The sequence below is a fragment of the Bufo bufo genome, chromosome 1 (assembly GCF_905171765.1).
Source record: "Bufo bufo chromosome 1, aBufBuf1.1, whole genome shotgun sequence".
Classification (NCBI taxonomy): Eukaryota; Metazoa; Chordata; class Amphibia; order Anura; family Bufonidae; genus Bufo; species Bufo bufo.
Genome location: NC_053389.1, coordinates 21,606,926 through 21,679,014, shown reverse-complemented (window position 1 = coordinate 21,679,014; position 72,089 = coordinate 21,606,926). Strand labels below are relative to the sequence as shown.

The window sequence follows — 72,089 nt, the reverse complement described above, 5'->3', positions numbered from 1 at the left end:
CTAGAATAATGCCCAGTATTCAGAAGCCACGTACCCTGAACTCGAAAAGTTCTGAGGACATAGTTGACTGGCTTACACAGGACACCCAAACTTCTACAGCTTCCGCTCGGAACCTTGACGCACCATCCTCCTCCAGCTCAGCTTCGGGCACCTCTCAAGTTACCACTCGTCCGCCTGCCGCCACCACCAATACTAGCACCACAGCTGCTTCACTTGTTCTGTCAGAGGAGTTATTTACACGTCAGTTGGAAGAAATGAGTGATGCTCAACCATTATTGCCAGAGGATGGAGATAACAGGGATATGTCTCAGTCAGGCAGCATTACACACATGGACGTACGGTGTGATGATGATGATGTTGTACCCGCTGCTGCTTCCTTTGCTGAGTTGTCAGATACAAGTGAAGCGGTTGATGATGACGATGTGTCCGTGGATGTCACATGGGTGCCCACTCGAAGAGAAGAAGAACAGGGGGAAAATTCAGATGGGGAGACAGAGAGGAGGAGGAGACGAGTTGGAAACAGGGGGAGGTCGTCGCAAGGAGCTAGTGGCACAGTCAGACAGCATCCATCGGCACCCGGGGTCAGCCAGACAGCACGGCAATCAACGCATGCTGTTGCCACCACCAGAATGCTTTCATTGCAAAGCTCAGCAGTGTGGCATTTTTTGTGTGTGTCTGCCTCTGACAACAGCGATGCCATTTACAATCTGTGCCAAAAGAAACTGAGTCGTGGGAAGTCCAACACCCACCTAGGTACAACTGCTTTGCGAAGGCACATGATCTCAAATCACAAACGCCTATAGGATCAACACATGAGTACATGCAGCACACAAACACAAAGCCGCCATCCTCCTCCTGGTCCAGCATCTTCAGCCACGTCAACCACTGCTGTCCTCCTTGCCCCCTCTCAACCATCCGCCACTCCGTCTCTCGCCTTGAGCAGTTCCTGCTCATCTGCCCACAGTCAGGTGTCTGTCAAGGAAATGTTTGAGCGTAAGAAGCCAATGTCACAAAGTCACCCCCTTGCCCGGGGTCTGACAGCTGGTTTGTCTGAACTCTTAGCCCGCCAGCTTTTACTATACAAGCTGGTGGAGTCTGAGGCGTTCAAAAAATTAGTAGCTATTGGGACACCGCAGTGGAAGGTACCTGGTCGAAATTTCTTTGCACAAAAGGCAATCCACAACCTGTACTCTATTGTGCAAAAGGAAGTCATGGCATGTCTGGCACACAGTGTTGGGGCAAGGGTCCATCTGACCACTGATACCTGGTCTGCAAAGCTCGGTCAGGGCAGGTATATCACCTACACTGAGCATTGGGTAAACTTGCTGACGGCTGCCAAGCATGGAATGCGTGGCTCTGCAGAGGAGTTGGTGACACCGCCACGACTTGCAGGCAGGCCTGCTGCCACCTCCTCTACTCTTCCTACTCCATCCTCTTCGATAACCTCCTCGGCTGAGTCCTCTTCTGCTGCGTCTTGCTCCACATGAACTGCACCCCCCCAGCTCCCCAGGGGCTATTCCACATCCCGGATACGACAGTGTCACGCCGTCTTGGGGTTGACTTGCCTGAAAGCAGAGTCACACCGGACCAGCACTCCTGTCCGCCCTGAACGCACAGGTGGATCAGTGGCTGACTCCGCACCAACTGGAGATCGGCAAAGTGGTGTGTGACAACAGAAGCAATTTGTTGGCGGCATTGAATTTGGGCAAGTTGACACATGTGCCGTGCATGGCACATGTGTTGAATCTGATTGTACAACGCTTTGTGCATAAGTACCCAGGCTTACAGGACGTCCTCAAGCAGGCCAGGAAGGTGTGTTGCCATTTCAGGCGTTCCTACACGGCCATGGCGCACTTTTCAGATATCCAGCGGCGAAACAACATGCCAGTGAGGCGCTTGATTTGCGACAGCCCGACACGTTGGAATTCAACACTCCTAATGTTCGACCGCCTGCTCCAACAAGAAAAAGCCATCAACGAGTATTTGTATGACCGGGGTGCTAGGACAGCCTCTGCAGAGCTGGGAATTTTTTTGCCACGTTACTGGATGCTCATGCACAATGCTGAAGGCTCTTGCGTCTTTTTGATGAGGTGACAAACCTAGTCAGTCGCACTGAAGGCACCATCAGCGACATCATCCCATTTGTTTTCTTCCTGGAGCGTGCCCCGTGAAGAGTGCTGGATCAGGCCGTAGATGAGCGTGAAGAGGAAAAGGAAGAGTTGTGGTCACCATCACCACCAGAAACAGCCATATAAGCATCGCTTGCTGGACCTGCGGCAACGCTGGAAGAGGAGTCTGAGGAAGAGGAGTCAGAGGAGGAATGTGGTTTTGAGGAGGAGGAGGAGGAAGACCAACCACAGCAGGCATCCCAGGGTGCTCATAGTCACCTATCTGGTACCCGTGGTGTTGTACGTGGCTGGGGGGAAGAACAGACCTTCAGTGAGATCAGTGTGGACGAGGAACGGGACATGAGTAGCTCGGCACCCAACCTTGTGCAAATGGGGTCTTTCATGCTGTCGTGCCTGTTGAGGGACCCTCGTATAAAAAGGCTGAAGGAGAACGACCTGTACTGGGTGGCCACGCTACTAGACCCCCGGTATAAGCAGAAAGTGCCTGAAATGTTACCGAATTTCCGGAAGTCGGAAAGGATGCAGCAGTTCCAAAATAAATTAAAAAGTGTGCTTTACACAGTGTATAAGGGTGATGTCACAGCACAACGGGAATCTAACAGGGGAAGAGGTGAAAGTAATCCTCCTCCTACCACGACCACGCCGGCAAGGACAGGACGCTTTACAGACGTGTTGTTGATGGAGGACATGCAGAGTTTTTTAAGTCCTACGCATCGCCACAGCCCTTCGTGGTCCACCCTCAGAGAACGACTCGACCGACAGGTAGCAGACTACCTCGCCTTAACTGCAGATATCGACACTCTGAGGAGCGATGAACCCCTTGACTACTGGGTGTGCAGGCTTGACCTGTGGCCTGAGCTATCCCAATTTGCGATAGAACTTCTGGCCTGCCCCGCTTCAAGTGTCCTGTCAGAAAGGACCTTCAGTGCAGCAGGAGGTATTGTCACTGAGAAGAGAAGTCGCCTAGGTCAAAAAAGTCTAGATTACCTCACCTTTATTAAGATGAATGAGGCATGGATCCCGAAAGGACTGACAGTGAGCGATACATTTGACTAAAAAAGGCCTGATGAGATGAGCTGCTTTGGGCTAAAAATGGTCCACACGCTGCTGTATTTTATCTCTGCATGCCGGATGACTTGCATGACTTATCCGCCACCAACTAGGGTTCAAGCCGCAATGTTTTAGTGCACGTTCTGCCTGTAAAACATCAATTTTTCTGGCAGCTGCTACAGCAGCGGCTGCAACAATGCCTAATTTTTCTGGCCTCTGGTGCTGCACTATGGCTGCAAAAACAAAACAAAAAAAAAGGCACATACATGTGTCAATTCCCCTTCGTGATCGTTACCTTGTCGTGGTGAAGGGGCTTGCATATCACAATGAAGCGACCACCTCTATGAGTGTGTTGGCAATGGCAATGTTGGCACACCCCAGATAATAAGGTCGTTGCTTCATTGTGAACGGACCAAAAGCGATCGGCTGGATAATTTTGCATTGAAAAAACATTAATTTTCTTTGTGATCATCTAAGGTGATCATTAAAGCCTACTAGGCCAACAATGGGCCCACACTGCAGAATTGTTTTCTGGGTCACTTAACTGTCACTGAACTACCTCAGCACGACCATAGGCTTTGAAAAAACCCCACCGCCTGCAATCTCCCAAACGTGCGCACGAGCACATTCATCACTACACCAAGATTGACGCATAGAGGAATAAAATTTATGTCATGAGTGTGTCAACTTTTAAACAACTCTTTGCGGTTGTCTAAAATCTATTCCATACACGTCCCCTTATAGTGGACGTAACAGGGATTAAACTGATAGGAATAGTACTACTTAACACACCACTCATATCTGGTGGCACAGTACATTGCACGGCGCACGCGCAGTGCCCCAAACTGGAAGTAGGAGGACCAACCAAGCATCTTTTTCCATCTCCCGGTTCCTAAAATCTATTCCATAGACCGGCCCCTGATAGGGGACGTAACAGGGATTAAACTGATAGGAATAGTACTACTTAACACACCACTCATATCTGTTGGCACAGTACATTGCAAGGCGTATGCGCAGTGCCCCAAATTGGAAGTAGTAGGACCAACCAAGCATCTTTTTCCATCTCCCGGTTCCTAAAATCTATTCCATAGACGTAACAGGGATTAAACTGATAGGAATAGTACTACTTAACATACCACTCATATTTGGATTGCACAGTACATTGCACGGTGCACGCGCAGTGCCCCATATTGGAAGTAAGAGGACCGACCAAGCATCTTTTTCCATCTCCCGGTTCCTAAAATCTATTCCATACACCAGCCCCTGATAGGGGACGTAACAGGGATTAAACTGATAGGAATAGTACTACTTAAAAAGACAACTCATATCTGGTAGCACAGTACATTACACGGCGCATGCGCAGTGCCCCAAATTGGAAGTAAGAGGACCGACCAAGCATCTTTTTCCATCTTCCGGTTCCTAAAATCTATTCCATACACCGGCCATTGATAGGGGACAAAACAGAGATTAAACTGTTAATTTAAAAAAAAGAGGACAGCCTCTGTGGAGCTGGGTATTTTTTGGCCGCGTTACTGAATGCTCATGCACAATGGCTGTAGGCTCATGCGTCCGTTTGCGGAGGTGACAAACCTGGTCAGTCAAACCCAAGGCAACATCATCGACCTTATCCCATATGCATTTTTTCTGGCGCGTGCCCTGCGAAGAGTGCTGGATCAGGGCGTAGATGAGCATGAAGAGGAAAAGTTGTGGTCACCATCACCACCAGAAGCAGCCTTGTCGTCGTCGATTGCTGGACCTGCGGCAACGCAGAGAGAGGAGTCTGAAGAAGAGGAGTCAGAGGAGGAAGGTGGCTTTGAGGAGGTGGAAGACCAACCACAGCAGGCGTCCCAGGGGGCTTGTTATCACCTTTCGGGGACCCATGGTGTTGTACGTGGCTGGGTGGAGGAAGAGACCTTCAATGACGTCAGTGAGGACAAGGAACGGCACATGGCTAGCTTTGTATCCAACCTTGTGCAAATGGGGAGTTTGCGGTTGTGCAAATGGACTGTTTGCGGTTGTTTGCGGTGCGTTAAACAGGGAGTTTGGTCTGTCACTGTGAAGCGGGCGTAACCCTTACACTACCTGATCAATACAACATCATAACTGATGGTATACACACACTGGATGTTTTAAAGCACGTTATTCCAAACAATTTAGGAATGTTAGGTGATTTATGCCCTTTATGGATTAAAACCCGACTCTGCGTCAACTACATAATTTTCCATGGGAGTTTTGCCATGGATCCCCCTCCAGCATGCCACAGTCCAGGTGTTAGTCCCCTTGAAACAACTTTTTCATCACTATTTTGGCCAGAAAGAGTCCCTGTGGGTTTTAAATTTGCCTGCCTATTGAAGTCTATGGCTGTTCGCCCGGTTCGCCCGTTCGCGAACTGAAAATTTTACGTTCGCGACATCTCTACCCAGCAATAGAACAGAGGATTTTGAGAGATTTAGGCCCCTGTCACCCAGGCACAGCAGGGGTTCATTCACGGCAAAAGGGGGTTCTTGTCACCCAGCAATACAACAGACGATTTTGAGAGATTTAGGCCCCTGTCACCCAGGCACAGCAGGGGTTCATTCACGACAAAAGGGGGTTCATGTCACCCAGCAATAGAACAGAGGATTTTGAGAGATTTAGGCCCCTGTCACCCAGGCACAGCAGGGGTTTGTATACGCCAAAAATTGTAAAATGTCACCCGACAATTGAAAATAAGATTTTTTTCAATTTAGGGCACTAAAATTGGCACTTTTTTGCATTAAAATGGCTCTAAAATAGTCCTTGAAAAGGCTAGAGGGATGTAAAAGGCAGTAAAATGTGCTTAAGAGCATGGCAACTGCTCTGCAAACAAATGTGGATAGGGAAATAACTTAAAATGAAATAAAATAACTAAAAATTACAAATTATTAACCTTATACTCAGAGAAGGAGGTGGATATGGAGTCGGAGGTTGAGGAGGCGGTGAATGTGGTGTTGTAGGTGGAGGCAGCAATGGAGGAGGAGGAGGTATCCAACAATGTTTATTTTTTTATTTTTATTGGGGTCGGTAGCCCCCAAAATATTGTGACAAATAAAAAAAAAGCAAACAAAGAATCATTGCACTTTACTTGAGTACAAGAATGTATGTTTGATGGTGGTATAAATGTCTATTCTGCACAAGGTACAGACAAGTCTTGTGGGATCCAAGCCTGGTTCATTTTAATGAAGCTTGTCCACGTTGGCTGTCCTCAATCTGGTCACATGAGTAGCCACGGCATCTACCCGTTTACGTCATGACGCCGGACGTAATGCGTCATGCGTCACACAGATCACATGGGCTTTCAATCCTATCAGGTATCTGGCGGTACTATTTAAAAGGGAACACCGCCGTCTCCTCGCTGCTATCCCATTGACCGGACGCCAGCGCATCTTAGTGCCATTTGGATTCATCAGCAGGCTTTGGCATCCTCATCTATGGTTATTTCCACTGGCCCATCAGCTCTCTCTGGGGAACGCAAGTATCGCTCATCATGATAGCGCTATCTGATCTTTTGCAATGCTACATCATGCATTGACACTAGATGTATTATCTCTTACATTGTGTAATTGGCCTAATGCTGGTGATCCTTATGCTACAGCATATAGTTATATCTCTATACCATTTAGGCTTTATAATCGTCTCAAATTTTCTGTTTTTACTATAAACTAACACTTTATATGGGATATAAGTGTGCATTTATAAACTGATATATCGGTATTTAGCCTTTTCTTGGATTGTGAGAGTCAGTCCCGATTGGACTATATATTGTCTTGACTCCATCTCTCAAACCCATAATAGGCATGATATAAATTTCTTTGGGACTTGCCTACTAATTATGAGGCTGATATATATCTTTGTTTATTAAAATCAGTGGCTTGTCATTATGGTTTTATGAATTATCAAAAATTAATTAAAAATTAAAAATAAATGAACTAAAATGTATATATTATAATAATTTATTAGGTACTCTGGTGTTGGGTTTTCCATGAGCAATTTTGTCCCCTGATGAGCCTGACAACAACCAGGCGAAACGCGTAGGGACGTTTTTGAGCATCCTCTTCTAATTTTTGGTTATTTTTCACTTGGATATTCACCGTCACTATTGTTGGGTACTTATATTGAAATTATTTATTTATTATTTTTGTACTTTAGTGTAGGTCGTCGATTAGGGCAGCTCCTCCTCCCCTGCAGGGCTCTCCAGGGTTTTTTAGGAGGAACGAGAAACGGGATCGCCCCTATCGGGGCGGCTATTCCGTATTTAGGTAGGGCATCTTACATTAGGGCTAGATATAGGGACCTCTATCCCATTAGGCCCCTATCAATTCAATGTCTACCCCTATCAAACAATCTTAGTAAGATCCTACTACCAGACCTACACTTTATTCCTTTTTTCATTTGTTATTTGATATTTCTATCTACATAGAAAGGGTGTTACTATATTTTTTATATAATAAATAATAAAGGTTATATTTTAGAATGGTGGTAGTTCTGTGAATTTGTTGTTATACAACCGCATTCTACAATTTCTCCCCTGAACAGGATTATGTTCAAACTGTGAATAATCAATTTCCAGATTGAAAGAATTATCCCATTGGGAACTGAGGACACATCATAAATACAACAAAATCTGGTCCCTTTGGGTCAATTGGCGATCCTCAGAACACAAATCATAGTCTGATATCCATGGCTTACTCACAGAACCTCTATATATGAGCCCTTCTCATCGGCTAGAAGCAGGTTAACGCTCTGTTCCGACACATATTTAAACACTTATCTTATCTCAATATACTTAATTTAAGGTAATGACCCCCCCCTCCCCCCTCTCCCCTCTCCACTCCCCCCCTTCCCTCTACCTTCCTCCTTGTTCATTCTAAGTTTCATTTGTTTCACTTATATAATCTTTACATATAGGCATACGCCTATGGATCTGGTGATGGCAGGTGGAGGCCTCCTCCTCCCGCCTCTCCCTGCCTTCCTTCCTGAGACTCTACGACCATAGTTACCCTTAAGGGGCTGCATCGGGTTTCTAGATCAGGAGGGGTTGGTTACCGGGGGTTTTGGGCCACGGGGGTGGGTTGTTCACATGGAGTCAATATAGCATATAGTATTTTATATAATATTTGCACATTCTTATTTAATGTCCAGATAAAGCTATGCTATAATAGCTCTTTTGATCCATTATGAGTTTCTATGGTACGTGCTTTGCAGGCGTAAAAGTCCCATGTTATTGCTATTGCTAATGTTCGCCTTATCAGATGTCTGTACCATTGTACATTTGCCTTTTAAACTGCTGCTATGATTTGTAACCCCCTTTCTTTGAAAATTAATAAAAAGAATTTTAAAAGAAAAAAGGAAAAAAATGACGAATATTCTAAAAAAACGAATGTATAGCACTATATTCTAAATATTCGCAAATTCTCGAAGTGGCAATATTCGAGATAAAAATTTGTTTTTCAAATATTTGTGCTCAACACTAATCTGTACGTAACGAAGCCTTTCACTTAGTGATCTGTTGCTTCAACCTATAGAAAAAGTACTTTTAATCCATACTAGAGTGTATACCTGGCATTGCCCGGTTGTACATCTATCTATATAAATATTTTTAAAGCTATGGGAAATAAGTCGCCACCAGAAGTCTCTGACAGCGGCTGTTTCCTTTTCCCCCATTAAATCACATACAGGTTTAGTCCAGCCAATGTGTATGGGGAGCGTAGGAGGGAATTGGAAGAGACAGCTGATCGTTCTGCCAACAGCTATTGAAAGTGTATGGATGCACTTACACTTTGGTCTTGCCTGCAAACTTTCAAAACTTGCTACTGCCCTAGATTCATATTCACAGAGGAAATATCTTTGCTTCTATCTTCAAAATGACCCTTTACGTAGAGTCTGTTGGATCTTACCTCTCCGCAGCATTTCAGGCTGCCTCTCATCTCCCTGCATGTGTTGCCTGAAAGACAAACAGTTTGTTGCTCACAGAAACCAATCCTAGCTTTTATTTTTGTCCATATTGACCAATCATAGGACAGGTTTTATTTTACTATAGTAAACCTCCCAACCATACTGAATCTGGCGGGACAGTCAATATAAGTACACTCCTCAAAATTGCTATGAGTGGAATTATGTAAATAACAGGATCAATAGAAATCTTAAATATTTGATTTATTCAGTATCAATCATGAACATTACATGCAGAAATGGCAAGCTATCCTTGAGGTTATTAATGGTTGTCTGATGAATGTTCTGCTGCACTGAATGCACTTGGGCACGCCAATCATCAAGATCCACTGTTGGCAGCTTCTTTTGCAATTGCTGACCAATGAAATCCCAAATATGCTGGATGAGAGACAAGTCCGGGAATGCTGCAGACCAAGGTAGCAGGCTGCTCCAGCACTTCTTCATGATCTACAGCACCAATATCATGGGTGCCATTGAGCACTGAAGTAACCATCTTTTAACATTGCTTTTGGACTTTGCTTTATGGTCCCCTGAAGAACCGCCTCAACTGTTGGAGAAACGTGTTGGGACACCCTAAAAAGTAGAACACATAGGGAGGTAATAAGGAGTATTGAGGGTTTAGCCACGAGAGGTGGGGTCGTCCCTTTCGGGGCGGGTGCTCTGCCTGTTGACCGGGATACAATAAGGGGCATTGTATGGTGAGCTACATGTCCCGTTTGGATCCAAGTCGCATCTAGTGACAAGACAAACATTTCCCATAATTAGAAATACCCATTTGATGGTGGTGCATAACAATAAGAATCCATCTTGAGACCCCACCTGTGGTGACCTGATGGCTATTTACTGTAACTACTGGTCGTGAGTATAGATGGATCATGTATAAAATTGTACAGTGGTCCCAACCTTCATGATATATATTTTTGTTCCCTATACCTCTGATTTAAGGTGTTAGCTAATTGCTTGTCAACTGAATATAGTATAATGGGGATTTTTGTTGCGTCTCTAAAAGGTATTTAGTAAAAGTTATGTTTTAATGGGGGTTTAGTTTTGATTTACGGTGATTTTTGCTCACAGTAGCACGTGCAACATACAGACTGGTATTGTCCTGTTGATAGATACTGTAGCACCTTGGAAACTTTGGAGAAACGTCAGTACCACTGCTTCTTTGACCAAATCAATGTAAGACCGAGTGTACCTGAAATGAAGCCTAGAGAGGCTCTGGCTATCGTACATTATGCCTCCCACACCATAATCCCGGGAGCAGGACCAGTGTGACATTCCTTTGTGAAGGCCTCTTAATGGCATTGCCTACATGGTCTCCAGACCGATCTATCACTGCCTCAGAGACAAAAATGGAACTCATCCCTGTCACTGAAGAGGACAAAACTCCATTTCAGCCTTTATTGCAATCTTGTGATACACAAGATGGTAGTACAGAATGAATTACTATGCACCATTCCTCCAATCAGAACATCTGTCTGTGTAGAGGTTCTCCTCTGTGACCTCTTCCTGTCATTCCAGTTCGTCATTGTTCTCGCAACCACCAGGACACAAATCCTGAAACAGTGTCTGGACATGATCTTCCAGAGTGATAAACCAAGGCCTCTCAGTTCAAGGATTCTGTTCCTCACACTTTGCAACAAGTGGCAATAATTTCACACAAGTTGATCCTAATTTTGAGATTTGATGTGGATAAAAACGTAGCTTTCAATCTGGTTTATATGCCCGATCCACATGCCACAGATTAGAGCTATGTGCTTGAAAATTTGATCATTTGCAGTAATTATAAAAACTTCGATTTGGCTGCTTTGCCGAATTTCAAAAAGAAATTTGATTTGTGACTAGTTACTTTGACATGAAGTGCATTGCTTTGTATGCAGCGGGTGCAATGATGGGGAGCGGCTTTCAGGGGTTAATTCGGTAAAAAAAAAAAAAAAACATACTCACCTTATCCATTTGCTTGCGGAGAGGCCGCCGTGGTTATCTTGATTGAATACACCACGCAAAATTTTGTGCGGTCATGTGATGATGTGATCACGCTGGCCAGGCATGGTGACGTCTTCACTATTCACCACACCCGGCCAGTGCGCTGCTGTGCTGATGTCACACTTCACCCCGTGCAAGATTTTACATAGTATCTACAATCAAGATGGCCACAATGGCCTCTCCGCAAGCGTTTAAAGTGAGTATGTATTTTTTTGTTTTTTGCCGCAAGGAAATTCGGCTTTGCGGCGAATCAAATTTTTCCTGAAATTCGGATCGAAGTCATTTCATTTGGCCTCGCTCAACAGTAAATTGCAGATATTACTGACACCTGCTACTTCCTCCATGTGCATAACCTTACGGCTTGTCCTTGTTAGTGCTGCAAACTCCATGTTGAGGAGTGTACAGTATACACTGTAGCTATGTAACTAGAAAACTATACATGGTAGCTATGTGACTATATAACTATATAATTATACACGGTAGCTATGTGACTACTTTATGTAAACATATACAGTACAGACCAAAAGTTTGGACACATCTTCTCATTGAAAGAGTTTTTTTTTATTTTCATGACTATGAAAATTGTAGATTCACACTAAAGGCATCAAAACTATGAATTAACACATGTGGAATTATATACGTAACAAACAAGTGTGAAACAACTGAAAATATGTCATATTCTAGGTTCTTCAAAGTAGCCACCTTTTGCTTTGATTACTGCTTTGCACACTCTTGGCATTCTCTTGATGAGCTTCAAGAGGTAGTCCCCTGAAATGGTTTTCACTTCACAGGTGTGCCCTGTCAGGTTTAATAAGTGGGATTTCTTGCCTTATAAATGGGGTTGGGACCATCAGTTGCGTTGAGGAGAAGTCAGGTGGATACACAGCTGATAGTCCTACTGAATAGACTGTAGGAATTTGTATTATGGAAAGAAAAAATCAGCTAAGTAAAGAAAAACGAGTGGCCATCATTACTTTAAGAAATGAAGGTCAGTCAGTCAGCCGAAAAATTGGGAAAACTTTGAAAGTAAGGGCTATTTGACCATGAAGGAGAGTGATGGGGTGCTGCGCCAGATGACCTGGCCTCCACAGTCACCGTACCTGAACCCAATCGAGATGGTTTGGGGTGAGCTGGACCGCAGAGTGAAGGCAAAAGGGCCAACAAGTGCTAAGCATCTCTGGGAACTCCTTCAAGACTGTTGGAAGACTATTTCAGGGGACTACCTCTTGAAGCTCATCAAGAGAATGCCAAGAGTGTGCAAAGCAGTAATCAAAGCAAAAGGTGGCTACTTTGAAGAACCTAGAATATGACATATTTTCAGTTTTTTTACACTTGTATGTTATGTATATAATTCCACATGTGTTAATTTATAATTTTGATGCCTTCATAGTCATTAAAATAAAGAAAACTCTTTGAATGAGAAGGTGTGTCCAAACTTTTGGTCTGTACTGTAGCTACGTAACTGCAGTAGGTGACTATCACGCACTAGCCAAAACAAAGGAACTGCTGACTTGTACATTGAAGGAGCAGAACTTGGAACAAGTTAACATGACTCTTGATAATAAATAAATAAGTTCTCTGGGGCAAATCATATCCTGAGGATATTCAAGGCTTTTCTATAAGTGTTTAATCCTTTGAAAGAAGTGTGTGTATCATGGGGAGATATTGCCCATATTCATTGATGCACCGTGTATCCTGGGTGTGTTAAATGTGTTGGGGTGCAACTTATGCTCAGTTTTCAACCTCAGTAGGGTGGCATTAGGACATTGTCTGCAGTGGAACGTGAGAGTAAAAAGGACTACAATAATGGACAGAGGTGTGTGTCTGCCAGTCTGTATGGTCTAGGGTCTGTATTTTTGGGGGCCAGAGAATGCTATCTGCTGCTCTGAGGTCTGTTTATTTAGGGATCTGTTCTGGGGGTTTAAATCAGTTTTTGTTTAAGAGATCTGTTCTGGGGTCTTCATTTATTTAGGAAGTTCTATACTGTATTTGTTTAGGGAGTCTTGGGTCAGTAGACATTTTGGTTTTGATGATGTTCATCTGTACTATTATAGACTTAAATGCTGCTATTTGGTGTATGTCCTTGTAGGAACTGTCTGATGTTCCGTCTCATAAGTTGTGACAGTTTGATAAGTGTGTTACTTACCTCCCCAGGTTCCTGTGTAGTTCTGTTCCATTTGTTCTCCACACCAGTTCCTGACCTTGGCTTGCCTTTCAACTTCAGTTCATGTCCTCAAATCTACCCTTGCTTCTCATTGCACTTTTGGCTTCAAAAGCAATGCTTGAGAGAGGCCATGTATTAGTCAGATCATAGCACTATTTTCGACCTTTTTATGGACCCACTCTGAATAAAGAAAACCATAGAGGATATGCTGCCGTCAAGCATTGCTCAAACATTACCGTTTATTTTTATGCTGTTGAAATGGAGCTGCGGTTGCTGACTGGAGTGCGCATTACCAGTGGATGTCTGGAAGGAACATTGAGTGCTGCTCTCACATTTGCATTTTCTGTTCTCAGGATAGGTCAGTAGTGTTGAGAGAAGCAAAGCATTCGAAGCGAAATTCAGTCCAAAACTTTTGAAAACTTCCATTCGCAACAAATCTGAATCTCGCTGTTTGTGATAATGAATCAGGTTTTCCTAAAATTCCAGCTGCACATGTTACAAAGCGAAACAAAATGTAGCCTGGGAACACAAGATCAACTATAATGCCGTGCAGCCAGCCAATCAGCAGATAGCCATCCCCTGTGACGTCACAGCCCTATAAAACACTCATCCCACATGGTCTCCGCCATTGTCCTGTGAACTGAGCATAGGGACAGACGTGGCAATCAGTGGCGGATTATAATTGGGGCGTTTGGATCGGCAGCCCCGGGCCTAGGGTGAGTGAAGGGCCCACCACCAGGCCCAAAGTTACTAAAATATATCTGCAGTAGCGACGCACAGCCAGCGCTTCACTTACACGCGCCGCTGCGCTGCCTGCTGCAGTGCAGACAGTAACAACCGGCCGGTGGAAGGAGTTAAAAATGAAGCAGGGCGGATTCGGCGAAAGACAGAGTGCCGAGGAGAGGAGGGGCGGCACGTGACTCAGTCAGTCACTCACTGTAGCTCCGCCTCCTCCGTCACAGAACACAGAAGGCGCGCTGCAGTGCTTTATTCCCGCCACCGATGTGCCCGCCCCCGATCTTCTCAGTGCCACCACTACTATTGCCAGCGCCAGGAGTGAGGACAGCCTGGCTGGAGTGGCTGGGTCTGTGAGAGAAAGCAGCAAGGAGGGAGGACCTGCTTCGTCGGGGTTAACTTCCAGCATTCCAGTGAGCAGGCACAGCAGCAGCCAAAGCTAGTACATTTTAATGAATGGTGATGGCCTGGGCAGCAGGGCAGTGGGACTGTGGGTTGTGTCTGTGAGTGAGAGGCAGAGCAGCAGCCGCCATTTTAGTCAGATTACAGGTTACAGCCACTCTGCAGCTTTGGCTCTAATCTGACTGAAATGGCTGCTGCTGTCTGGCCTCTGCTCTGCCTCTTTTTCACAGGTGCCACTGCCCATCACAAAGTGTGTTTGACTATAAAAATTATGGATTATTACACCAAGTGTTTGATATTAAAATGGTGGATTACAATTGATCTTTACAGGTGCCTAGCCCAGCACACCAAGTTTTTGACCATCAAAATAATGAATTATTAATCCCTGTATGATATAGGGATTAATAATCCAGCATTTTGATGTTCAAACACTTGGTGTGCAGGTCTGGGCACGTGTGAGGAGAAGGATCAATAGTAATCCACCATTTTGATGTTCAAACACTACCACGCTACCACGGACCCTAAGTTATGGTTCCTGTTTGCAGAATCCATAACGGAATTCTTAGATAACCCATACCTTATAAACCGTTTACCGAACTTGAAAACAGAAGTTCGCTCACCACTACTGGGCACCTGTGAGGAGAGAGACAGAGCAGTGGCACAGAGACATTGGCCAGCAGCCACCATTTTAGTCAGATTACAGGTTACAGCCACTCTGCAGCTTTGGCTCTAATCTGACTGAAATGGCTGCTGCTGTCTGGCCTCTGCTCTGCCTCTTTTTCACAGGTGCCACTGCCCATCACAAAGTGTGTTTGACTATAAAAATGGTGGATTATTACACCAAGTGTTTGATATTAAAATGGTGGATTACAATTGATCCTTCTCTTTAAAGGTGCCTAGCCCAGCACACCAAGTTATTGACCATCAAAATGGTGGATTATTAATCCTGTATGATATAGGGATTAATAATCCACCATTTTGATGTTCAAACACTTGGTGTGCTGGTCTGGGCACGTGTGAGGAGAAGGATCAATAGTAATCCACCATTTTGATGTTCAAACACTACCACGCTACCACGGACCCTAAATTATGATTCCTGTTTGCAGAATCCATAACGGAATTCTTAGATAACCCATACCTTATATACCGCTTACCGAACTTGAAAACAGAAGTTCGCTCAACACTACTGGGCACCTGTGAGGAGAGAGACAGAGCAGTGGCACAGAGACATTGGCCAGCAGCCACCATTTCAGTCAGAACCGAGCCAAACCTCCAGAGTGGTTCCTCCTCAAATATAGAGATTACTAATCCACCATCATGTTATATTTATTCTACAGATCTGCTTATTCCACTATCATTACCTCCTGTGAAATCCAGCATCTCACAGAAGTAAAAAACACAAGGGCAGACAGCCCTACCAGAGGATCACAAGCCATTCATTTTGACGGTAAGAAGCTGTGTCTGTGCAAACTGTTTGGTAGGCAGGTCGCTGGTGAGAAATTCCCTTTAAAGGGGTTGGGCACTTTCTGGTAATTGTTGACCAATGTGTTTCTGAGATGATATGACACTTCCCTATAGCCCTTGGTGAAATTCTGCACCATTTTCTATATTTCATAAGGTATTCTCCCTTGTTTACAAAGTCTCTTGTGCTGTCCACACAGAGGTCCTGTCCATAAGATGGCCGATAATGGAGGGTCATGTGACCAGGCAAATCACCTCCATGTGATGTCTCCTCTATTCAAAGCCACTGCATCTGCCATCTGTACTTGTTCTGTTGGGAGTTTAGTACAGGTGCAGTGTGTTTGAATGGATGAGCCATCAAATGGAGGTGACATTATACACTGCTAGTTTCCATAGGTACGACCACCCTATAATCCAGCAGCGGTGGTCGTGCTTGCACACTATAGGAGAAAGTTCCAGACTCACTGGTGCCCGGGACCACATGAGGGCACAATCTTTCCTATAGTGTGCTAGCATTACCACTACTGATGGATTGCAGGGTGGTCATAATAAGCATGAAAATGAGCAGTGTATAATGTGATGGAAAAATGCATCCAGCAAAGGAAGCAATATGGACAATCACAATAAATTAGTAAGTGTCTTGTATTAACTTTCTCTACATGATAAATGCCATTTACTGAAGTGAGACAAAGCCTTATACTGGGGTCTCATTATACACAAGGCACATTTACTTGTGCCAACCTTGGAGGCAGTTACTGGGTGGAGAGTGCACATGTGATTTTTTAAATATTTTTTGTAATATTTTCGGATGCTAGATTGTTCGTTTCCTGAACATGATTATGGGGGATGTTATAAATGTATGTGGTCTGTAAAAGTGTATGTCCTCTGACACTTACTATTGTATACAGTATGGCACTATTGTACATTTTCCAAACTGGTTGTACAGAAAACTGACTTAGTTGTCCCGAGCAACCAATCAGATCCCACCTTTCATTTTTCAGATCTGATTTGGGTAACCAAGTCACTTTTCCTTTTAATTTAGTTTGGATAAATCTTTCCCTGTAATAAAAAAAAAAAATAATCGATTTAATATATTATTTGAAGGACCATTTACCATTGTTATAAAAACTTCAATAAAGGTTCGAAGTTTGCAAAGAATTTCATGTTGTGTAGTTATCTTTAAATATTTACTATAAATATGGGGCAGAACACCGAATAGGGGGGGGGGGGGGGGGGGGGCATTGATAAATAGAGGAAAGGGGCCCAAGTTTGGGAAACAGCCCCGGGCCTATGATGCCCTTAATCCGCCCCTGGTGGCAATCACTCATACACTAGGGACAGTGTTGCTGAATATGATTAATAGAAGAATATTGGAGAGGGAGAGTGCAGGGAGAGTGCAGGGAGACTGGAGGAAGAGGGCAGTGAAAGTGCAAGGAGAATGCAGGGAGAGTGCAGGGAGACTGCAGGGAGACTTATTCTGCATTAGTTTTATTTATTTTTTTCCTACATTTACTTATTCCTTCGACATCCGTATACTAAGATATGTAATTCAATAGCAATGAGATGGAAGCCTGTATTATTCCAGTGCCCAACATGCCAACCAATACCACCCAGTCTGCACCCCTTAGGACAGCCAGGTCTTTATGATGACAATCCTCATCTTTTGCTGGCTTTACTGCTTCCAAATCATCCTTCAAAGTCTTCATGTCCTAGAATAGTCAGCAAGAGGCAGAGAGAGGAGGAGCTGGATGTTCCTGATAACATATTCTCATCGATATTAGATGATGTGGAAAAGGAGGAAAAGCAGATGGAAGAAGAATGCCTCCTACCTGTAGGGCAGGAGATCAATAGGTTTGGAGTAGTTGGTAAGCCAGAGATGAACAATATTCTGTGTATACTGTCAAATAACCTGCAGAGAGATTGCAGGCCAGAACAGTAATAATATCCATATTGTCCCCACACCGTACCAGCCAAACCCCATACCAGAAACACCCCCTTTCATGACCAAGGGTCATTGATGCCCCAGTGTCCAGGTCAAAATTTACAAATCTGACATGCGTCACTTTATGTGGTAAAAGCTTTGGAACACTTTTATTTATCCAAGCCACTTTGAGATTGTTTTCTCGTGACACATTGTACTTCATGATAGTCATAAATTTGAGTCAATATATTTCACCTTTAGTTATGAAAAAAAATCCCAAATTTACCAAAAATTTGGGAAAATTCTAAATTTTCTAAATTTCCATGTCTCTGCTTATAAAACAGAAAGTGATACCTCATAAAATATTTATTACTTAACATTCCCCACGTGTCTACTTTATGTTAGCATCATTTTGTAAATGTAATTTTATTTTTTTAGGACGTTAGAAGGCTTAGAAGTTTAGAAGTAATTCTAAAAAAAATTAAGAACATTTCCAAAACCCACTTTTTAAGGACCAGTTCAGGTATGAAGTCACTTTGCGGGGCTTACCTAGTGGAAACCCCCCATAAATGACCCCATTGTAAAAACTACACCCCTCAAGTTACTCAAAACAGATTTTACAAACTTGAATTAAAGGAAAATGGATGTTACATTTCTAAATTTCACTTATTTGGCAGATTTTCCCATTTCAATACATTTTTTTCATTGAGGGTTAACAGCCAAACAAAACTCAATATTTATTACCCTGATTCTGCGGTTTACAGAAACACCCCTCATGTGGTCGTAAACTTATGTAAGGCCACACTGCAGGGCGCAGAAGGAAAGGAGCGCTATATGGTTTTTGGAAGGCAGATTTTGCTGGACTGGTTTTTAGATGCCATGTCCCATTTAAAGCCCCCCTGATGCACCCTACAGTAGAAACTCCCAAAAAGTGACCCCATTTTGGAAACTAGGGGATAAGGTGCCAGTTTTATTGGTACTATTTTGGGGTACATATGATTTTTAATTGCTCTACAAATATGTATACTTTCTTAGTTTTTTTGTTTCAGTTTTATATAACAAAGCATTTTTGAAAAAGAAATTATGTTTTTGTGTCTCCATTTTCTGAACGCCATATTTATTTTTATTTTTTCTGCCGATCGTTTTGTGCAGGGGCTTGTTTTTTGCAGAAAAAGTTGAGGTTTTTATTGGTACCATTTTTGGGTAGATAGGATTTTTTAATCATTCATTATTACACTTTATGGAGCAAGGTGACCAATAAATTGGTTGTTTTGGAACAGTTTTTATTTATTTATTTATTTATTTTTACAGCGTTTATCTGAGGGGTTAGGTCATGTGACAGTTTTATAGAGAAGATCGTTACGGACGTGGCAATACTTAATATAAATACTTTTTCTTATTTATTTAAGTTTTACACAATAATAGCATTTTTGAAACCAAAAAAATGATGTTTTAGTGTCTTCATAGTCTGAGAGCCATAGCTTTTTTATTTCTTGACCGATTGTCTTAGGTAGAGTCTCATTTTTTGCAGAATGAGGTGACGGTTTAATTGGTACTATGGGGGAATATGCCTTTTTGATCGCTTGATTTTGAACTTTTTGTGATGTAAGGTGACAAAAATGGCTTTTTTGGCACTGTTTTAATATTTAATTTTTTATGGTGTTCACCTGAGGGTTAGGTTATGTGATATTTTTATCGAGCATGTTGTTACGGACGCGGCGATACCTAATATGTACACTTTTTTTTATTTATTTTACTTTAACACAATAATAGCATATTTAAAAGAAAACTAAATTTGTTTTAGTGTCTCCATGTTCTGAGAGCTATATTTTTTGAGCGATTTTCTTATGTAGAGTCTCATTTTTTATTGGTACCATTTTGTTTGAAATACACCATTTTGATTGCTCGGTGTAGCACTTTTTATGATGTAAGGTGACAAAAATTGCTTTTTTTTTACACCATTTTATTATTATTCTTTTTTATGGTGTTTATCGAACGGGGTGGATCATGTGATATATTTATAGAGCCGGTCGTTACAGACGCGGTGATACCTAATATGTCTATTTTTTTTTTTGAAAAGGCAATTCATTTTATTTTTCATTTACATATTTATTTATTTATTTTTGCTTTTATTATTTTCAATTTTTTTTCTTATCAAGTCTCACTTCGATCTTGAAGATCCAGTGGGGCTGATGGCTGTACTATACTTTGCAATGCTCTTGCATTGCAAAGTATAATACTATCAGATGTCCTGTAGATGGCAACACCGAACACCTTTGCAAAGCGTCCGGTTGCCATGGCAGCGCGGCAGTCCCGATGATTGAGAGAGGGAGCCCCCTCCCTCTATTAACCCCATGGATGCCTCTGCCGCAGTATCTAAGGGGTTACAGCAGAGTGTCAGCATAGAGCTGACACTCGCTGCTAATGGCGGCGGCTGAGGAACAGAGCCGCTGCCATCACACACAGCAGGGGGACCGCACCCGGGGCAGGGGGCACAGATGGGGCAGGGGGCACAGATGTGGGGGGACCGCATCAGGCTGACACTCGCTGGGGGCCGGAAACATTGGGGGGGCACATCCAGGGGCAGGCGGGTACAGATGGCCGGACGGGAGAGCGCCTGCCCAGCAAAGAGGCAAGGTTCATGGGGGGGGGGGGGTTGGAGGCACACAGGGGGGGGCACGAGCATATGCTACCTGATTTCAGGCTTTGATCTGCAGAGTGCTAACCAATCAGATCGATTGCCAGCAAGGGACCACTCTGATTGGTCCCTGGCCGTCATTACTGCACTGTATGCTGTCCGTGACAGCAGCAGTGCAGGGGCAAAAGCTTTAATCCAAGCGTTTTGCAGTGCTTGGATTAAAGAGCTGCCTGACGTCTATACACGTGCTTGCTGCAAGGGTTATGTGCAGCTAGCACGTAAATAGCCGTATGGCAGTCGGGAAGGGGTTAACAATGATTTATTATTAAATGAAAGCAGCTGTTGGCTAATTGTCTGTGTGGTTCTTCACTACAGCATGTCCGCAACCTGCCTGCAGCACAGCCTCTCTGTGTGGCCCTACCCTAAGGTGCAGTGGCCTGGGTATACCTGATTTATAGCGATTCGTGACAAATTAATTCATAACAAATCAAATCTCTTGTTGAACTTCAGTGAAGCTGCCGGACCGAATTTTTCAAAATTTTGCTCATTTCTAGTCATCAGTATCACATCAGCGGGGGTCCAAGTCCCAGCACCCCCATGATCAGCTGTTTCAGGTGGCCTCTGCACTCAGTCACCAGCAGCTTTCCAAGGACAGCACCGTACATCATATAGTGGCAGTGCTTGGTATTGCAGCTTATCCCCATTGATTTGAATGGGGCCGAGCTGTAATTAGGCTATGTAACTGATGTACAGTGATGTCACTGGCCTAAAAAGAGGTTGTAGTTCTCAAGGCCCCTTCTAACCACTGATCGGTGGGGGTCCCAGGGAGTCCCTATCATGATAAGTCATAAATATATTTTCCTGGATAGCCCCTATAAGGCTCCATTCGGACGTCCGCAAATGGGTCCGCATCCGTTCCGCAATATCGGAAATGGGTGCGGACCCATTCTTTCTCAATGTGGCAGAACGGGATGCGGAGAGCACACTATGTGCTCTCCGCATCCGCATTTCCGGAGCGCGGCCCCGAAATTCCAGACTTCGGCCCCAAACTTCTGGGCCGCGTCTCCGCAAATTGCGGACAATAATAGGCAGTTCTATGGGGGGTGCCGGCCAGGTGTATTGCGAATCCGCAATACACCACGGACGTGTGAATGGACCCTTATTCTGAACCCCAACAGCCACCAGCCATATCTATTGATAGAAGCTGTGACAGTTACAGGGAGAAAGCTCCTGTAGAAAGGCATCACGCTTTCTGCTATGATTAAGCGGGGGAGAAGGGAAACAGGGCCGTCTCCTCCTCCCTGTACCAATGGTATGGATTTACATACCAGGCGGGAAACCAGAGTGGGGGGCACAGCGAGAGAACGGAGCAGCACATAGGAAAAATAATAAACAATATCACATGTCATCTGTATGCCCTGCCAGCTATTTATACGGTAATGTCAGGATCGGTGAAAGGTCCTCCTAAATAGGGAGAGAGGTGAGCAGAAGGGACACACCACCAAGTTGTGCTAGAAAGCTTCATTATAAAGTACACCCCCCTGACCATTGATAGGGAGACAGCTGCTGCAGATAGGACACAACACCTGAGCTGTGATAGGGACAGAGCTGCAGCAGAAAGGACACTCCCTGCAGCAGAAAGGACACTCCCACTGACATGTGATAGGAAGAGAGAATCAGCAGAAAGGATATAGAAGATATAGAAGATGTAGAATGTAGTGCTATATATTCATAATCATTAATATTCTAGATTTTTTTTTTTATCAGTAACCTCCCTTCTTGCTTATGGGCCAATGAGAAGGCTGCAATATCAGAGCTTAGCAACATCCCTAGCAACCAATAGGAAAGTTGCCTACCCCTTACTATATAAGAACCTCCCCAGCAGCTATTTTCTGCAGTTTTTTTTTGCAGTTCTGAGAGAGAGAGCAGTGACATTGCTGTGCTCTGTGCTTTCATCTGGATCCTATTCCTTATCCAATTACTTTAGATAGATAGCTTATATATATAATACAGATAGTTAGTGGGAGATAGTCAGTGCAGGTTATATAGTGATATAATGGAGCTGATAGGTTCCAGTGCAGGGTGTTAGGTAGTGTGATAGGGATTACTGTTTCTCTGCTGTCCATACATATCAGCTACAGACATAGTGCTGTGATGTCACAACAATACTTAGTGCACCAATCAGTAATATCTACTCAGACCTGATAACATGTGAAGTTGCACGTTTTGCGCAAATAATATGCGCATCATTAGTGCCGATTTGCGCAATCGCGAAAAAAATGACTGGGGATTAGAGTTGAGCGGACACCTAGATGTTCGGGTTCGGCAGGTTCGGCCGAACTTGAAAAATAAGTTCGGGTTCGGGACCCAAACTTGACCCCGAACCCCATTGAAGTCAATGGGGACCCGAACTTTTGGCCACTCAAATGGCTCTAAAATAGTCCTGGAAAGGGCTAGAGAGCTGCAAAATGTGCTTAAGAGCATGGCAACTGTTCTGCAAACAAATGTGGATAGGGAAATGACTTACATAAAATACAGGAAATAACATAAAATACAGAAAAATTATAAATAACAATCTGGATCTAGGAGTAGGAGGTTGAGGAGGCGGTGGATGGGTGGATGTGGCGGTGTAGGTTGACGTGGCGGTGTAGGTGGAAGCGGCGATGAAGGAGGAATAGGTAGCCAACACTGATTTGTGTTATTTTTTATTTTTAAATTGGGGTATCCCCCAAACTATTGGGACATATAACAAAATAAAACTAAAAATAAGTGCACTTGAGTTCAAGAATGGATGGTTGAGGCTGGTATAAATGTCTATTCTGTACAAGGTACGGACAAGTCCTGTGGGATCCATGCCTGGTTCATTTTAATAAACGTAAGCTTGTCCACATTGGCTGCGGCCTGTGATAATGCTCTCTGCCGTGCTAAACACACGTTCACACTATACACTGGCTGCAGGGCAGGTCAGCACCTCCAAGGCTGACAAAGCTTTTCCACATTTGGGCCATGCTAACCCTGCCTTCTCAGGTGCTGGCGGTGCCCCAGCTGCGTTGGCGACCTCTTCCTCCTCCTATGCCTTCGCCTTGTACTTCCACTGTGCCCCCGCTGTCAGGTGGGAATGCCATCATCAGCGTGCGCCTGTAGTCGCGAATCTTCCGATCAGTAACAGATGTTTTCACTAAATTTAGTTCCCTGTCAGCAATGCAGAGCAGGGGTTCATTCACGGCAAAAGGGGGTTCATGTCACCAAGCAATACAACAGAGGATTTTGAGAGATTTAGGCCCCTGTCACCCAGGCACAGCAGGGGTTCATTCACGGCAAAAGGGGGTTCATGTCACCCAGCAATAGAACAGAGGATTTTGAGAGACTTAGGCCCCTGTCACCCAGGCACAGCAGGGGTTTCTATACGCCAAAAATGGTAAAATGTCACCCGACAATTGAAAATAAGAATTTTTTTCAATTTCGGGCACTAAAATTGGCACTTTCTTGCATTAAAATGGCTCTAAAATAGTCCTTGAAAAGGCTAGATGGATGTAAAAGGCAGTAAAATGTGCTTAAGAGCATGGCAACTGCTCTGCAAACAAATGTGGATAGGGAAAAATAACATAAAATAGAATAAAATAACTAAAAATTATAAATTATTAACCTGCAACTCAGAGAAGAAGGTGGATATGGAGTCGGAGGTTGAGGAGGCGGTGAATGTGGTGTTGTAGGTGGAGGCAGCAATGGAGGAGGAGGTAGCCAACAATGTTTTTATTTTTTATTTTTATTGGGGTAGGTAGCCCCCAAAATATTGAGACAAATAAAAAAAAAGAAAACAAAGAATCATTGCACTTGATTTGAGTACAAGAATGTATGTTTGATGGTGGTATAAATGTCTATTCTGCACAAGGTACAGACAAGTCTTGTGGGATCCAAGCCTGGTTCATTTTAATGAACGTGAGCTTGTCCACGTTGGCTGTGGACAGGCGGCTTCGTCTGTCTGTAATGATGCCTCCTGCCATGCTAAATACACGTTCAGAGAGTACACTGGCTGCAGGGCAGGCGAGCACCTCCAAGGCATACAGGGCTAGCTCTGGCCATGTGGACAATTTGGAGACCCAGAAGTTGAATGGGGAAGAACCATCAGTCAGTACTTGTAGGCGTGTGCACAGGGGCAGTTGGGGCCGGTAGTTGCGGCGAGGTGACAAAGCTTTTCCACATGTCGGCCATGCTAACCCTGCCTTCTGAGGTGCTGGCGCTGACACAGCTGCGTTGGCGACCTCTTCCTCCTCCCCTGCCTTCGCCTTGTGCTTCCACTTGTCCCCCGGCGTCAGTCGGGAATGCTCTCAGGAGCGCGTCTACTAGCGTGCAGCTGTAGTCACGGATCTTCCGATCACGCTCCAGTGAGGGAAATAAGGACGGCACATTGTCTTTGTAACGGGGATCCAGCAGGGTGGCCACCCAGTAGTCCGCACACGTTAAAATGTGGGCAACTCTGCAGTCGTTGTGCAGGCACTGCAGCATGTAGTCGCTCATGTGTGCCAGGCTGCCCAGAGGTAAGGACAAGCTGTGGGAGGCGTATCGTCATCGTCCTCCGTATTCCCCCAGCCATGCACCAGTTATGGGCCCTAGCTGCATTGGATGCCACCCCGCAGTGAACATGCTTCATCCCCATCCTCATCCTCATCCTCCTCCTCCTCGTCCTCCAGTAGTGGGCCCTGGCTGGCCAAATTTGTACCTGGCCTCTGCTGTTGCAAAAATCCTCTTTCTGAGCCACTTCTAAAAGACTGGCCAGGGAGGGGCGTGTCTAGCTAGGCATGTGAGCGGTCGCACGCAAAGAGAGCTCCCGCATCTGCCCGGCTATTTATCCTGCAAATACCCTGAAAACGACCGAAATCTGCAAACCTTATTAGCTTAAACAGTTGGGAAGAAGTGTGGTGGAAAAATCGGAGGTGCTGGGGAAAAGAAACAACCAGTATGTCGAGGAAAAGAGAAGGCAAAGGAGCGGACAGGGAATCCCAAGATGGCGCCGGGATCAGCACGCCGAGGAGGCGGGAAAGAGCCGCGGAGATGCAGAAAGAAGCGGCAGTGAAGCTGAGCCAATATATAAGGCCATCGCAAACAAAAAACAGCAAACAGAGCAGAGAGATCCAGGACACCGGTTCAATTGACCAGGAGGATGAATCGGAGCCTGAAGAACCGGAGAAGGCCATAAGTACGCTTCAAAGCACCAACAGGTATGAAGCCCTGAGGGGGAATAGTGAAGAGCTGGAGCAGGAGACAGGCGAATCAGACCCTGGGGAACCCACTCTAAAGGATGTATTATATGCTATTACTAAATGTGGCAAGTCCTTGAGTGCACTCACAGTCCAGGTAGGCGCTATCAAAGAGGACATTTCTATTATTAGACATGACTTTAGAAAATTGGCGGAGCGCACTACTGCACTGGAAAATAGAGTGGGGGAGATGGAGGACGAAATACAGCCTTTAAAAAGAAATAATGCAGAACATGGTAGAATGTTAAATGTTTTGGCGGCAAAACAAGACGACATGGAAAATCGCCTACGCCGCAATAACGTACGCATTGTTGGTGTACCTGAAAAAGTGGAGGGGAGAAATCCCACAGAATATTTTGAAGCATGGCTGAAAGAACATGTGGGGCAAGATACTCTGACCCCACTATTTGCTGTGGAACGCGCCCATAGGGTGCCGACAAGGCCTTTACCTCCTGGAGCACCCCCGAGAACGGTCCTGGCTAAACTGCTACATTATAGAGACCGGGACATTCTTCTACGCAAGGCAAGAGAGCTGCAGGAACAATCTATTGATGGGCATAAAATCTCGCTATTCCCGGACTATTCTATGGAGGTCCAAAAAAGGAGGGCACGCTTTCTGGACATTAAGAAGAGGTTGAGAAGCCTAGATGTTCAATATTCTATGCTATATCCAGCTAGGCTACGTGTTGTGGCTTTAAATACCACCAGCTTCTTTGAGGATCCTAGAGAGGCGACAAGATGGCTGGACAGAAATGAGCGACAGATAAGAATGGATCATCAACCACCTCCTGCTTGAAGGGACTTTGCTTCTTTCATACAGAAGGCGGCACAAATGTTTTATATGCATATTGCCTTATATTGCAAGACATATATATGTTTATGAGGGAATGTTAAGGGGGTAGCGAAGGTGGAGAGTAACTGTGCTAAGTTATAGGTTTGTTATAACGTATTGCATATATATGAATATTTGTCCATCTCAGAAGCTGAGAAAGATATTTTCAACTGTTTACAAAAAAGATATAGAACAGAATAATATGGGTGTTGCACTGAATTATCCTGTATCTCACTCAGGGTGGTACGAATATGCTTTAAAATATGATACACACTCTCGGGTGAGATGCGGGAAGCTAAACGGGGACTGTATATTTCTGATAGTGAGATTGAAAGTCTCTAAGTTATTACTGAAAAGACAAGTAGTAAGTGAAGGGTACGTTCCCCCTGCTAAGATTATATATTAGCTGGGGAATTCTGCTGGACCTACCGATTGGTACAGTATAATCCCACGGGCCTAGTGCTGGGGCGTGGTGTGGGGCCAATTGGTTAGCCCAGTAAACTGTAGGTGGATATAGAGAGTTTTTGCCTTTTAATGGCACGTTTAAAGTTTAGGGAAGTTTTGAAAATGGGTATGAGACAATGCAAAATGTGGTATGTGTGGAAGTGTGACAGAAAGAGTATGGAATGGATGTGGAAGTACCGTCCTCCAGAGCAAAAGAGTACAAGACTTAACGTAAAGATTGAGATCCTTAATGTGGGTAAAAGATTATGCTACATTACTAATGGCTAATTGTGTTAAAATCTTTAGCTGGAACGTGCGTGGGATTAAAGAAAATACTAAAAGGAAGGCGATTCTGGACAGCGTCCGTCCGCTACATCCCCTCATATGCTGCCTACAGGAGACACACCTGTTGCCGGAACAGGTACATTTACTTGGATTGGCATGGGTGGGGGCGGGATATCACTCCACATATTCTACATACGCTAGAGGGGTCAGTATTTTGATACATAAGGATATTCCGTTCTGTTGTTTGTCCAGCAAAGTAGACCCTGACGGATGTTACGTGTGCCTATATGGTACGCTCTATAATCAGCCTTGTGTGATGTGTGGAGTCTATATCCCGCCCCCATATTCCCCGCTTGTGATTAGGAAAGTTCTATCTTTTATGTCAGACTTTCCAGGGGTACCATCAATTATACTGGGAGACTTTAATAATGTGGTCTGTCCTGAAGTTGATAGAATAGGAACACAGACGAGAGTATCGGGAGATTGCACTGCATTTGGGAGACTTTTACGGGAAGTATTCTTAGTGGATATTTGGAGGGAAAGGAATCCGCAGGTAAGACAATACTCATGCTGCTCCAGTACATTTAACTCGCTGTCTAGAATTGATCTAGCATTAGTAAATACAGAAATGGGAAAAGTAATTCAGGAAATTAAGTACCTGCCTAGAAGGCTGACAGATCACTCCCCCCTTTTAGTCTCTGCTGCCATTAGGCCAGCAAGAATGGGTAAAGGTATGACATGGTCATTTAACCCTTTTTGGCTGCCTATTCTGCCAGAGATTGGTAACATCAAGGGACAGTTGGAGGAGTTTTTTAGAATTAATTTGCCTACAACCACAAGATTAATAGTATGGGACACTATGAAAGCTTTCTTACGAGGGCTACTTATAGCACAAGTTAATAAAAAGAAAAGTGAAACTAGAGCTAAAGTGCAGTCTTTAACGCAAGCACTAGAGATGGCTGAAGCTACTTACATAAAAGAACCAATAGATAGACACAGGGAATTGTGGAAGGGGGCACAGAAAGAGTTGGACGATAGGTTATTAACTAATGCCAAGAACAAACAGTTCTTTCAAAAACAAAGGTATTATGAGGAAGGAGAGAAGACAGGGAGGATGCTAGCTCTGATTTCAAGAGCTCAACGTCCATCTAATTATATTGCAGCTCTCAGAGACTCAGATGGAGATATATGCAATAGACAGGAACAAATCCTAGAGATTATGAAAAGATTTTACTCTGGGCTGTATGTATCTCGCCTATCCGCCCCTAATGAAGAAATAGACTCCTTCCTAGAGAAATTGCACATGCCTACGCTCACATCAGATCAGTGTGCCAAATTAGATTCCCCTATAACTATCACTGAGATGGAAATAGCTCTGGCAAGTATGTCTAACAATAAAGCCCCGGGAGGAGATGGCCTGCCAGTGGAGATTTACAGGCGTTTTGCATCAGTTATGCTACCACAGTTGTTGGAGGTTTTTAAGGAAGCGATGACACAGAAAAAATTACCTGCTAGTATGACTGAGGCAACGATTGTGGTTCTACCGAAGCAAGGAAAATATATTTTGGAGGCAGAATCATATAGACCAATCTCACTACTTCAGGTAGACATTAAAATACTAGCAAAGGTTCTAGCGAATCGCTTGAATTTGATTATCACTAATCTTATTCACTCTGATCAGGCTGGGTTCATGCCCAATATGTCTACGGCGGTCAACATCAGGCGCCTATATCTAAATATTCAAAGCCAGAGACACAATTGGGAGGCGGCGGTCGCATCCCTTGATGCGGCCAAAGCCTTCGATAGTGTAGAATGGAGATATCTGTGGAAGGTATTACAGAAGTTAGGGTTTGGACAGACCTTTATAGGGTGGATCCAACTTTTATATAACAAGCCGTCAGCTAGGATCCGGGTAAATGGAGATTTATCTGACAGTTTCACACTTCATAGAGGAACAAGACAGGGATGTCCTCTGTCACCTCTATTATTTGCAATAGCAATTGAGCCACTAGCGGAAGCAATTAGGTCTTCGGTAGAGATAAAGGGTTTTATATATGGTTCACTAGAGGAGAAAGTAGCGTTGTACGCCGATGATCTGTTGCTATTTATGGATAATTGGAGGGAATCTCTCCCGGTGGCAATGGAAGTAATCAATAGGTTTGGGAAGATGTCAGGCTTGTGCATTAATTGGGCTAAATCTGTACTGATGCCACTAAAGGGAACTGCCAATAACATCAACTCATGCGTAGAAGGTTTGCAAGTTGTCCAATCTTTCAAATATTTAGGTATACAGGTTTCAAACAATGAGCTAGAATTTGAGAGTTTGAACATTACCCCACTGCTTCAAAAGTTTAGGCAGAAAGTCAACGCTTGGACAAAATTAACACTATCGATCATAGGCAGAACGAATCTGATAAAAATGATACTAATGCCACAACTACTCTATGTGCTACATAATTCTCCTGTATGGCTCCCTCTTAGGATCTTTTATGTAATAAATGCAATATTCAGGGAACTTATTTGGAAGAAAGGTGCGCCTCGTATTAAATTGGAAACTTTATACAGACCAAAAAATGGGGGAGGTCTAGGGGTCCCTGACCCAAGGGCATATTATCTGGCGGCACAATTGCAGCATATGAGGGGATGGGAGTCGACGGATGGCTTGGATACGGCCAGCAAAATAATTCAGAAATTGGCGGGATGTCAAAACCTAAGATCTGCTCTGGAGGAGGGTACCTTTCAAGAGAAGGGTAAGATATATCGAACACTTAATGCTATTCATAATGTATGGTGGAAGGCCAGAGAAATAATAGGTATTCAAGGATACTCAGACATCACTCCTATTTGGCCGAATTATATGTATACTGAAGTAAACAAGATTAGTGGGGTAAAAGTATGGAAAGCTTCGGGATTGAAATACATGGGCCAATTATTTGATAATAATACACTTAAGGAATTCTAAAGTCTACAGAGAGATTTTGGGTTGCAAAAGTCTCAATTTTATTTATATCTGCAGCTTAGACACGCGATACGCGCTCAGGACCAGATAGTAGTAGTAAACCCTGCAAAGAAGAATTCAGTATTAGATCTAGTAAAATCTAGTGGAGGTACAAAAAGAGTGATATCCCTAAATTACACATGTATTATGGAAGCACAATTTAAGAAGCAACAATTTCAATTATATGATAAGTGGAAGAGAGATGCCCCTGACTTAACGGAGGAACTATGGGACACTGTCCTGGAGGACTTCACTCAGGTTGCAGTGAGTGAGGCTCAAAGAGTATCCCAACTCCTGTTACTACATAGAGTATATAAAACTCCTGTTATGATGAAAAAAATGGGATATAGAAGTGATGATTGTTGCCCGAGGTGTGATGTTGCGAATGCAGACCTCATTCACTTCATGTGGAATTGCCCTAGATTAAGAAGATACTGGGAAGGGGTGAGTGAATTGGTAAAAACTGTTTTTGATGTTGAGCTCAGTATGACTGTATCGGTGTGTTTGTTAGGAGGAGTGAGTATGCCGAACTCAATGGCCGAAAAAAGATTAGCTATCATCAGGGTTTTATATCAGGCCAGGAAGGTAATAGCTTTCCATTGGATAGATAGGCAGTCGCCATCAGTGGAAGAATTGGTAAAAAAAATACATGGACTGATTAGTCTTGAAAATTATGTATATCAAAAAAGGAACTGCTTAAAAAAGTTTGAGAAATTATGGTCGTTATGGATTCAACATTATAAGCTGCAATTGTAACAGAATGAGAGAGTGTGCAAGAGAATGTGTGTAGTATGGGAAGAAATAGAAGGGGGGGGGGGCGGAGAACATAAATAAGGTAGATAGCTTTAAGGGTTTCAGAAATAGGGGGATAACCGGTACGTCTATACATCTCTGAGTATTTAAGTAAAACATGTCACATGGCACATAACTGCAATGTTCTCAATTAAGGTACTGAGATAACGCAAAACTAAGATAATGATATGTCAGATATAATGATGTAATGTTTTCTACTCATAATTGTCTCATGGGGTATGTTGGGAGGAGGGAGGGAGGGAGGGGGAAAAGTGGGAGACAGGGTTCTGTCTTTTGTTAAAATGAAAAATCTTCAATAAAAAGAATCTGATTAAAAAAAAAAAAGACTGGCCAGAAAGTGTTAGAGATAACCCCTCTTCCTCCTCCTCATCCTGGTCCACATCCTCTTCCATCATCGCCCTAAGTGTTTTCTCAAGGAGACATAGAAGTGGTATTGTAAGGCTGATAACGGCGTCATCGCCACTGGCCATGTTGGTGGAGTACTCGAAACAGCGCAACAGGGCACACAGGTCTCGCATGGAGACTCAGTCATTGGTGGTGGAGTGGTGCTGTTCTGCAGTGCGGCTCACCCGTGCGTGCTGCAGCTGAAACTCCACTATGGCCTGCTGCTGCTTGCACAGTCTCTGCAGCATGTGCAAGGTGGAGTTCCACCTGGTGGGCACATCGCATATGAGGCAGTGAGCGGGAAGGCCGAAGTTACGCTGTAGAGCAGATAGCTGAGCGGCGGCAGAATGAGAACGCCGGAAGCGCGCACAGACAGCCCGCACTTTACGCAGCAGCTCTGACATGTCGGGGTAGTTGTGAATAAATTTCTGCACCACCAAATTTAGCACATGCGCCAGGCAAGGGATGTGCGTCAAACCGGCTAGTCCCAGAGCTGCAACGAGATTTCGCCCATTATCGCACACCACTAGGCCGTACTTAAAGCTCACTAGCAGCAACCACTCGTCGGTCTGTTGTTCTATACCCCGCCACAACTCCTGCGCGGGGCCTGTCCCCCAAACACATCAGTTTCAGAACGGCCTGCTGACGTTTACCCCTGGCTGTGCTGAAGTTAGTGGTGAAGGTCTGTCGCTGACCGGATGAGGAGGTGGTAGAAGAGGAAAAGGAAGCCGAGTAGGAAGAGGAGGCAACAGGAGGCAAAGAATGATGCCCTGCGATCCTTGGCGGCGGAAGGACGTGCGCCAAACAGCTCTCCGCCTGGGGCCCAGCCGCCACTACATTTACCCAGTGTGCAGTTAGAGAGATATAGCGTCCCTGGCCGTGCTTACTGGTCCACGTATCTGTGGTTAGGTGGACCTTGCCACAGATGGAGTTGCGCAGTGCACAGTTGATTTTATCTGATACTTGGTTGTGCAGGGAGGGCACGACGTACTGTGGGACAGCAAGCGACATGAGCTGTTTGAAACTGTCCGTCTCCACCAGCCTGAATGACAGCATTTCAAAGGCCAGTAGTTTAGAAATGCTGGCATTCAGGGCCAGGGATCGAGGGTGGCTAGGTGGGAATTTACGCTTTCTCTCAAAGGTTTGTGTGAGGGAGAGCTGAACGCTTACGTGTGACATAGTGGAGATGCTTGGTGACGGAGGTGGTGTTGTTGGTGGCACTTCCTCTGTTTGCTGGACGGCAGGTGCCAACGTTCCTCAAGAGGCGGAGGAAGAGGCCGAGGCAGCAGCAGAAGAGGGAGCAGGAGGGGCCTGAGTCCTTTCTTAGTTTTGAAGGTGCTTACTCCACTGCAGCCCGTGTCTCGCATGTAGATGCCTGGTCATGCAGATTGTGCTAAGGTTCAGAACGTTAATGCCTCGCTTCAGGCTCTGATGGCACAGCGTGCAAACCACTCGGGTCTTGTCGTTCGTTGAAGACGTGCCATGCGAGGGAACTCCTTGATGCTGAATTTGGTGTGCTCGGTCACTGGTGGCGGTGGCCAGTAGCAGGCGAACTGTTTTGGCAACGTCTGCTCTGCTTTTGCAGCCTGCTCCCGCTTTTGCTACGCTGTTGGCTCAGTCTCACCACTGCCTCTTCCTCCGAACTCTGAAATCCAGTGGCACGACCTTCATTCCATGTGGGGTGTAGGACCTCATCGTCCCCTGCATCGTCTTCCACCCAGTCTTCCTCCCTGACCTCCTTTTCGGTCTGCACACTGCAGAAAGACGACGCAGTTGGCACCTGTGTTTCGTAATCATCAGAGACGTGCTAAAGTGGTATTCCCATGTACTCATCAGGAAACATAAGTGGTTGTGCGTCAGTGCATTCTATGTCTTCCACCCCTGGGGAAGGGCTAGTTGGATGCCCTTGGGAAACCCTGCCAGCAGAGACTTCAAACAGCAAAAGAGACTGCTGCATGACTTGAGGCTCAGACAGGTTCCCCGATATGCACGGGGGTGATGTGACAGACTGATGGGCATGGGTTTCAAGCGCCACCTGTGCACTTTCTGCAGTAGACTGGGTGGGAGATAATGTGAACGTGCTGGATCCACTGTCGGCCACCCAATTGACTAGCGCCTGTACTTGCTCAGGCCTTACCATCTTTAGAACGGCATTAGGCCCGACCAAATATCGCTGTAAATTCTGGTGGCTACTGGGACCTGAGGTAGTAGGTTCAGTTTGACGTGTAGCTGTGGCAGAACGGCCACGTCCACTCCCTGCACCAGAGGCTCCACCAACACCACCACCGTGACCATGACTGCGTCTCTCCGCGTCTCTTATTAGATGTTTGCCTCATAGTTAGCATTCACAAAGCAAAGTAAAAATTGGTTAAGTATGTTAAAAATAATTAACTGCCAATATAAACCCTGATGTAGGGTATTGCACTAAAAAATTTTTTTTTTACTCTATATGACAGCTGTATTTGTGGCGGAAATGTGACTGTATTTGATGTACGTTAAATCGAAAATGATCAGTATATGAACACATGGTTTATTTAAACCGCAGTAAACGAATGGCCATATTTGTGGCGTAAATGTGACTGTATTCTATGTACGTTAAATTCAAAATGAGCAGTATATAAACACACGGTTTATTTAAACCGCAGTAAACAAATGGCCATATTTGTAGCCTAAATGTGACTGTCACCTATGCACGTGTAATCGAAGATAACCAGTATATGAACACACGGTTTATTTCAACCGCAGTAAACGAATGGCCGTATTTGTGGCCTAAATGTGACTGTATTCTATGTACGTTAAATTCAAAATGAGCAGTATATGAACACACTGTTTATTTCAACCGCAATAAACAAATGGCCGTATTTGTGGGCTAAATGTGACTGTCACCTATGCACGTGTAATCAAAGATTACCAGTATATGAACACACGGTTTATTTAAACCGCAGTAAACGGATGGCCGTATTTGTGGCCTAAATGTAACTGTATTCTATGTACGTTAATATCAAAATGAGCAGTATATGAACACACAGTTTCTTTAAACCGCAGTAAACGAATGCCCGTATTTATGCCCTAAATGTGACTGTATTCTATGTACGTTAAATTTAAAATGAGCAGTATATGAACACACGGTTATTTCAACCGCAGTAAAACAAATGGCCATATTTGTGGCCTAAATGTGACTGTCACCTATGCACGTGTAATCAAAGATGATCAGTATATGAACAAACGGTTTAATTCAACCGCAGTAAACGAATGGCCGTATTTGTGGCCAAAATGGGACTGCATTCTATGTACGTTAAATTCAAAATCAGCAGTATATGAACACACGGTTTATTTCAACCGCAGTAAACAAATGGCCGTATTTGTGGCCTAAATGTGACTGTCACCTATGCACGTGTAATCAAAGATGACCAGTATATGAACACACGGTTTATTTCAACCGAAGTAAACAAATGGCCTGTTTATGTGGCCTAAATGTGACTGTATTCTATGTACGTTAAATTCAAAATGAGCAGAATATTAACACACGGTTTATTTAAACCGCAGTAAACGAATGGCCGTATTTGTAGCCTAAATGTGACTGTCACCTATCCAAGTGTAATAAAAGATGACCAGTATATGAACACACTGTTTATTTCAACCGCAGTAAACGAATGGCCGTATTTGTGGCGTAAATGTGACTGTCACGTATGCACGTGTAATCAAAGATGACCAGTATATGAACACACGGTTTATTTCAACCGCAGTAAACGAATGGCCGTATTTGTGGCCTAAATGTGACTGTATTCTATGTACGTTAAATTCAAAATGAACAGTATATGAACACACGGTTTATTTAAACCGCAGTAAGCGAATGGCCGTATTTGTGGCCTAAATGTGACTGTCACCTATGCACGTGTAATCAAAGATTACCAGTATATGAACACACGGTTTATTTCAACCGCAGTAAACGAATGGCTGTACTTTTGGCCTAAATGTGACTGTATTATATGTACGTTAAATTCAAAATGAGCAGTATATGAACACACGGTTTATTTCAACCGCAGTAAACGAATGGCCGTAATTGTGGCCTAAATGTGACTGCATTCTATGTACGTTAAATTCAAAATGAGCAGTATATGAACACACGGTTTATTTCAACCGCAGTAAACGAATGGCTGTATTTGTGGCCTAAATGTGACTGTATTCTATGTACGTTAAATTCAAAATGAGCAGAATATGAACACGCGGTTTATTTAAACCGCAGTAAACGAATGGCCGTATTTGTGGCCTAAATGTGACTGTCACCTATGCACGTGTAATTAATGATTACCAGTATATGAACACACGGTTTTTTTCAACCGCAGAAAAAGAATGGCCGCATTTGTGACCTAAATGTGACTGTATTCTATGTACATTAATATCAAAATGAGCAGTATATGAATACACGGTTTATGTAAACCGCAGTAAACGAATGCCCGTATTTATGGCCTAAATGTGACTGTATTCTATGTACGTTAAAGGGATTCTGTCACCAGTTTTCAACCCTGTCAGCTAAACATATGCTGATTTCAGGGCCTCATCATGATTCCTAATGTGGGCTTATAAATGTCATCTGTGGGCTCATTTAGCTAAAAAACAGCTTTTACTAACCTGTCAGTCAAACAAATAAGGTGCCCAAGGGGATGTGAAGCGATGCCAGGTGCCGGCCGCACCCGCCGCCGTTCGTGCCCAGCGCCGCCTTTCCGTACTTCTGCGCCGCCTCCTAATCCTCTGTGCCGCCTCTCACTCTCCCTCCCTCCCCCCTCCTCCTGCTGTAAGATCTTGCGCATACAGGGGTTGAGCGAAGTGCCGGCGCATGCGCACTTCGCTGGAGGAAGCCAAATGGAGAAGTCCGCATGGGCGCATCAGGCAGAGGCCTGTGCACACGTGCGAGATCTTACAGTAGGAGGAGGGGGGAGGGAGGGAGAGCGAGAGGCGGCACAGAGGATTAGGAGGCGGCGCAGAAGTCCGGAAAGGCGGCACTGGGCACGAACGGCGGCGGGTGTGGCCGGCACCTGGCATCGCTTCACATCCCTTTGGGCACCTTATTTGTTTGACTGACAGGTTAGTAAAAGCTGTTTTTTTAGCTAAATAAGCCCACAGATGACATTTATAAGCACACATTAGGAATCGTGATGAGGCCCTGAACATCAGCATATGTTTAGCTGACAGGAGTCAAACCTGGTGACAGAATCCCTTTAAATTTAAAATGAGCAGTATATGGACACACGGTTTATTTCAACCGCAGTAAACGAATGGCCGTATTTGTGGCCTAAATGTGACTGTATTCTATGTAAGTTAAATTCAAAATGAGCAGTATATGAACACACGGTTTAATTGAACCACAGTAAATGAATGGCCGTATTTGTGGCCTAAATGTGACTGTCACCTATGCACCTGTAATCAAAGATGACCAGTATATGAACACACGGTTTATTTCAACCGCATTAAAGGAATGGCCGTATTTGTGGCGTGAATGTGACTGTATTCTATGAACATTCAATTCAAAATGAGCAGTATATGAACACACGGTTTATTTCAACCGCAGTAAACGAATAGCCGTATTTGTGGCCAAAATGTGATTGTATTCTATGTACGCTAAATTTAAAATGAGCAGTATATGAACACACGGTTTATTTCAAACGCAGTAAACGAATGGCCGTATTTGTGGCCTAAATGTGACTGTATTCTATGTAAGTTAAATTCAAAATGAGCAGTATATGAACACACGGTTTATTTCAACCGCAGTAAATGAATGGCCGTATTTGTAGCCTAAATGTGACTGTCACCTATGCAAGTGTAATAAAAGTTGACCAGTATATGAACACATGGTTTATTTCAACCGCAGTAAAAGAATTGCCGTATTTGTGGCGTGAATGTGACTGTATTCTATGTACGTTAAATTCAAAATGAGGAGTATATGAACACACGGTTTATTTCAACCGGAGTAAACGAATGGCCGTATTTGTGGCCTAAATGTGACTGTATTCTATGTACGTTAAATTCAAAATGAGCAGTATATGAACACACGGTTTATTTAAACCGCAGTAAACGAATGGCCGTATTTGTGGCCTAAATGTGATTGTCACCTATGCAAGTGTAATAAAAGATGATCAGTATATGAACACACGGTTTATTTCAACCGCATTAAAGGAATGGCCGTATTTGTGGCGTGAATGTGACTGTATTCTATGAACATTCAATTCAAAATGAGCAGTATATGAACACACGGTTTATTTCAACCGCAGTAAACGAATATCCGTATTTGTGGCCAAAATGTGATTGTATTCTATGTACGCTAAATTTAAAATGAGCAGTATATGAACACACGGTTTATTTCAAACGCAGTAAACGAATGGCCGTATTTGTGGCCTAAATGTGACTGTATTCTATGTAAGTTAAATTCAAAATGAGCAGTATATGAACACACGGTTTATTTCAACCGCAGTAAACGAATGGCCGTATTTGTAGCCTAAATGTGACTGTCACCTATGCAAGTGTAATAAAAGTTGACCAGTATATGAACACATGGTTTATTTCAACCGCAGTAAAAGAATTGCCGTATTTGTGGCGTGAATGTGACTGTATTCTATGTACGTTAAATTCAAAATGAGCAGTATATGAACACACGGTTTATTTCAACCGGAGTAAACGAATGGCCGTATTTGTGGCCTAAATGTGACTGTATTCTATGTACGTTAAATTCAAAATGAGCAGTATATGAACACACGGTTTATTTAAACCGCAGTAAACGAATGGCCGTATTTGTGGCCTAAATGTGATTGTCACCTATGCAAGTGTAATAAAAGATGATCAGTATATGAACACACAGTTTATTTCAACCGCAGTAAACGAATGGCCGTATTTGTGGCCTAAATGTGACTGTATTCTATGTACGTTAAATTCAAAATGAGCAGTATATGAACACACGGTTTATTTAAACCGCAGTAAACGAATGGCCGTACTTGTGGCCTAAATGTGACTGTATTCTATGTACGTTAAATTCAAAATGAGCAGAATATGAACACGCGGTTTATTTAAACCGCAGTAAACGAATGGCCGTATTTGTGGCCCAAATGTTACTGTATTCTATGTATGTTAAATTCAAAATGAGCAGTATATGAACACACGGTTTATTTTAACCGCAGTAAACGAATGGCCGTATTTGTGGCCTAAATGTGACTGTCACCTATGCACGTGTAATCAAAGATGACCAGTATATGAACACACGGTTTATTTCAACCGCAGTAAACGAATGGCCGTATTTGTGTCCTAAATGTGACAGTATTCTGGTGCACTATATGAATTATTATTTTTTTTAACACAGTCAGCAAAAAAGCTGTATTTCTGGACTAGCAGACATGCAGATAGATAGTGCTGCACCAGCATGTCTGCATAAAATGGCTGCCGATTAGGTATTCATAGTGACAAACTGAAGTAAAAAAAAAATGTGTTTTCAACAGAAGTTGGCTCAGTGCAGGCTTAAAAAAACTGTGCACTGCACCCACAAAACACATTGGATTGAGATCGCTGAGTTATAAGGCAGTTCTTCTTAGTATTTATCCCTGATCTGTCCCTGACAGCAGCAGCATCCTCTCCCTACACTAAGAATAGCAGAGTGACGTGGAGCACTACGCGACTCAGCCTTATATAAAGGCTGGGTCACATGCTGCAGTTGGCCGATCACAGCCATGCCAATAGTAGTCATGGCTGTGATGGCTTCTAAGGGCACACAGTTAATCGCTTGTTGATTGGCTGCTTTGCAGCCTTTCAAAAAGCACCATAAAAATCGGTGAACGCCGAACACGAACCCGAACTTTTACGTAAATGTTCGGGTTCGTGTCCAAAAAAAGCTAAAGTTCGGGTTCGCTTAACTCTACTGGAGATCACAAATTCTAAAATTCGCGAATTTATTGCGAATATTATGAGAAAAATTCACAAAATATCGCGAAAACGAATATTGCCTATGCTGCTCATCACTAGTTATAATGCTCCCTCAGTAGATGCAATGTCCTCTTTATTGCCCCCAATAATTATAATGGTCCCTGTAGTGCCCCTAGTAGTTATCACACCCCTGTAGTACCTCCAGTGAGTATAATGCCCCCTAGTGCTCCCAGCAGTTATAATAACCTCCTGTAGTTCCTCCAGTAGTTATAGTTTATTGATTTGTGGTTGATTACACTACCATGCACATTTTGAAATTTTGGTGGATGCATCTGTCATGATTGGCTTAGCAGTGGATATGCGAGGGATAAAGAAGCTGTGCATTCACAGTATGTATTAACTCCTTCAGAAGATAGTTTCAGCACTCTTACCTACCCTTTATGCCCATCAAACCTCCATATTAAAAGGGATTTTCCTTGATTTAATATGGATAACCCTTCCTCAGAATAGGTCACCAACATGATGGGGTCTGACCCCCTGCCGTCCCATTGATTTGCTGTTTGAAGAGGCCACGTCATGCTAATCACAGTGTGGTTGTTCTTGATTCTCAAAATATTAACATAAATGGGACTAAGCCTCAAAAAGTCTACGTGAACGATATAATTAACGTCTCTGGATGAGAAAGGATAGTGGCCGGGTTTGGGGTGGCCCCAATGCTACACTGGGTCCCCCTTATACCGTTGCTGTATTACCATGTGTTACTGCTCTCCGAAATGGTTGGTAAGATGTGGTGCACCCCAATGGAAATTAAGTCCAGAGAGTCAGGAGGGATTTAGGTGTTAAACAATACAGATGAGGCATAGGGTTGGCTTCTCCAGTCTCCTCCCTTGCAGAAGAAGGGTTTGATGCTGCGTAAAGGTCTGAGCTAGCTGTCCCTCTCTCAGAAGGCTGCTACCCTGGCTAAAGGCTGGTGGCCCACGGTTTGGAGCAGAGTATCTCTGGTTTAGCGTCTTCTTCTGTTCTTGCAGAGTCTCCTCTTCTAAGCACTGATTCCTAACTACAGCAAACTAGGGGCTCTGATTGTTCTCCTTATATACAGTTTCTGGCTGAACTAGAACCTTCCAGTGAAAGGGGTGGAGTGGAAAAACTCAGCCTAAACAATTCCCTGTCTGTCATAGACTTGCATTAGAGCTTCAATAATACTCAATGGCAATGACACAGCAGTTTTTCCAGACAAAAACAAGTCTTCAGACATAACAACAGAGCTAAACCAGACATTCAAAAGGACAGTCTGTCTGGTTTTGGTGGTAAACAAGCCTGGCTTTTTCCATCCAAAACATCTGCTTCTTTAAACCTTATGGTAACTGTGGATAATTACCAGCTTCTCATTATTAGGTAGAAAGTCCCAAAAGTCTCTCAGTGTTCATTAACCCTTTCCACAGTGCTGTGCAAATACAATGCAAATGAACAGGATGTATATCACAACAAACACATAAAATGCAGTTAAAGTACACGGTATTAAGCAGTATAATTCAGAGATAGTTAACCCTTTAAAGTGAAATAAAGTAAGGAGTTGATGACTTTGCATAGAGGAAACGGGGGCAAATGTCCACAAACGTCAGGACTTCAGAGTCCCCCTGCTCCAGGGCAATACAAAAGGATCGGGTGAGCCATGGTCTCTTCAAACAGCTAATTGGTGAGGTGCCAGGAGCCTAACGATCAGATAATGATGACTTCTCCCTCATGAATCAATCCTGCCTTTGCTGTGGAGTGACAAACTGTCCAAACTACTGATGTGATGTTCTGTAGGCCATCGCCAGGGGCGTAACTACCATAACGGCAGACCATGCGACTGCTATGGGGCCCAGGGCAAGAGAGGGCCCAGTCTTAGTTGGGATTATGTCCTCTTCTACTGGAGGTGAAAACTTGGTCAGGACTCTACCCTCTAAAGCTACAAATACCAGCATGCCTAGACTGCCTACAGCTATCAGCCTACAGCTAGGCATGGTGGCAATTGTATTTTTACAACAGCTGGAGGGCTGCAGGTTGGCTATCCCTGCTCTAAAGGAACAACTTTTAGCAAATGAAGCAGTGGAAAAATGGCCTAAGGGTTATTTTAAATGAGTTTAGGCAGAAACCCTTCAGTCCTGTGGGGTGGAGGGGGCTGGTGTGGTATTTGCTATGGGGTCCTTACTTCTCTATGTACGCCACTGGCGATCGTGTACAATAGTTGGTCACCACTAGAAGTGATACGAGGGATACTAACAGCTCAGTGATATGTCCAGGACATCCTGCATCCACACGTGTTAGGAAAGTAATGAGCTACAGATCGCACCATCAGAACAGCTCTCGGACTGATTAACTGAGAAGAGGAAGAAAATGCACTGAAAGTGAAAGATACACACCCAAATCGCAAAGCGAATGAACGCCCGGTATTGTTGCTGTCCGAACTAACTACAAGTATTTACCCAAAACTAGACTCAGAACAGCATAAATTATAGAAATACAAAATCTTTTATTGGACATACACTTGTATAAAAACATAGAAATCCGTATACATAAGCAGCATTAAATCACACAGGATGATCTCCACAGGTCTGTCACATTACATTACACATAACTTTGCAATAAGAATTCCCAAGCTGTGAGGAAAAGTAATCAGTCACAGCCCTCAGTCAATATATATAAAGTGCATAGTGCCTCAACTAAAAAATGACATAGGGGGGAAAAAATAAATAAAATGTTTGGTCTGTATTCACTTTTAATGCATTTTTTCCCCCTATGTCATTTTTTAGTTGAGGCACTATGCACTTTATATATATTGACTGAGGGCTGTGACTGATTACTTTTCCTCACAGCTTGGGAATTCTTATTGCAAAGTTATGTGTAATGTAATGTGACAGACCTGTGGAGATCATCCTGTGTGATTTAATGCTGCTTATGTATACGGATTTCTATGTTTTTATACAAGTGTATGTCCAATAAAAGATTTTGTATTTCTATAATTTATGCTGTTCTGAGTCTAGTTTTGGGTAAATACTTGAAAGTGAAAGATGTAGAGGGAAAACTGTTGAACATTTTTAATAAACAGCAGTTGAAAAAAAATTTAATTGTAGCCCAAAATAAGTAAAATGCAATGATAAAAAAATGTTGTCCATAGCCTTTAAATAATAACACCATACAGTCACATACTGTGCCCATGAAGTGACGTGCATTCAGGGCTCTGAGATAGAAGTCAAAGGTCAGCACAAAGTAGAACATCAAAGGATTTATAATAAGTTCAGGTCTGAAGCCAAAATCCAAAATAGTCTTTCCTTTTATTACAAATCACTACCATTAGTATAATTATTATTTTTTATTACAAACAGGATAAGCAAGAGGTCAATCAGATCAGCAAGACACGCCATTAAAGTAATATTATAGGGCCCAATACTGTATCTCCAGGCGATACAATTTAGAAAAGTCTCAGAATGCTGCAAAAATAAATGAAAAAATATCACACCTTCACAAAACCCCCACTGCTCTTGTTCTGATGATTCTAGACCCCCTTACACAATGAACCAATCAGTTGATCACTGGCCACAATGGTGAACCATTTCAGTCAGTCAGTTATTGGATGTGCAGGTATGTCCTGTTGTGTTAAGAGAGGCCAGGAGGAGCCCCGCAGAGACCCGGGAACATTGGAATAGAAGAAGTGGGGACAATTTTTTTACAGCATTGCGAGTCTTTTTTAAACTATTTTTTTATCAAGGACAACCCTTTTAAGTTTCTCCTATTTTATTATTCAGCCTTTTTGAGATGTTAAAGGGGTTGTCCGGGTTCAGAGGACATACCCTTATTTTCACCCAGGCAGCCCCCCTGAGGCTAGCATCAGAGCATCTAATGCTTCGATGCGCTCCCTTGCCTTGCACTAGATCGTGCAGGGCAAGGGCTCTTTTGTTTACAATAATACACTGCTGGGTGAAAGCATCCGCCTGGCAGTGTGTTCGGTGACGTCACCGGCTCAGATGGGCGGGCTTTAGTGCTGCCCTAGCCGTTTTACTGGCTAGGGCAGCACTAAATCCCGCCCATCAGTGCCGGTGATGTCACCGGGCTTCCTGGCAGCCCCATGGAGAGCCCGGTTCGTCACCGGAACTCCTAAAAATGCCTTTGCCCTGCACGATTTAGCGCAGGGCAAAGGAGAGCATTGGAGCAGGAACTCCGTCAGGGGAGCTGCCTGGATGAAAATGGGGATATGTCCAGGTTTAGCTCTGAACCCGGACAACCCCTTTAATGGTATGTTTCTGTTGACAACCGATATACATACTCAAGCTTACATCTCTCACAGGAGTTGTCACCTAAAAGTTTATAACTCTTGAAGAGGATGACAACGTATTCATAATCTGTACTGACAATGTGTTTACTTCAGGAGTATCAGGAGCACAATCGCTGATATCATCGAGAAGTCCAGCCCTCTGTACATGGTTATAGCTCCACCGCTGCAGAGAAATGTCGACTCCATTTCCAGGAATCCAAAACTTATATTCAGGTTCCCAATATCACAGATGCTTCTTGTGCTGCATCCACGGAAGGATTCCACATTTTCGTCTGAACCTGCTGAGAAGCAAAGAGATATGTTCATGAACTGTTACCAGCCAAGAGTGAGAAACCATTGGTGATGCCACCTGAAGCCCCAATTCTTGAACTCTGCAGTAGGGTCTCCACACCTGCTATGCGCTTCTTTAAATATGATTGTGTTTGTATCCTAATTTAGCAAATCTGACATGTGTCACTTTATGTGGTAATAGCTTTGGAACTCTTTTATTTATCCAAGCCATTTTGAGATTATTTTCTAGTGATACATTGTACTTCATGATAGTCATAAATTTGAGTCAATATATTTCACCTTTATTTATGAAAAAATCCCAAATTTACCAAAAACTTGGAAAAATTCACAATTGTCAAAATTTCTATTTCTCTGCTTTTAAAACAGAAAGTCATACCTCATAAAATATTTATTACTTAACATTCCCGATATGTCTACTTTATGTTGTCATCATTTTGTAAATGTCATTTTATTTTATAAGGATGTTAGAAGGCTTAGAATTTTAGAAGCGATTCTTAAAATTTTTAAGAAAATTTCCAAAACCCACTTTTTAAGGACCAGTTCAGGTCTGAAGTCACTTTGTGGGGCTTACATAGTGGAAACCCCCATAAATGACCACATTGCAGAAACTACACCTCTCATGTTACTCAAAACTGATTTTCAAACATGGAGATCAAATTTCGAAATTTCACTTTTTTTGGCAGATTTTCCATTTTAATCCATTTTTTATTCCATATTGCAATCCAAATTGCATACAACCATACCAGATCATACTCAACCAATCTGCAATTAGTCACTGCTAACTGCATACTGCAAGTGAACTATTAGTTAGACCTCAGATATAACTCTCAGAGAGATAATAAAGTGCTTAAATAACTTAAAGTGAGAGTACAGATACTGAAGAGAGAAATATATCCACCATGTTATGTTGAATGACAAGATTGAACAGTTGAACCACCATCTTATGCATACCGCCATTTTGTGATATCTTTTCAACACGTGTTATGTACATGGACTATCTGCTGCGGAGGCGGCAGTGTTATATGAAGAAAAGTTGAAGTTAATAAAGAAGTTATTTGAAGCATTTGGTGTGCTCTTTAAACCTACTGTTTCCATAAAAAAACGCTAGAGTAATTACAGAGTAATAGACAGTCTGGTTAGACTAAAAGTCAGAGATATCGAAATTATTCTAATGCCACAGTGCAAAAGGCACTTCATAGTGCTGCGCCTGCCACAGGCCCCAAAGTGAAGGACAGCACTCTGTACATGCACAGCATCTTCTTCATTCATAGCTATGGTGCTTTCAACAATAGCTGAGCAAGCACGGTTGTCTATTTCTGGAGCTCCTATGGTGGGGAAAGTAGAGAACACTGTGCAAGTGCGGCCACCTCTTCATTCACTGCTATGGGACTGCCGGAGATAGCTGAGCCAGGAATGGTGTCTCCCTGGAGAAGAATTATTTTCTTCTGCTTCAGCATGTCAAATACTCCACTGGTCAGGGGAAAGTGGGGCATGCCCACTACTCACAACTAATACTAAGGACTGCCAGTTAACTATTTCCTACCCATAAGCAGCATTTTTGAATACATAGTGCATAGATAAGCCACTTGAATCATTGTACCATTGAAACTGCATAGTTAGAATGACAGGGAACATTTTAACAGCTTTAGAAGTGAAACATTTAATAACTTTAGCAGAGAACCACCGGCTCACTGCACATGACTGCTCTGGCAGCAAAGTCCCTTTGAAGACCAGTGTGGCACATGCCAGTTTTGATAAATCAGGACCTATGGACTTTATGACATGGACTTACCTTTTATTTTAGCGACCTGGAGAAGGCATTTATTTTCATTTCCGACACAGTCTATGGTCTTGGTTCCCGAACATGCTTCATTGCCTTCAGAACACATCTGGCACACTTTGCCATTTCTTCGGGTGCTAGCAGACTGCACTGCAAATACAGAGAGCAATTAAGTATTTATTAGTTACGTTTAAGGAATATAAAACATTCACCTTTTAGCACAATATTACTTTTAGGTCCCACATCTTGGGTGGATAAATTTATATCCTTTTATATCTTTATTTCCTTTATATGTTTATATATAAATTATGCTGATATCTGTCTTTGACACCTCAAATGTGATGGTCATTAGCAACTGCGGCATCTAATGGTCAAACATAAAGAAGCTCCCTCCGACTCCTAGTTCCAGCAACCTCCCATTCCCCCCATAGATACCTGTGAAAAGTTTGCGGGGTGGTGAGCAATTGTCATGGCGCAAGAGGCCCTGTGAAGACACCCAGGACTGTCACAATATAATGCATTACACCCTGAGGGAGCGTGTAATACGTCCTTCCTCAAAATGTAAACAATAAGGGAAAAATCCCAATATACTTCAATGCTAAAAATGTAAAATAAAAAAAGCTTGATAAAGTTTTAAAAATTATAAAAAAAAAGATTTAGCATATCAAAATATAAACAATAAAAATAAACATAACTGCCATCGCGACATCTGTACATGCCCAAAATATTAAGGTGAACACCGAAAAAAAACTCACAATGCCAAAACTTTATTTAAATCTAATTTAGCTTCTATTTCTGAAAAGCTTCTGGTGGGATTTGAACTCACAACCTTCTACAGTACAGCTAAGAATCTTAATCACTACACTATAGAGCTGCATGGCTAGTTACTCAAAAAAACATTTTTTAAAAGTAATTGGCCATGCAGCTCTATAGTGTAGTGGTTAACATTCTGGGCTGTAATGTACACGGTTGTGAGAATAAATCCCGTCAGAAACTTTTCTGAAATAGAAGCTAAATTTCATTTAAACATATATATGTTTTTACCCATAATATATTTACATATATTTAGAATATATAATATATTATATATATATATAATATATGTATATATTATATATATATAATATATGTAAATATGGCTAAAACATCAGTAGTCGTTTCCCACATATTATGCATTCATATACACTCACCTAAAGAATTATTAGGAACACCTGTTCTATTTCTCATTAATGCAATTATCTAGTCAACCAATCACATGGCAGTTGCTTCAATGCATTTAGGGGTGTGGTCCTGGTCAAGACAATCTCCTGAACTCCAAACGGAATGTCAGAATGGGAAAGAAAGGTGATTTAAGCAATTTTGAGCGTGGCATGGTTGTTGGTGCCAGACGGGCCGGTCTGAGTATTTCACAATCTGCTCAGTTACTAGGATTTTCAAGCACAACCATTTCTAGGGTTTACAAAGAATGGTGTGAAAAGGGAAAAACATCCAGTATGCGGCAGTCCTGTGGGCAAAAATGCCTTGTGGATGCTAGAGGTCAGAGGAGAATGGGCCGACTGATTCAAGCTGATAGAAGAGCAACGTTGACTGAAATAACCACTCGTTACAACCGAGGTCTGCAGCAAAGCATTTGTGAAGCCACAACATGCACAACCTTAAGGTGGATGGGCTACAACAGCAGAATGGTGTTCGGCCGAGCATGCTCGCCCAGCACTACAGTACATCCAACCAGCCTCACAACCGCAGACCACGTGTAACCACACCAGCACCCAACACCACATCCAGCATGTTCACCTCCATGATCGTCTGAGACCAGCCACCCGGACAGCTGCAGCAACAATCGGTTTGCATAACCAAAGAATTTCTGCACAAACTGTCAGAAAACGTTTCAGGGGAGCTCATCTGCATGCTCGTTGTCCTCATCGGGGTCTGGACCTGACTGCAGTTCGTCATCGTAACGGACTTGAGTGGGCAAATGCTCACATTCGATAGCGTCTGGCACGTTGGAGAGGCGTTCTGTTCACGGATGAGTCACAGTTTTCACTGTTCAGGTCAGATGGCAGACAGCGTGTGTGGCGTCGTGTGGGTGAGCGGTTTGCTGACGTCAACATTGTGGATTGAGTGGCCCATGGGGTTATGGTATGGGCAGGCGTATCTTATGGACAATGAACACAGGTGCATTTTATTGATAGCATTTTGAATGCACAGAGATACCGTGACGAGATCCTGGGTAGAGTTGAGCGAACCCGAACTGCAAAGTTCGGGTTCGTACCGAACTTGGCTAGTTCGGGGACCAGAACCCGGACTAGTTCGATGTTCGGGTGATTTTATTATTTTCTGTTATAACATGGTTATAACGGAAAATAATAACATTCTTAAAACAGAATGATAAATAAAATGTATATTGACGGGTTAAAAAATAAAAAAACACTGCAGGTCCTTTTGCAGGTCCTGAAGAAAAGATGATACCGGCTGTGAGATAAATGGATGAGGTGAGTTTTTTTTATTTTTAACCCCTCAATAGACATTTTATTTAGCATTCTGTTTTAAGTATGCTATTATTTTCCGCTAAAACCATGTTATAACGGAAAATAATGAAGTGAAGTTTTGGGTCCCCATTGACTTACATGGGGTCCGGGTACGGGGTGAAGTTTGGGTCCCGAACCCAAACTTTCACCTGAAGTTTTGCCAAACCCGGCGAACCCAAACTTCCACGGGTTCGCTCAACCCTAATCCTGAGGCCCATTGTTCTGCCATTCATCCATGACGGGAAAAAATAAAAAATAAAACATCCTGCACGATATGATAATAAATGTTGCGGATGTACATGGCTACATTTATACAGTCACAGACAATAATGCAGTATAATAGATGCAAGCATAACATATGGACTAAGCCCGACCCGCCTGAACTGAGACCACCTTGTCGCTTGGTAGGTGGGCTGAGATGTGTTTTGATCAAAATGTATTGGCCAAGTGTCTCAGATTTTATCAACGGAGTGAGGGCTTAGTCCATATGTTATGCTTGCAACTATTATTTTAGTGCATTATTGTCTGTGGCCATTCATCCACGACCATCACCTCATGTTGCAGCATGATAATGCACGGCCCCATATTGCAAGGATCTGTACACAATTCCTGGAAGCTGAAAACATCCCAGTTCTTGCATGGCCCGGACTCACCGGACATGTCACCCCACTGAGCATGTTTGGGATGCTCTGGATCGGTGTATACGACAGCGTGTTCCAGTTCCTGCCAATATTCTGCAACTTCGCACAGAAGGAGTGGACCACCATCCCACAGGCCACAATCAACAACCTGATCAACTCTATGTGACGGAGATGTGTTGCACTGCCTGAGGCAAATGGTGGCCACACCAGATACCCCCCCCCCAGTAAGGCAAAACGGTGCACATTTCAGAGTGGCATTTTATTGAGGATAGTCTAAGGCACACCTGTGCAATAGTCATGCTGTCTAATCAGCACCTTGATGTGCCACACCTGTGAGGTGGGATGGATTATCTCGGCAAAGGAGAAGTGCTCACTAACACAGATTCAGACAGATTTGTGAACAATATTTGAGAGTAATGGGTCTTTTGTGTATGTAGAAAATGTTTCAGATCTCTCAGTTCAGCTCATGCAAAATGGGAGCAAAACCGAAAGTGTTGAGTTTATATTTTTGTACAGTGTAGATAGATAGATAAATAGATAGATATGAAATACTGTAGATATGATAGATTCATCCCCTGCTGGGATCCATTACAGTCAATGTGGCCTGGAGGCGCTCTGTCTATGCCAGATAGATGACCCCCGGCAGGCTGTCGGTACAATCTGACAGAAGATTTTAGCGTCAGTATGACACCACCCTTAGGCTATTCTTGCACCTAGGAAATTATCTGGTAAGACGTGTAGAGATATTTGACAGTATCCAGTGTGTTGAAGTTAATAACATTCTATACAGTTAAGTCCCATTATTATGACCACATCCTTCGCTCATGAAGGAAGTCACATGTGGTGAACTGGCTCAGTGGGTATATAAGGCGTGGTGTGCCAGCTTCGTTGGTATATAAGGTGTGATCAGATAGCTTGGTGGGTATATAAGGTGTGGTGAGCTGGCTCGGTGTGTATATAAGGTGTGGAGAGCCAGCTTGGTGGGTATATAAGGTGTGGTGAGCTGGATCGGTGGGTATATAAGTTGTGGGGAGATAGCATGGTGGGTATATAATGTGTGGTGAGAAGGCTTGGTGGGTATATAAGAGGGTTAGGCAACCTTCAGCACTCCAGCTGTTGTGAAACTCAGGGCCGGCGCTTCCATACAGGCAAGGGGGGCAATTGACCCCGGGGCCCCGAGTCCTTAGGGCCCCCAAGCCCACCACCCGACCCCGGCCGCTCCTGAGCCTTTTTTCTTTTTTTGCGAGGCCTCGCGCTGGTGGCGGCCTTGCTCAGGCTCCGGGAAGGGGTCCCGCGGTGGCAGGTCACAGGGAGATGAACGCTTCCATTGTGGAAGCGCTCATTTCCATAGTCATCTGTATCGCCATCCTCAGGACAGATACAGATGCCTGTGCTGTGGGGCAAGGGAGGGAGAGGCATCTCCCTTCCCTGTTACTCTGATAGGCTGTTTATACCGGACTTTTACTGGCACATGGGGGGAGGGGGAGGCACTTGATACTGGCACATGGGGGGGTTTGGCACTTGATATTGGCACATGGGGGGTTGGCACTTGATACTGGCACAAAGGGGGGTTGGCACTTGATCCTGGCACATGGGGGGGTTTGGCACTTGATACTGGCACATGGGGGGTTTGGCACTTGATACTGGCACATGGGGGGTTTGGCACTTGATACTGGCAAATAGGGGTTTGGCACTTGATACTGGCACATGGGGGGGTTTGGCACTTGATACTGGCACATGGGGGGGTTTGGCACTTGATACTGGCACATGGGGGGTTTGGCATTTGATACTGCCACATGGAGGGGTTGGCACTTGATACTGGCACATGGGGGGGTTTGGCACTTGATACTGGCACATGGGGGGTTTGGCATTTGATACTGCCACATGGAGGGGTTGGCACTTGATACTGGCACATGGGGGGGTTGGCACTTGTTACTGGCACATGGGGGGTTTGGCACTTGATACTGGCACATGGGGGGTTTGGCACTTGATACTGCCACATGGTGGGGTTGGCACTTGATACTGGCACATGGGGGGTTTGGCATTTGATACTGCCACATGGAGGGGTTGGCACTTGATACTGGCACATGGGGGGGTTGGCACTTGTTACTGGCACATGGGGGGTTTGGCACTTGATACTGGCACATGGGGGGTTTGGCACTTGATACTGCCACATGGTGGGGTTGGCACTTGATACTGGCACATGGGGGGCATGGAGAGGCACTTGTTACTGGCACATGGGGGGTGGAAGAGAGGCACTTGCTACTGGCACATTGGGGGGGAGAGGCACTTGATACTGGCACATTATTATGGGGCACTATGGGGGCTTCTACTGAGGCCACAAAGAAGGGGTATTTTATACGGGGGGCTCTGTGTGGTACTACTATTATCAGGGGTATTATCTGTTTCTGCAGTTTAGTATTAGGGAGCACAGCGGCACAGTATTGGGGGTAGTAGGATGATTTGTCCAGAAGATGGGAGGATGATGGAAAAGTAGTAAACTAAGATTTTTTTTGTTGTCAAACTGCAGAGACGGAAAATGGAGACAAAATGGTGGTCTGGTCTGAAGTTCTGAAAGGAGAAGACGAGGACAGAGAACATCTACATTAAAGGAGATGTCACTGGATGTAAGAGGTATGGGGTGCTGTATTTCTGTAGTGATGGGGGGACGTTAAAGTCAGCAAGTGTCATGTGGGGGGGGGGCTTATTGTTTTTTTCCCCAGGGCCCCATTTCACCTAGAACCGGCCCTGGTGAAACTACAACTCCCAGCATGCAAACATGCTCGGCTGTTCTCAAAGCTCCCATAGAAGTGAATAGAGCATTCTGGGAGTTGTAGTTTTTAGAATATCTGGAGTGCCGAAGGTTGCTGATCCCTAGTATATAAGGTGTGGTGAGCCTGCTCGGTGGGTATATAAGGTGTGGTGAGCTTGTTGAAGAAATATCATCTTTCGGGCGGCGGTATTTCTGACACTGCGCAGTGTGAACTGTTCTCGCGCTGCTGTGGTGAAAGTGTATAGTGAGAGGACAAATTGCCCCATTGTGAATAAGTGATGTAGAAATTATGAAGCACCACGTGCCATTAATGTGAGAGGTGAACGCCGACTACGAAGGTGGGCAAAAGGCGGACGGACCGCTGCAGTGGAGCAGCTCAACTCCAAAATGAAGCGGGGGGTACTATACGTGTGTCTTAAACAACAGTCCAGAGAACTCTACAGTGTATGAGGCTCCCGAGCAGACGGACGGCCACTGCAACTGTTAATGATCAGAAAAGACTTCAATATGCGGGGCAGTATCAGAATTGGACCTCTGCTTTTTGGCAGGGTTGTCTTTTCTGATGAGTCACGGTTTCTACTTCATGGAACAGATGTCAGGAGAGAAACATCAGAGAGGGAACACCCTGCCACCATTGCTGGAAGAGCACAAGCTGGTGATGGCAGTGTTATGGTCTGGGGAAGGTTTTAGCGGCATTCTCTGGGCCACTCATCCATGTGGAAGGCGCTCTCCCCCAGTTTGGGCATGAATCCATCCTTGTAGATCACGTACACCCATACATGCTGATTGTCTCCCTGGGGCAATGGGATCTTCCAGTAAGACAACGTGACATGTCAAATGGCTAGAAACGTCCGACACTGGTTGGAAGAGCATGACCAAGACTTCCAAGTACTATCCTGACCCCCTGATTCACCAGACTTGAACCCAATTCAGCATCTGTGGGACCACCTTGATAATTGTGTTCACTCTGTGAATCCTCCTCCACGCCTCCTTCAGCAGCTGTGGGATGCAGTCAGCATGGCCCCAGATACCTGGGCCAACCTACCAGGACCTTATGGAGTCACTCCGGGCCCGTCTAATAGCTCTCTGTGCGATGACTCTGGCTACTAGCCGGGGATCAGAATAATGGGACACATAATAGTTGTCCCCGTTATATAAAGTCTTGTAAATTTTATGATAATACAGAGAACCAATCTGCAGTGTCTTTCACATATATTGCCACTAGATGGCGACATTGTTCGGTTTTTACCTGACACCATTTGTTAGCGGTGGTGACATTGTTTTTTACCCTGTTCACGCCTCCCTTTCAAACAAAGGGCACATTTTGGTGGACACTTTACAGATTTCACACATTTACACTGAATAGCGATCTACAAACCGGAATCCACATGCAATTGTGCAGACACCGGCAGGAAGAGACTTACACTGAGGCAGCGGGGGGTAGCATTTGTCAGTAAAACAGCAGGAAATGCCCAATCTGGCACTGTTTTTCTCAATGGTGAAACTTCCCGTCTTATTACAGTGAGATGTCGGGCCACAAGATCTGTACAAGAGCTCATTTGTCTTCCCATCTAAAAAAAAATAATAAAAAATTAAATAAAGGATACTTACATACAGAATGTACGGGCAAGATTACGGGGGGTGAAAAAAGTATCTATTATACATAGATAATCAGGACTGGACATGAATTTTTTCAGATTTGATTGGGGGAAGTTTTATGAGAAAGTGAGAGACAGAGAAAAAGATAGCTAGATATTTGATAGATAGAAAGATACATAAGAACATCCCAGAAGCTGACAGTATACCAGAGCCTGCAGAGGGAGTACAAACTGGCCCCGTATCTGGAGAAACTCCCCAATCCAAAAGACTGACAGATCCTGAGCCGGTACAGACTGAGCGCCCACAGCCTGCTCATCGAGTCTGGGCGTCACCGACAGAGGTACATGCCCAGGGAGAGCAGACTGTGCCAGCAGTGCGACCAGGAGGCCGGGGAGGATGAGGCTCATTTCCTGCTGCGGTGCCCTAAATACTCAGCAGTGAGGGAGACTCACTTCAGGAGACTGTCTGATCTCTGCCCAGACTTCACCTCCATGGAGGAGGAAGAGAGACTCTCCATACTGCTGGGGGAATAGGAGAACACAGCGGCCACAGCAGCACAATATATTACTGCCTGCCATAGACTGAGAGGAGCCTGGTATACCATGGACTCCTATACCCCCACCCTGTATATGTCCCCATCCCCCAACCCTACCCAATTATTTCCCACTTGCTTTGGCAATGCTAAAATGTATTTAGTCCTGCCAATAAAGCTGATTTGATTTGAAGATAGATAGATAGATAGATAGATAGATAGATAGATAGATAGATAGATAGATAGATAATGGATAGATGATAGATGATAGATAGATAGATAGATAGATAGATAGATAGATAGATAGATAGATAGATAGATAGATAGATAATGGATAGATAGACAGATAGCTAGATAGATAATGGATAGAAAGATATATATATATATTAGATAGATAGATATTCAATAGTTAGATAGATAATAGAGATATAGATAAGAGATAGATAGATAATGGATAGAAGGATAGATAGGTAGATAATAGATAATAGATAGATAGATAGATAGATAACGGATAGAAAGATAATATATATTATATAGATAGATAGATAATAGATAGATAGATAGAGAGACAGATAGATAGATATGTAGATATTAGATAGATAGATATTTGATAGATAGATAGATAGATAGATAGATAGATAGATAGATAGATAGATAGATAGAAAATGGATAGATAGATAGATAGATAGATAGAAAATGGATAGATAGATAGATAATAGATAGATAGATAGATAATACATAGATAGATAGATAGATAATAGATAGATAGAAAATGGATAGATAGATAATAGATAGATAGATAATACATAAATAGATTGTTACGGCCTCTGTTGTGTGCACCGTGACGCGGTTGACGTGCATGCTGTTGCCTGAGGCAACGTGTTGTTGCAGCATGTAGGTGGCTCCTCCTTTCCCCTGGGTCCTTCCCTGTCTGGTGCCGGAGGGGTTAAATTTCTGGCTGGTGTGGATTTAGGTGTGTCTTGGGTGTGGCCTCTTGGCTCTTTATATGTTGTGTTGTGAGCCTGAGGTCAGTTGCCTTCAGCCTTTGTGTGAGCTGGAGTGCAGCTCCTATCCTGGATATACCACCTGTCCAATGGGAGGGCCTCCTAGCTAGACATCAATGTCTCCTTTATGTCTCCCCTATGTTCCCTATGTCTTTACCTTCCCTTGTATCGATGTTTGGTGTGGGTTATGTGCGGGGTCTGTTGTATGTCTAGTTGTCGTTACATGTCTGGCTTGTGGGTGTCTGTGTTCCAGCATGTTTGCTAGACATTTCCCCTGTTAGTCACATAACCTCTGGAAGGGGGTGTCAGGGTTCCCCGGAGGGGGAATCACAAGTCGGTAAACAGCTCTGCCTGGGGCCGCCATGCTTACTGTCCGCATGGAGGTCCGGTTGTTGTTGTGGCCGTGACAGGTAAGTGCATGTTGTTTCTCGGCTCTTACCTGCCAATCCTGTGGCTGGTTACTGGCTGCCCCTTTCCTTGCAGCTTGGCTGGTGGAGACTCCTGTTCATCCGCATCTGGGATGAACAGGTTGTCTCCGGCTCCTAACCTCATTGCAGGGATCTTCAGGGTAACTCAGGGTCCGAGCTTCCTGTGTATGAGACTACCTACCTTCTGGGTCTGCTCATATGGTTAGGAGTCAGGGCCAGGATTAGGTCGGCTTTAGGAGGTGACCTGCTCCTATATCCTATCTCCCAGGCATAGTTGCTTCCCCATTTTCCTCATTATACGGTGACAGTATGTCTAGCTAGGAGGCCCTCCCACTGGACAGGTGGTATATCCAGGATAATAGCTGCACTCCAGCTCACACAAAGGCTGAAGGCACCTGACCTCAGGCTCACAACACAACATATAAAGAGCCGAGGGGCCACACCCAAGACACACCTAAATCCACACCAGCCAGATAATTAAACCCTCCGGCACCAGACAGGGAAGGACCCAGGGGAAAGGAGAAGCCCCCTACATGCTGCAACAACACATTGCCTCCCTTAGGCAACAGCATGCACGTCAACCATGTCACGGCGCACACAACAGAGGCCGTGACATAGATTCATATATATATTAGATAGATAGATAGACAAATAGATATATAGATATTCGATAGATAGATGGAAAGATAGATAGATAGATAGATAATGGATAAATAGATAGATAAATAGAGATAGATAAATAGAGATAGATAGATGATAGATAGATAATAGATAATAGATAGATGGATAGATAGATAATAGATAGATAATAGATAGATAATAGATAGATAGATAGATAATAGATAGATAATAGATAGATAATAGATAGATAGATATTAGATAGATAATAGATAGATAGATAGATAATAGATAGATAATAGATAGATAATAGATAGATAGATAATAGATAGATAATAGATAGATAGATAATAGATAGATAATAGATAGATAGATATTAGATAGATAATAGATAGATAGATAATAGATAGATAATAGATAGATAGATAATAGATAGATAGATAGATAATAGATAATAGATAGATAGATAGATAATAGATAGATAGATAATAGATAATAGATAGATAGATAATAGATAGATAGATAATAGATAGATAGATAGATAGATAATAGATAGATAGATAGATAGATAATAGATAGATAGATAGATAGATAGATAGATAGATAGATAGATAGATAGATAATAGATAGATAGAGAGATAGATAGATAGATAGATAGGAGATAGATAGATAGATAGATAGATAGATAGATAGATAGATAGATAGATAGGAGATAGATAGATAGATAGATAGATAGATAATAGATAGATAGATATTAGATAGATAGATAGATAGATAGATAGATATTAGATAGATAGATAGATAGATAGATAGATAGATAATAGATAGATAGATATTAGATAGATAGATAGATAGATAGATAGATATTAGATAGATAACCCACACCATGTGTAGAATTTATGAAAATATGATAGATATTAGTGCTGGACATGAGGAGGAGTCAACAATTTACTTTCCAGCTCTCCCTCTTAGTGCCCCCAGACTGTACTTTTGCCCCTTACAGAAGTGCAGAATACTCGTCTGGCCCTGCTGACCCCAGCGGCAGGAGACACACAGGCCGAGGAATGATCCTCTAAATTCAGGCCTGAGTCCAGCTGCTGTGTCTGTCATCCATTATGGCTCAGGCCAAGTCTGCCAATTCTCACAGATGGTAATCATAACTGTGTGCGAACTAGCAGGCTGCTATGGCGGTAACTTCATGCCAAATAGATAGTTAGATTTGTGATAGAGATAGATAGATAGATATGAGATAGATAGATAGATAATAGATAGATAATAGATAGATAGATAGATATGAGATAGATAATAGATAGATAGATAGATATGAGATAGATAGATAGATAGATAGATAGATAGATAGATATGAGATAGATAGATAGATAGATAGATAGATAATAGATAGATAGATAGATAGATATGAGATAGATAGATAGATAGATAGATAGATAGATAGATAGATATGAGATAGATAGATAATAGATAGATAGATAATAGATAGATAATAGATAGATAGATAGATAATAGATAGATAATAGATAGATAGATAGATAATAGATAGATAATAGATGGATAGATAATGTAGGAATGTTTAAGAATACATTAGGACTTACCCTCGATAGTCTCCTGGTACATACTTGTACAGACGTGGCCCTGTGGGCAGGTTATTATTGGCCCCTCTGTGCAGGAGGAGAGACCGATGGCCATACATTGTGTGCACTCGAGAGAAAAGCCTAGAAAGAAAAAAAGTCATTATAATGCGTACAACTGCATCTCCTTGTTATTTTGTAATTATGTTCGTTACCTTCATTATTTCTTACTGTTTTTCTTAACTTATTATATTTGCTTTTTTTTTTTTTTTTAGATTTTTAGGATTATTTCCAGTAGGTGATAGTGAAATCATCTTACCATCACAATGCTGCACAGGTCGTTATCCTAGGTTTATATAGCAGTATATTTTACATTGTATTATACATTTTCCCACACCATCCAGAGAATAAGTGAGTTCCTCAGTATTTTACACTTTGCTCCTTTTATTACTGTCCTGTGCTTCCTCTCTGTAATCACATAGGTGTTTCCTTTGATCTCTGGAAGCTTTCTGTCCAGCTGGGCTAGTGGCGCTGTGGTGGTCATGAACAACACTTGAAGGGTAGCCTAATTTCTATGGAGCCCCCTGTCCTTGGTGTGGACCTTTATTTCATGATCTCTAACATCTGACCCAACAATTTGGATTGAATTCTGATTACATAGAATAGAATTTATTTTTCTTTTGAAAGATTTGGATTGAATTCTGATTCTATAGAATTTGATATTTTTTTTTTCTTTAGAAAGATCTGGATTGAATTCTGATTGTATAGAATTAGATTTTTTTTTTATAAATTGGATTGAATTCTCATTCTATAGAATTTTAATTTTACTGAAAAATTAGGATTGAAACCTGATTGTATTGAATCCAATATTTTCAAAAATAATCTAGATTGAATTCTGATTCTATAAAATACAAATAAAAAAATAGATTCAATTCTTATGCTACAAAATTTGGATTCTATAGAATCAACTCGCTCATAAGTCAAGACTGACCCTTCCCATGTATAAAATTTGGAAATGGCGCATCATCATATCTTCCTGCCAAAATGTGCATTGTGCTTGCGATGTGGCGCCCAATTTTAGACCGGATTATGCACAGTGCTTAAGAATGAAACATTTCATAAAATTCAGTGCAAGCCCATAAAAGCCTAGGGAATGTTCTCTGAAATATGTCTTCCTAATTCCCACTCCCTTTTCTAACCCCTCAGGACACAGGCTTGACCTGCTGAAATTAGAGCAATCCAATCCTCAACACCCTTCCCCCCCCCCCACCACCACTTGGTCATTATTTCTATAATCAGTTGCTAAAAACAATCTAAAAAATGCTATAAAAAATATAAATAAATACCTGTTTTAGCAAGAGCAGAGAGAAGGCAGATGAATACCCAAGGTGAGGCCATGTCAGCTCTAGTCCAGTGAGTGCAGACTCCAACAGTTGGGTGGAGATAATGACCCCTTATTTATGGAGAAGTACAGAGATAGCCATGGCCTGGAGGGGGGAGGGGGGCACTAAATGACCAGTTAGAGACAGTGTACAGGTAGCATGAGGTGGTCTAAAAAGAGAATGTTTTTCCTTTCTGGTTAAACAAATCTTAGGTTATTTCTGAGGGCTTTACATGTAAAAAAATGTAAATCAATACAAAAATATGTGAGAAAATAATATCAAAGTCACAAAAAATAAATTTAACAACATTATATTTTTGTAATAGACTAAGAACACATTCTGGTTCAGTACTTAAGGCTCAGCATTTTATTTTTCTATTCATTTATTTGATCTCTGCAAACGTTTTTATTTTTCCATTGACTTAGGGTTTGTTCACACGAACGCAGCCTCCCTGCAGCATGGCAAGCACAGTGCCATACATTGTATAGTGGCTGTGCTTGGTATTGCAGCCCAGGCCCATTCACTTCTCCTGACCGATGACTGTGCAGAGCTCACTGACACGCCCGCATCCTCTTCAAACATCTGATCATTGGGAGTGCTGGAAGTCGGATCCCCGCCGTTCTGATATTGATGGCCTATCCTGAGGATCGGGCATCAATATTTTATTCTCCCTATCAGACCAGTGCGCTCCTGGCTCATGTAGCTCATGTAGTACCTTATCGGGCATTAGTCCAAGGCAAGAGTCGGTCAGCAGAATCCTGACAGGGGCTCCAGGACAGAACCGGCTAAGGTGCAGGCTACTCCTGAAAAAATGTGTGTTGCTGCAGTTTTAGGAATTTTTTAATGAGGGTCAGGTAATGACAAAGTGACACACTATGCCGTCAACTTCCTCCACTACGTGACTTCAGTTACACTAAGGCCGAGTTCACACGAACGTGTGTGACCCGTGGCCGTATTGCGGGCTGCAATACACGGCCACAGTTCCGTGTGCATTCCGCATCGCGGATGCGGACCCATTCACTTCAATGGGTCTGCAAATCCGGATTAGCGGAACGGCCGCACGGAACGGGACCCCTCGGAAACACTACGGAGTGTCCTACATGTCCTATCTTTTTGCGGAACGGCCGGATCGCGGACCCATTAAAGTGAATGGGTCCACGATCCGATGCGGCTGACGCACGGCCGGCGATCGTGCATTGTGGCCCGCAGCACGGGCACGGGTCACACACGTTCGTGTGAACTCGGCCTAATTGTTATGTTAGAACCAGAGGCGTCTAGTGGCCAAGTGCAACCCTCCGCTTTCTCAGAGAAAACAGCAGATGCTCTTTTTTAACAGCTCCTTTTGAACAAACACAGTTTGAGGGTACTATCTCTCCTTGGGGAGAAAGCGCCTTAATCGGCGTGAGGAGACGTATAGGCCATACATGCTCCTCTGGAATTCTGGGAAGAAAGGGATGCAAATGAGCTCTTAACAAGCTCCGCCTCTGATGCCACCAGATGTAAGGCAGCTATCCTGTAAGCAGGGCCGGATTAAGAGCATCATGGGCCTGGTGCTGAGGATTTTGCTGGGCCTTTTTATGGAACTGCACTCAGTGTCTTAATTACATATATATTTTATCGATACCATTAAAGTATTTTGTTCCTGCAACTACCCCTTCATTTGGCGTCTATCTTGGCAACATGGAGGGGGACCACGGGAGGGGGACCCTGAGGGTGGGGGCACCCTCAGGGCACTATAGTGTCAGAAAAACCGCTTTGTTTTCCTGACACTATAGTGATCATTTAACATGACTATGAAGATTACTGTTTTCTAGCTGCTGTGGACTGTGGACAACAGCAGCTAGAAACAGTAATTTTCATAGAGCTGTGTTCTGATTTATGGACACAGCACTCAGCATGCTTAGCCAGTCAGATAGAAGGCTGGGTGAGCATGCTGAGAGCTGTGTCTAAATAACATAACACATTAAAGGGATTCTGTCACCAGGTTTCACCCCTGTCAGCTAAAAATATGCTGATGTTCAGGGCGTCTTCATGATTCCTAATGTGTGCTTATAAATGTCATCTGTGGGCTTATTTAGCTAAAAAACAGCTTTTACTAACCTGTCAGTCAAACAAATAAGGTGCCCAAGGGGATGTTAATGGATGCAAGGTGCCGGCCGCACCCGCCGCCGTTCGTGCCCAGCGCCGCCTTTCCGGACTTCTGCGCCGCCTCCTAATCCTCTATGGCCTCTCGCTCTCCCTCCCTCCCCCCTCCTCCTGCTGTAAGATCTCGCGCGTACAGGGGTTGAGCGAAGTGCCGGCGCATGCGCACTTCGCTGTAAGAAGCCAAATGGAGAAGTCCGCACGGGCGTATCAGGCAGAGCCCTGTGCGCAAGCGCGAGATCTTACAGCAGAAGGAGGGGGAGGGAGGGAGAGCGAGAGGCGGCACAGAGGATTAGGAGGCGGTGCAGAAGTCCGGAAAGGCGGCGCTGGGCACGAACGGCGGCGGGTGCGGCCAGCACCTTGCATCCATTAACATCCCCTTGGGCACCTTATTTGTTTGACTGACAGGTTAGTAATAGCTGTTTTTTAGCTAAATAAGCCCACAGATGACATTTATAAGCCCACATTAGGAATCGTGAAGACGCCCTGAACATCAGCATATGTTTAGCTGACAGGGGTCAAACCTGGTGACAGAATCCCTTTAAAGAAATTACTGTTTCTAGCTGCAGTGGACTAGCAGCTAGAAACAGTAATTTCTTTAATGTGTTATGTTATTTAGACTGAGCTCTCAGCATGCTTAGCCAGTCAGTAATTTTCATAGTGCTGTTATGATTTATGGACACAGCTCTCAGCATGCTTAGCCAGCCTTCTATCAGAAGCCTGTGGACTGTGACTCTCAAGATGCAAAGCCAGATAGAAGGCTGGCTAAGCATGCTGAGAGCTGTGTCCATAAATCATAACAGCACTATGATTGCCCTCCCTTCCAACTGGATAAGTTCATCTGATACCTGCCCCAGAAGGCCACTCATGCGCTATGTGGACTGTACCTTCTCCTGCAGCATAACCTGACTCCTCCCACACCTGATCACATGGCCATGACATCATCACAGGTCCTGTTGTCTCGCGGGCTGGTGTGGCTGAGCGCTGTGCTGGTCGAAACTGCTGAGCAGGTTGTACACAGCGCAGCGTGCAGGAGGGATAACGGCGGGCGCACTGAGGTCATATCCGGCGGGCCGCGGCATTACAGGAACAGCACCAGCTGCTCTGACGTCCTGCCGCCGGATATCCTGTGACGTATATCCGGCGGCAGGACTTCAGAGCAGCTGGTGCTGTTCCTGTAATGCAGCGGCCCGCCGGATATGACCTCAGTGCGCCCGCCGTTATCCATCCTGCACGCTGCGCTGTGTACAACAGAGGACTTTTAGCGCGGGCCGCTCCCGACGGCCTTTTGGCTGGCGGATGGGCCTATTTTATGGTAGGGGCCTGGAGCTGCATCTCCATCAGCCCCTATGTTAATCTGGCCCTGCCTATAAGTCAATGTTCAGCTCTTTAAATAGGCCTTGAGACATAAGTCAGATATTAAGTAAGCCAGCACCTCATCTGCAGACAGCTGTTTCGGGGTAATTGCCCCTCATCAGTGCAGAGCAGAGAGTAACAAACACAATGGAATCCTCATGAACAGAGGCCAGAAGTGCAGTAAAGACTGTTATTTATTTTTATTTATTTATGTTTTTTTCACAGTATTAGGCTTATTGCACACGACCGTATGGCTTTTTCAGTGTTTTGCGGTCCGTTTTTCACGGATCCGTTGTTCCGTTCTTTTGTTTCCGTTGTGTTTCCGTTTCTGTTCCGTTTTTCCGTTCCGTTTTTCCATATGGCATATACAGTATACAGTAATTACATAGATAAAATTGGGCTGGGCATAACATTTTCAATAGATGGTTCAGCAAAAAACGGAAAGGAAACGGAAGACATACGGATGCATTTCCGTATGTGTTCCGTTATTTTTGCGGACCCATTGACTTGAATGGAGCCACGGAACGTGATTTGCGGGCAATAATAGGACATGTTCTATGTTAAAACGGAACGGAAAAACGGAAATACGGAAACGGAATGCATACGGAGTACATTCAGTTTTTTTTGCGGAACCATTGAAATGAATGGTTCCGTATACGGACCGTATACGGACCGCAAAAAACGGCCAGTAAACGGGGAAAAAAAAACGGCCGTGTGCAGGAGGTCTCAAGAGTTTCCACTCTGGGTCATGTGGAGAAAATTTTCTGCATTGGAGTTTGCTTTCTTACTGTAGAAATTATATTTATCACAAACCTCAGGTCAGGAATGTGATGTTTATTTGGATTTAAATTTTTCTTTTTCTTTTTTTTTCCTGTGGCAAATTTCTCTCTCGGATTCCAGTGTATTTCAGGGAGCTGAGACGCTGTGATCTTTGAGGAGGCCGAGTAGAATATACATTAACATATTGAACGTTAGAGCAAATTGTATCCGATATGAAGACGACCTTGTAATTTGTAGTGTACATGGGACAATAGTGTAATATTATGGTATATAATAGGATACAGTAATGTACTATAATTACTGTACAACTGCTGCAGAGTCTATATATAATTTAGGAGATCTGTGGTCTGCAGCCTGTGGCTCTCCAGAAGCTAAAATACCCAGCAGCCCCTGAGATCAACAATGATGGGAGTTGTAGTATCACAGGTTCCAGATCATTAGAGAAAAGAACAGGGTGATTTAAAAAGGGATGGCACCTGACGTAAAGGCCTGTAGTTAAAGAGACTCTGCTCTTGAAAAATGAAAGTTGTACACCCAGCTTTTCCACAGTCTGATATTGTCCATCCCTCTCATCTCTCCTTCTAAATCCTGGTATGTCTTGTCTGAACTATTAATGTCTCTTTCCCTGCTGGATTTATTGAGTATTTGTTGACATTGACTATTTCACCCCTGTATCTGGTCCTCCTTGATTAGGCCAAATGTAGCCCCCTCCCCTCTTGGTCACACCTGATTGAACACTGAGTGGTATAAATCTAAGGTCCTAGGTCTTTTCAGACCTTGGTCTTTCCAAATGCAACATCTCTCAAGTACAACTCTTAAGTGCAGGAACTGAATTATACCAGAATGGGACCAGAAGTGGACCACAGGTAATTACAGACATAGTTAATGCAAACAATGTTTCAATTTTTCATCTTACTCTTCCCACTTGTCAACAACCTCCTGAAATACCCCCACATTCATTCACCCAGCAAGGAACTATTCATCTCTTCCTACATCTTACCTTCTCATCTGATCGCTTGCACAAACCTGCTTGGCAACATAAAACACTTCCTTCCCAAACACACACAGATACCTCTTGCCCTCTCCTATTCTCACCTATTAACTCTTTCTCTGCTTCTCCTTACTGCTGGTGATATCTCTCCAAATCCAAGCCCCCCTCAGCAAATCCCCACTATCACCTCTATGTCCCAATACAAATCTCCTTCTACAAATTCCTGCAACCCCTTAAATCTAATAACCATTCCTCTGACCCCTGCTCATTTGGTTTCTCTTGCAGGAGCATTATGGAACACACGCTCTGTCTGTAACAAACTGTCGTACATTCATGAACTTTTCATCTCTCAAAACCTTTCCTTTCTGGGTCTCACAGAAACATGGCTGACACCCTCTGACACCTCCTCCCCTGCTGCACTCTCTTATAGTGGATTTAAATTCACTCACACCCCCCGCCCCGGCTGCAAACATGGTGGAGGAGTTGGTCTTCTCCTATCAGACACCTGCTCCTACAGCCCAACTCCACTGCCACCCTCCATTACGCTCACGTCATTTGAAGTACACTCTGTTCGCATCTACTCTCCCTCAAACCCCCAAGTAGCCGTCATTTACCGCCCCCCAGGCCCAGCCACCATCGTTCTTGACCACTTTAACACCTGGCTACTACACTTTCTTTCTGCCGACATCCCCACTATCATCATGGGTGACTTCAACATCCCTATTGACACCTGCCACTCAGCCGCCTCTAAACTCCTATCGCTCTCTTCCTCCTTCGGCCTATCACAGTGGTCTTCAGTTCCCACCCACAGAGATGGTCACACTTTGGATCTTATCTTTACCTCTGCTCCCTATCTAACCTTTCTAATTCGCCTCTCCCCCTATCCGACCACAACCTACTCACCTTCTCTTTATTGGTCTCTTCTGCTGCTCCCCCGGTCCACACACTAGCACACCCCCGCAGGAACCTTAAACATCTAGACTTTCGCTTGCTTTCTGACTCTCTTCACCCACTCTCTACCATCTGTTCCCTCTGTTCTGCTTTTCTGTACATTGATGACAAGAGGAAGTTCCCCCCCTCCCCCCTTGCTGGTGGGTGAAACCGTTACTTCTTCTTTCTTTGAATCTGCTTGCTTGAGCTGAACGGAAACCACAAAGAAGCACATGATAAAACACAAAGTAAGATTCTAGTTTATAGGCGTTGGCTGAATGCCTGGCCGCCATCTTAGCTAAACATAGTTCTCAACAAGCAAGTATCCATTTTGTATCAATAGTCCATAACAGTCCCCCCTTGGAAACTTGATTGTAGACTTTCCCTTCGCCTAGCGAATCCCCTGGGCATACCATTCGTATCCTCTTCACCCGCAGTGGCGACAACCTACCCCTTATAGGTAGGCTCCCGGTTGCTCGGACTTGTGGTAATACCCTGGGATTCATCTCACCCTATCTCAGCCAGGCATCATTGTGAGGAGGGGGAGCTGTGTTGAACGATGCTTCCTTCTGTTCTTCCTCATCGTAGAGAAGCATGATAGGTCGTTCATCAGTTTTCTTCATTCTTTTTGAAAAGCGGGTCACACAAATAAGAACGAGCTTAATCACTACATATATCACCAATATTATTAGGGCTACCTGCAATATTACTTGGACAATTCCCATGAGCCAACCTCCAATACCTTTAAACCAGTTGTCAGGGTTAAGGAAAGAGAAGGTATCAGACCACCATGTATCTTTACCAGCTTTATGTGAGTCCAGCCATTTATCCCTTAGATCCGCCATTTTCTCTATACCCACCTTAACTTGCAAATTACCCTGCGGGTCTATGTAATGGCAACAAGAGGGTCCCACAACCTGGCACATACCTCCATCTTTAGCTGTAACATAATCTAGAACTAATGTGTGTTGGTTGGTGACAATGATTAACTGGTTTTGCACAATGTTCGAGGTATTCATAAGTCTCATCACTTCCCATATTTGGTCATCCAGGTAGTCTGTTGCTACTACCAGATGATCCCACATCTGCATTATCATGGGATATATGAAGATGGAACTAACAATTTTGTTGGAAATGCTAATCTCTACTACATGTGGCTTGCCATTTGGTCTGGGTGTGTTATCTTTGGCCCTACGATACAAGGTGTGTTTTGGTACTGCATTTATGTCAATTTGAGAGTGTGGTACTATAAAGGTGGCAGGAGTAAGCCTGGCGATGGTGCACAGTCCTATGACATTCTTGGATAACCATTTGTACACTTTGTGTCCACAAACTAAGTATATGTCCTCTGGGACTGCCACTGCTGTGCTATTGAATAATCGGGTAATTAGTTTGGCTAATTGTATCCCTTTCGCCAGCTCATATCCTTTTAACTGACCTTCAGTGGTGTTAGCTAATATACCTGTGATAAGGTCCTGTACAGTATGGTTGTTACAGGGTAGGTCTTTTCCGTTCACAGCATCTACACCAATACACTGCACGTGGCTGTCTGTTTCTGAGTCATCGCAACCTGAGTGTATGTGTGGACTAAATGTCATACCTTTGGTTTGTACTTGGAGACAATAACAGTGTGTCCAGCTAGGAAAACATGTGACATTAGCCCAGTGTCCCTCTTGCCAAGGAGTAGAGCTATAATCTACCGAGGGTCCTGATCTGTTTATCATGAGCCATGGGGCATCTGCCCACCCTGCGACAGGTAAGGCCACTTCCCTGTCTTTGTGTGTACTGGATTTAACTTGGTGTATGCTAGTGAGAAAGATGGTAGAATTGGACAGGTCAATCAGTTCAGAAAGGTCCAGGGGTATTGCGAAATAAGGCATACTTATTGAACTCACGGGACTGTGGGTACAGATCCAACAATCTCTCAGAGTCTCATTCAACCCCTGGACTAGAATTTGATGGTGCCGTATCAGTAAATTGTCCCATTCATCACCCAGTGGAGTGAACACTGCTGATATGCCTACAGTCAAAGTCATGATAAGTAGATGGACCCTCATGGCTTATTGTTCCAGGGTCGTCAGGACAGCCTTTACTCTTTTACAATGTGAGGCGTGGATCCAGGTAGGCCTCCCTTTGAGTTTCACAGAGGTCGGGGTAGTCAGCAACACCTGGTAAGGCCCCTTATATCATGGTTTGAGGGTGTTTCTGATGTGTTTCTTGACCACCACCCACTCTCCAGGTTGGAGAGTGTGGCTTCCCTCTAGGGAGTCAGGATCTGGAATGGAAGAGAAAACTTGTGCACGTATGTTAGACAATTGTTTACTCAGGGCAATCACATATTTTGCAACAGATTCATAATGTATTTGCAATTGCTGTGGGAAGTACTGCCCCATCCTAGGCCCTGTCCAAAACAAAATTTCATATGGAGTCAGTTTGTGTGGAAGCCTAGGGGTGTGTCTAACTGAAAATAGTGCTATTGGCAGGCATTGTACCCAACTGAGCCCTGTCTCCCTAGTCATTTTCAGCCTCTTGGACTTCAGTACCCCGTTCAGTTATTTGACTTTGTCGCTGCTTTGGGGTCTGTAGGGTGTGCGATAGGCACAAGTGTGACCCTACCATCTTCCAGACTTCTTGGGTTAATCTAGCAGTGAATGCTGGGCCCTGATCACTCTCAATGACCTCAGGTACTCCGAACCTACAAACAGTTTCCTGCATTAAATTCTTAGCAGTTGTTGTGACTGTTTGATTTCGGACGGGGTAGGCTTCTGGCCACCCAGAGAACAAGTCTACCACTACTAGCACATATTGAAACCCTTGTCACATTGGAATCTGGATGTGGTCAATTTGACCGTTGCAACGGGTACTGGGCTTTGGGGAGACATTTAGTTGGTGTAGGCTCAGTTCTTCCCGGGTTGCACTGCGCACAGATGAGGCAAGACTGAGTATGCCTCACCAGGACAGGGGTTATCCCGGGGGCCACCCATATTTTGTCTATTAGTTCTTTCATGATGGTCTTAGATTGGTGGGTGGGCCCATGAGCTATTGAAGCTATAAGAGGATAGAGAGCTTTGGGCAGAGATACTCTCTTTCCTTGGGTCCACACTGACTCTTTTAGCCAATCCAATTTTTCTTGTGGCGTGGCCTGCTTCTGTAACTGGACTAGCAGGTCCCAGGAGACCTCTTTTGATTTCTGTGTTAGGTCTTTTGTGGACTCTGTTGCCATCAAGACTTGTGAGGTCTGTTCTTCTTCCTCTTTCACTGCTACTTGCTTTGCTGCTTGATCAGCTAGGGCCTTTCCTCTGGCTTCAGAGGTGTCAGCTCGAGTGTGCCTGTAGATCAATAAAATCTTCAGATTCTCCAGTATACTCCCCCCTTGGAAGAGGGAGAAGAGCAGCAGGATTGAGGATGTGACATCTTTGAATAGTGATATTATCAGGTAGGAGCAGGCTACCTTGCAACCGTAGGTGACGTTGATTAGTCAGATGCCTAGGTTGTGTTTGAATGGAGAATGGCAGAAATGTCATGTGGTGCTAGGATAGTGAAGGGGTGGCCTAGTACCATATCAGAAGTGGTGGCCAGCAGGGCACTGGCTGCATGTACAGCTCTGACACAGGAAGGGGCTGCCCTGGCTACTGGGTCCAGTCTCTTTGTATGGTAGGACTTTGGGGTCCTTCAGGGTCACAGTGACTGGTGGGACATTGAGGCATCCGATATCCTGGGGTCCCCTGGCCCAGAGAGTATCGGGAATGAGGTGCAAAATGGTTTGCAGCGAATCCCCTTGCTCATATGAATCAGTGCAGAATTTTATTGTCAGACATCCAGCAGCCGTAGGTGTCACATAATTTGAGTGAAAACCACAAAGACCAAGAAGCAAGACAGTTTCTTATCAGAAAGAGGATCTTAAACTAACACAGCAGAATCTAACATTTCTGTGAAAAGAAAAAAGGTGGGGGTCAACTGATCCCCCGTAGCTGTCCTGCAATGTGGTGGAATGTTCTGCTAATTTTGCTTTTGTCCATTTGTCTGTAAAGCGCTGCGAAATATAGTAGCGCTATATAAGTGCATAAAATAAATAAATAAATAATCAGTGAGCAGTATTCACCGGTCTTATTCTCCACTATACTTTGCAAATCAGACCATGTACATCCATAGGTTTGGTGGACTTGAGACAATTTCCTGTAAAATGCCACTGGGTGGGTCTCAGGGTCAGGCAGTAAATTCACTATGGTGAATAACTGTTGTGGAGTAAAAGACACATATTTGGGCAGGCCCTGGGGACGTGTTAGTGCCAGGGCTTCCCTAAGGGTTTTGTAATTGCCCCTCTCTATATCTTGCATGTTTATTTGCAATGCAGTAATCTGAGACTGGCGGTGTTTGGGTTCTGTGCATCAGTGCAACTACCCCCGTTCCATGGTGCCAATTGGGGAAGGGTGTGATTCCTTGTGCCCGACACAGATTCTACCGCCTCGTCAGACTGCGTTTGATCGGGCTCTTCTGTTTGAGCTCCCACCATTATGGGTGTGGGGGTCATGATCTAACAGGGAGTCATAAAAGTGCCATCCGGGTTTATCATCGGGTACAGCATAGAGATCACCGGGACACTAGGGGTGACATAGGAGTGACGGGGGGGTCCGGACCGAATGATATTAAAGGTCCGTTCATGGGCGTTGGCTGGGGACAAGATGGCGCTGTAGCTAACACGGGAAGTAATGGGACGTGCCAGGGAGTAGTTACCAAGGTGTGGTTTTGTTGGTGGGGAGCCCCACAGGCAAGGCACGTATCACGGGAGGAGGGATTCTGTTGACCACATGTTTTGCAGGTGGGTGTGGGGGTCATGATCTAACAGGGAGTCATAAAAGTGCCATCCGGGTTTATCATCGGGTACAGCATAGAGATCACCGGGACACTAGGGGTGACATAGGAGTGATAGGGGGGCCTAGTACCCTAGACCTGCTTTCTTCCCGGCGCCATTATAGGGCGGTGGCAAGTCATGTATCAATGCAACACCAGGTTTACAGAAATATCTCTGTCTTTTCTCATCAAAATTTTGCTCTCCCCCGTCTGTTCAAATTCTTTACTACAGTCCAACCACACACGGACCATGTCTGTCAATTTATCATCCTCTAACTTCTCTCTTTTCTCATTTAACAACGTCTGCCACATAACAGGGTAGTGTGCCACCTTTTGTTATGTTATACAGATGTAGCAGGGTTAGCACTCAAACTCTTAACTCAAATTTCTTAAATCATCATGTTATCTTGAAACAAAAGCCATTGAAAAGCAATTGAAGGTGTTTGCTTCTCGGGTCCGCCACGTACTGTTCAGGTGAACAGTAGCCCTTCGGGACACTTTCCTCATTTCCCATCTTCTGGATCCTTCACCTTGTTCTGGACAACACAGAAACCCGATATGACACGTTGAGCCTAATGTCCCACACACTCTGGGTAGACACTGGCCGGTCTCCTCCCTTCTGTCGTCTCTCGGTCACAACACTGGGGTGACCGATTGACACAGGCACTTTAGAAGACCTTTGGGTTTCTATCAGTCTGTGTTTCCGTTACAAAGGGTCGCACATTAAAAACAATAAACCACAATACATCAAGGAAGAACCCTTGTGTACTGTCTAATCGTCTCTCGCACCTACTGGAGCCGCCTAAAGACCTCTGTATAGAGTAATCACTGGACGTGAAGACCTTTGAGTCCCGGTCAGCACACTCTGGGCTACCGCGAACCGCTCTCCACCCATCTGTGATCGTCCCCTTTATGGAGATTTGAGTCAGACACCGGGCTGAACTCCGACACGGGAACACAGGAGAACTCCGTGTCTCAGTAGTGATACTTGTCAACAGGGTCTTCACAACTTATAGGCACAACACAGTACATCAAGACTTTAAAAAAACATATGGGGTTCTTACTTTCATGCCCTCGAGGACGTCGCAGACTGCTGCCGCACCCCTCCCTCAGACGAACTCCAAGAGGCTACACCAGGGGACACTTTATAGGCAAGATGACTCAATTTTCTTACCTCATATCACGGGTTGCGATCCCGGTGTCCGTTAGTGCGCCTCTCCTCGTCTGGTCTCTGGGGGTACGGGAACAGAGGGTCCAATCCTCGAGCCCCACGTTGGGCGCCAAAATTGTTCTGGTTCTGGCCAAGCTGCCAGTTCGGTTGATGTACTGCTCCAAATTAATTAATGTACGTGCACGGAGAGATCAAACTGAGACAACACACAGCTCGGAGTTATAACAGGATCTCTGGTTTATTTGAGGAACGGGCAGACCGTATATAGGTTTTAGAACAGGAAGAAGTGGGGTGGGTGTAAGGTGGCGTGTATCCTCTCTATTGGCTATAAACCCTTAACTTTTCTGTACATTGATGACAAGAGAAAGTTCCCCCCCTCCCCCCTTGCTGGTGGGTGAAACCGTTACTTCTTCTTTCTTTGAAGCTGCTTGCTTGAGCTGAACAGAAACCACAAAGAAGCACATGATAAAACACAAAGTAAGATTCTAGTTTATAGGTGTTGGCTGAATGCCTGGCCGCCATCTTAGCTAAACATAGTTCTCAACAAGCAAGTATCCATTTTGTATCAATAGTCCATAACACCTCCAAGACCCAGATGCTGCCACCACCCTATATAATACCACAATAAGTACAGCTCTAGACACTGTTGCCCCCCTCACACACAACAAAACCCGAAAAATTAACAGACAACCCTGGCACACCAATTTGACCAAAAAACTCAGACAAGCTTCCAGGGCTGCTGAGCGGCGATGGAAGAAATCCCATTTAAAAGATCATTTTACCGCATACAAGCAATCCCTCCTCATATTCAAATCCTCACTCGCTGATGCAAAACAGGCCTACTTCTCATCTCTCATATCTTCCCTGGCCCACAGCCCTAAACAACTTTTTAGCACTTTTAACTCCCTTCTCTGTCCCCCAGCGCCCCCACCCTCTCCTCTCTTCTCAGCTGAGGACTTTGCCAAATATTTCAAACAAAAGATAGTCAACATCAGAGAAAGCTTCACTACACAGTC

At 43.9% G+C, this 72,089-nt stretch overlaps 1 protein-coding gene across 1 annotated transcript; it reads right to left on the bottom strand.

Annotated features, from left to right (window-relative positions):
* Positions 1-43,683: 43,683 nt before the first annotated feature.
* Positions 43,684-58,891, bottom strand: LOC120992265 (phospholipase A2 inhibitor subunit gamma B-like). The gene is made up of 5 exons (XM_040421130.1): positions 58,817-58,891; positions 57,495-57,614; positions 53,128-53,274; positions 45,774-45,911; positions 43,684-43,971 (listed from the first exon to the last, which is right to left on the bottom strand). The coding sequence occupies exons 1-5, from the start codon at positions 58,866-58,868 to the stop codon at positions 43,775-43,777; spliced, it is 654 nt and encodes a 217-aa protein (XP_040277064.1). The 5' UTR covers positions 58,869-58,891; the 3' UTR covers positions 43,684-43,774.
* Between the last annotated feature and the right edge of the window lie 13,198 nt (positions 58,892-72,089).

Bases quoted from the DNA above. Each gene is read 5' to 3' on its own strand.
- LOC120992265 (XM_040421130.1), bottom strand. From the start codon at position 58,868: ATGGCCTCACCTTGGGTATTCATCTGCCTTCTCTCTGCTCTTGCTAAA. The intron at 57,615-58,816 runs GTATTTATTTAT...TTTTCTTTCTAG, and splicing joins CTCTGCTCTTGCTAAAACAG to GCTTTTCTCTCGAGTGCACA. The intron at 53,275-57,494 runs GTAAGTCCTAAT...ATTTTTTTTTAG, and splicing joins GTACCAGGAGACTATCGAGG to ATGGGAAGACAAATGAGCTC.